The sequence below is a fragment of the Brienomyrus brachyistius genome, unplaced genomic scaffold (assembly GCF_023856365.1).
Source record: "Brienomyrus brachyistius isolate T26 unplaced genomic scaffold, BBRACH_0.4 scaffold69, whole genome shotgun sequence".
NCBI lineage: Eukaryota > Metazoa > Chordata > Actinopteri > Osteoglossiformes > Mormyridae > Brienomyrus > Brienomyrus brachyistius.
Genome location: NW_026042344.1, coordinates 863,565 through 932,953, shown reverse-complemented (window position 1 = coordinate 932,953; position 69,389 = coordinate 863,565). Strand labels below are relative to the sequence as shown.

The following is a 69,389-nucleotide window of genomic DNA, read 5'->3' as shown; positions in this document are numbered from 1 at the left end:
ATGTGGTGCATGAGATACGAAGCCAAACATAATTTCTTTAAGAAACAATTAAAAAGCTTTAAAAACATTACAAAGACATTGGCCAAAAAACACCAAAGTTGTATGGCAATGTATTGGGAGTCCTTTAGTCTGGAAAAATTAGCCTTAGGACCAGGAAAGATGGTGACACTTGGAGAGCTGAAAGAAGGTCCAGAAATTGCCTTAAAAATTGGAGCTGTATTGTCTACCAGTGTGTTTTCAGCTAAATGGATAAAACATCATGGTACAGAGTACCGCCCTGACTTTATCATCTGTACAGAGGTAGTGTCTGAGATGCCTGTGTTTTGTAAGATCAAGAGTATTGCTGTGAAAGATGACATTGTATTGCTCTGCGGAAAACTGATGGAAACCCTGTGTTTGGATGACCATTACCATGCATTTAGGGTCAGAATGCATCCCAATATGGTTCTGAAAGTGTTAAACATAAATGAGCTGTGTTACTTCAAACCACTTGATCTTCAACTGAAGTATGGCACGTCAGATTCCTCCCTGTATGTTGTTCCATATTGTCATTTTATGTAGAACTAAAGTCATTGTTTTAAAGTGTTTTATATACTACATGAGATGTTTTAATATTTTTAGCCTGACATTAAAATAAAGCAGTTAAACCTATTTTGAAGTCAGTTGTGGTTTTTGCTCATTTGTTTTACATGTAAAAGCATTATTAAAGACAACATTTTTCATGCTGCAAAACAGTGACAGAAGTGTAAAGGTAAAACCACAGGAAGAGTTGAAATAACACTACTTGATGTAAAATGATTTTAAAAATTTACTCAGAGATTAGTGTATGAATAACACAGTATAGAGTAACATCAGCTCTCATCAGAATTATTCGAACCTCCAGTGTTCATTTCTAATAACTCAATTCAGTGTTAAAAATCAATGGGATTTTACTCAAATAGAGGTAATTTATCACTGTGAAAGAGTAAATGATATGACACCACTAGTAGTGTTGCATTGAAGTAACACTATGCAGTGTTACTCAGTGTTAAATTTCTACTCAACTTAGAGTCAATTTTACTCTAAATATTTAACACTATGGAAAGAGTGACTTTAACACCACTTCCGAATGGGACCAAATAGACTCGTGAACAGTGTTAAATTTAACTCTATAAGTGTTATTTAAACACTTCGAATTTTGCTGTGTATAAAGTAGAAAGCAGGATCAGTCAGTCCCTGGAGCAGCTGGGGTTAAGGGCCTTGCTCAAGGGCCCAATGGTGGGATCACTCGGCCAGCCCTGGGATTTGAACCGGCAACCTTCTGAGTTCCAACAGAATTGTCCCCCCCAACAAATTATTTTTTTTAAATAACTTTTCTGAGTAGTGCATAATTCCATGTGTATTACTTTATAGTTATGATGTCTTTATAAATATTACAAAATGTAAAGAATAGTACAAAGAAACAATTCTATAGGTAGGTGTGCCCAAAACTCCTGACTGACGCCGTAACACTTTCTTAGACTCACCACACTGGTTGAGGTGGTGATGAGACAAGAGAGATTTAGCCAGTGGATAGGGAATGATTAATAGGACAGATCTGAAAGGGTCACGATGGGGAATTTAGCCATTGGGGTAACTGCCCCACACTTTGAGAGATGCTCAGGGATAATTTATGACCTTAGAGAATCAGGAACAAACAAGGAACATATTAACCATATGTTAAAATGCTGCAAGTGTATATTCAAACAATACTGAACTATAAAGAATATAAAACAATCTTTACTTTTTTTGTTTTAAAAAAAAACTATGCTTGCCACTTCTTTAAGAAAACCTACCTAACAGCGGCAATTTTTACAATCTGATTGTAACCCACCTGTTGCCATGCATTATTTGTCAGTGAAAAATGAGCCCAGACACAAAATAGCTGTTCTTAATAAAGTGGACAGAGTGTATATGGAAAACATTTACAATTTTTACAAATAACGCTGCTCTTGAAGTAGCAGGTAGTGTGTTACTTTTTTCTCTCCGCTGACCAACGCTGCTTTTCAGCCTCATAAAAAGGAGATTTTTGAAACTCCCTCCAGGTCATCTCTGGCTGCATAGTCTTGAACAATGGAACAAACAGAACACAGGCATCAAAACGGGCCTGAACGTGGCCAAAACAAGATGAATAATAAAGAACTTGGATGAAAAATTCTGATCATGACATCCAGAATTATCCTCCATAATTGAAGGGAAAGAACCTTTAGCATCATGGACTCCAACAACTTGCAAACCTGAAAGCAAAGTGAAAAAACCACAAATGAACCACAAATAATATTGATTCCTTAATTTATACTGAATCCTGAAGAGTGACTGTTTGTGTGTGTGCATGCATATGAGATTCTCACTCATCGGGCCTTCGGTTTTGGAAGGGGACCAACAAAGCATCATCCTCTCCAATTCCTCATCTTCCTCTATTTCTATAAAACAAAATAGATATGAATAAAAGACATAATCAATGCACAGAACCACATATATGAAACTGTCAGCCAACCTGGAGGATTAGTAGAAGTGTCTGGAAGTGCTGGTCTTGAGGGAGCAGAAGCCTCCAGTGTCATCTGAAGATTGCTGTGCTTCAGCCTCAGGTACTGCTGTAGTCGGTACATTTTGCTGCCTGGTACGCATTGTTGTTTGAGGATAACAGCCTCATACCCATCATCCCTACTGTCCCAAATATCCTTCCAGGTCTTGCCAGCACGGACTCCAAACCCAACCAAATTCTCATCCTCACTTTTGACAGGTGGTAGTTGACAGGCGTAAAGAAACACAGAAGGGCATGGAATTATAAACAAGAATTCTGTGATCTGACACCTTTGCCATTTGGTAGCAAAGTAAGTGTAATAGCTTCTAACTGACTTGCTTTAACCTAAAACAAGGTTTGTTTGAACAACTTTAGTAGGTTTAATACTTAACGATTATGTGAGGAATTCTTTAATATCCAAGTTAACGGCAATGCCAGCAAACAATATGCATAAAAAAGTTGTAGTTAAATATCAATGACTTACAGGAAAGTTACCGTCACAGTACCTTGCATATAGGAACGTGCAGAATTAGTATATGTATAATACACTATATATATAAGGTTAGTTTATAAACGGTAATCCAGTTTATTCTGTCTCATCTGCCTAGACTCATTCTACTTGACCAGTGTATGCTCGTTTTACTGCAAATTACTCGTTTTCCATAAATGGACACTGTCTAGCTTAATAAATGTACTGCTTTACCGGGCCACTAATAAAAGATACTTTTGGATTCCTCACGATGAGTGGAATTCTTATAAACGGTACCCGCCTTAATTTCCAAAGTCAAACATGTTTTTATTTAAATTGTGCATTAAAAATTGAATATTAATTATTAAATATTTCAAAAGCAATGCTACCTATGGAGCGAGTGAATAACTACTTCAGCATTACACAGAGAGCTTCGCGAGGGGCTCCGTAAAACGTACAGCATCCAGTTCGATTTTGGAATGTGAAATACATCGGAATATTTAAGAAAATATAAGATTGCTGTTCAGTTTACCTTGGAAAGTCGTCCTTTCCGTTCGACCGGGCGGTTTTTCTTTTAGGTGAATCACCAAATTTACTGAAATACTACTCACTCTCTGCTGCTCTTTTCCAAAATCCAGTTGTGTCGACTGTCGGTAGTGATAAGGGTAAAACGTCATTGGAGGCGTCGAAACAGCGACAAAACATCAACCAGCGGCCGAAAGAATATTACATCCGTACTGTTAAGCACTACCATTGAAAATGAATGGGAAAAGTTAAGGGAAGTTAAGCTAAACTATTCTCGCCGCCCGCGCGAGCCATCCCACCACCGCAACCAGGCTCCAGTATCCCTTACATTTTAAGAAATTAGGTGTACAAGGTGTACAAGAAATATAAAATAACCATTTGTCATTTACATTTTATTTTCATTGCACATTTTCTATTAATTTTTCATGTTTCGTGTTGTACCTCATCAATCTCTAGTTGTGATAGCAGTTGTTTCTGGCCACAACCGGGATTCGAACCCCGGTCTCCCGTGTGAAAGGCGGCGATCTTACCACTACACTATCCAGCAACTATATAATATAATATATATATATATATATATATATATATATATTATTATAAGGGAGATTTACGGGAAAATACTAACCGGAGTGAGACGTTCAATTCGCCACAAGTCTACACACCCAGATAACACACATATAAAACGTATGCAACAGTTGTGTTACCTTTTAAATAGTCTGTAGGTTTTGCAAACTACTCTAACGCCTTTGGTGTCGCTGATTTTACGTTTATACTAGTGTAAAATAGACTTGCCGTAAGATTTCTTTGCGCCAGCCTGAGAGTCTGAAAACACGTCACACCAGATGCATGAGAGATGGAAACCTGGAATATTCAGTCGAATCAGATCAAATATGATGCTAAGTTAGTACTAAGTTAAAATATGTTCCGCACTTGTAACATGCACCCATGATTTGGAACAGTCAGCAGCATACCTGTCAAGGTTTGGATTTGAAAATAAAGGAAATTTTCCGGCACCCGCGAGCCATCCCACCACCGCAACCAGGCTCCAGTATCCCTTACATTTTAAGAAATTAGGTAATAATAAATTTAAGAAATATAAAATAACCATAATTTTTCATGTTCATGTTTCATGTTCTCTGTCATTCACTAATGACTTGGATTTTTCATGCCGACTGACATCGTTCCTTCCCCGTGGGAGACACTAAAATCGCATTTACAAATCTTACAGAACGCGTGACTGTGACCTGCTCCTCTTCAGGAAAGTAAATTCGTCATCCCATTTTCCGATGTATTTACATGACTTCTTTGTTTCTTGGCAGGGACGCCTTCTCCTTCTACACATCCATCCATCTCCTTTCTCGTTCCCGCTGTTGGCACTAATCTCGCGATAACTGCCACCCAGGCTATGCTACTACCCAGGCTACTGACAGTTCAGTTTGGAGATATATATATATTATTATATATTATATATATATTATTATACGGGAGATTTACGGGAAAGTTCAGTTCAATAATTATATATTATATATATATATATATAATTATATATTATTATTATACGGGAGATTTATATATATATATTATATATATATTATACGGGAGATTTACGGGAAAGTTCAGTTCAAAGAGTCTTTGCTTGGCAGTTTCTAAGCTATGGACAGCTTGTTATACTCTTCCATGGGGGATACTGCTCCTTGCGGCTGTTGTTCATCTTATAGCCAAGCTGTTGCTGTGGTGTAGATCAGCTGGTTGGTGTCAGTGATGGTTGTAGTAGGGATTGTCCGTAGTGCTGCACATCACATCTTCTAGTAGACCTTCTGAGGGTACTTCACGCATTCTTGGTAATCGGTGTCGGAGGGTCCAGGTTTCCAGCTTAGCTTCCAGCTTGATCTTATTTCTCAGGTCAGCTGCTCTTGTATTCAGCCTACTAATATATATGGGGCTTGGTACCCAATCTCGGAATGTGGGGATGATGATATCTCCCCCCTGACCTGTCGTCCTGGCTCCCCCTTGTCGTAAGATTTCTTTGCGCCAGCCTGAGAGTCTGAAAACACGTCACACCAGATGCATGAGAGATGGAAACCTGGAATATTCAGTCGAATCAGATCAAATATGATGCTAAGTTAGTACTAAGTTAAAATATGTTCTGCACTTGTAACATGCACCCATGATTTGGAACAGTCAGCAGCATACCTGTCAAGGTTTGGATTTGAAAATAAAGGAAATTTTCCGGCACCCGCCGTGAGCCATCCCACCACCGCAACCAGGCTCCAGTATCCCTTACATTTTAAGAAATTAGGTAATAATAAATTTAAGAAATATAAAATAACCATAATTTTTCATGTTCATGTTTCATGTTCTCTGTCATTCACTAATGACTTGGATTTTTCATGCCGACTGACATCGTTCCTTCCCCGTGGGAGACACTAAAATCGCATTTACAAATCTTACAGAACGCGTGACTGTGACCTGCTCCTCTTCAGGAAAGTAAATTCGTCATCCCATTTTACATGACTTCTTTGTTTCTTGGCAGGGACGCCTTCTCCTTCTACACATCCATTCATCTCCTTTCTCGTTCCCGCTGTTGGCACTAATCTCGCGATAACTGCCACCCAGGCTATGCTACTACCCAGGCTACTGACAGTTCAGTTTGGAGATATATATATATATATATTATTATTGTATATTATCCATCTCCTTTCTCGTTCCCGCTGTTGGCACTAATCTCGCGATAACTGCCACCCAGGCTATGCTACTACCCAGGCTACTGACAGTTCAGTTTGGAGATATATATATATATATATTATTATTGTATATTATCCATCTCCTTTCTCGTTCCCGCTGTTGGCACTAATCTCGCGATAACTGCCACCCAGGCTATGCTACTACCCAGGCTACTGACAGTTCAGTTTGGAGATATATATATATAGTTCAGTTTGGAGATATATATATATATATATATTATTATTGTATATTATATATCTCCTTTCTCGTTCCCGCTGTTGGCACTAATCTCGCGATAACTGCCACCCAGGCTATGCTACTACCCAGGCTACTGACAGTTCAGTTTGGAGATATACAACTGCTTATTATTATACGGGAGATTTACCCCCTGAAAGTTCAGTTCAAAGAGTCTTTGCTTGGCAGTTTCTAAGCTATGGACAGCTTGTTATACTCTTCCATGGGGGATACTGCTCCTTGCGGCTGTTGTTCATCTTATAGCCAAGCAGCTCAAGGATCACTGTTGCTGTGGTGTAGATCAGCTGGTTGGTGTCAGTGATGGTTGTAGTAGGGATTGTCATCATTGTCCGTAGTGCTGCACATCACATCTTCTAGTAGACCTTCTGAGGGTACTTCACGCATTCTTGGTAATCGGTGTCGGAGGGTCCAGGTTTCCAGCTTAGCTTCCAGCTTGATCTTATTTCTCAGGTCAGCTGCTCTTGTATTCAGCCTACTAATATATATGGGGCTTGGTACCCAATCTCGGAATGTGGGGATGATGATATCTCCCCCCTGACCTGTCGTCCTGGCTCCCCCTTGTCGTAAGATTTCTTTGCGCCAGCCTGAGAGTCTGAAAACACATCACACCAGATGCATGAGAGATGGAAACCTGGAATATTCAGTCGAATCAGATCAAATATGATGCTAAGTTAGTACTAAGTTAAAATATGTTCCGCACTTGTAACATGCACCCATGATTTGGAACAGTCAGCAGCATACCTGTCAAGGTTTGGATTTGAAAATAAAGGAAATTTTCCGGCACCCGCGAGCCATCCCACCACCGCAACCAGGCTCCAGTATCCCTTACATTTTAAGAAATTAGGTAATAATAAATTTAAGAAATATAAAATAACCATAATTTTTCATGTTCATGTTTCATGTTCTCTGTCATTCACTAATGACTTGGATTTTTCATGCCGACTGACATCGTTCCTTCCCCGTGGGAGACACTAAAATCGCATTTACAAATCTTACAGAACGCGTGACTGTGACCTGCTCCTCTTCAGGAAAGTAAATTCGTCATCCCATTTACCGATGTATTTACATGACTTCTTTGTTTCTTGGCAGGGACGCCTTCTCCTTCTACACATCCATCCATCTCCTTTCTCGTTCCCGCTGTTGGCACTAATCTCGCGATAACTGCCACCCAGGCTATGCTACTACCCAGGCTACTGACAGTTCAGTTTGGAGATATATTGTGACACCCGCTCCGTCCGCTCCTCGTGTGTGCCACGCCCCCTAATTACCCACGTGTGATTTCCTGATCGTGCCCAGTCGTGTCTTGTTTCCTGCTGCCTTGTTCCATGTATTTAAGTTCCTGTTTTGTACTAACCCGTTGTCTGTCATTGATGTTAGTCGGCGTCTTCTGTTCCCTGTCCCGGATCCCCTGAATAAACCCCTGTTTGCCCTGATTACGCCCTGTCTGCCCGTTTCTGCCTGCTCGCCCGCACGATCGCCGCTCTGCCCGCGATCCAGTGTGACAGAATGACAGACCACAACAAGGCTGCTTACATCTCCGAGGAGGAGTACTTCCGCCTCGGAGAACAGGTAGCGTACTGGAGATCCCAACCCGGTATCACTGAGGATCGTCCAGCGTGGAGCCTTGTCCGCTGGTGTGAGAGGACCCTCGGGGAGCTAGCCCTCGACCTGGAAGCCCGCTTGGCCGAGGGGCTGCGCAAGGGTCTCCAGCGGATAGCTCAGCTCCGGACCCAGCGCTCAGTCGCTCCCTGCGAGCGGGGACCCGTCCTTCCGCCGTCCGCATTGGCGGACGTAGCTCCACCTCCCGCCGCTACCAAAAGCCGGAGGAGGAGACGGAAGGAACCGGCGATCGCCCCGACGATCGCCTTGAGGGCATGTGCCCTCATCCCGGCGGCCCTCCCGGAGGAGGATCGGGAGGTCTCCCCAATCGCCCGGAAGGTCCCTAGCTCTGCTAAGCTGTCTCCCCAGGCAGCTTTTCCTGTCCGGAGAGCACCGGTCCCGGCTACGCCGTCTGAACGGCCACCGTTGCCGGCGGACCCCGCTCCCGTGCAGCCGCCATTGCCGGCGGACCCCGCTCCCGTGCAGCCGCCATTGCCGGCGGACCCCGCTCCCGTGCAGCCGCCAGCGCAGCCGCCTTCGCTGCCTGCACAGCCCCCTTCGCCTGCTGCAGCTCCCGGGCAGGCGCCCCCTCTGCAGCCGCCTGCTGCAGCTCCCGGGCAGGCGCCCCCTCTGCAGCCGCCTGCTGCAGCTCCCGGGCAGGCGCCCCCTCTGCAGCCGCCTGCTGCAGCTCCCGGGCAGGCGCCCCCTCTGCAGCCGCCTGCTGCAGCTCCCGGGCAGGCGCCCCCACTGCAGCAAGCTCCTGTTCCTGACCGCGCTCCTGTTCCTGACCGCGCTCCTGTTCCTGTCCCGGCGCCCCCTTCGCCTGCTGCAGCTCCCGGGCAGGCGCCCCCACTGCAGCAAGCTCCTGTTCCTGACCGTGCTCCTGTTCCTGACCGTGCTCCTGTTCCTGCAGAGGCGCCCCCTCTGCAGCCGCCTGCTGCAGCTCCCGGGCAGGCGCCCCCACTGCAGCAACCTGCAGCTCCCGGGCAGGCGCCCCCACTGCAGCAAGCTCCTGTTCCTGACCGCGCTCCTGTTCCTGACCGCGCTCCTGTTCCTGTCCCGGCGCCCCCTTCGCCTGCTGCAGCTCCCGGGCAGGCGCCCCCACTGCAGCAACCTGCAGCTCCCGGGCAGGCGCCCCCACTGCAGCAACCTGCAGCTCCCGGGCAGGCGCCCCCACTGCAGCAAGCTCCTGTTCCTGACCGCGCTCCTGTTCCTCACCGCGCTCCTGTTCCTGCAGAGGCGCCCCCTCTGCAGCCGCCTGCTGCAGCTCCCGGGCAGGCGCCCCCTCTGCAGCCGCCTGCTGCAGCTCCCGGGCAGGCGCCCCCTCTGCAGCCGCCTGCTGCAGCTCCCGGGCAGGCGCCCCCACTGCAGCCAGCTCCAGTTCCTGACCGCGCTCCAGTTCCTGACCAGGCGCCCCCACTGCAGCCGCCTGCTGCAGCTCCCGGGCAGGCGCCCCCACTGCAGCCGCCTGCTGCAGCTCCCGGGCAGGCGCCCCCACTGCAGCCGCCTGCTGCAGCTCCGGTCCCTGGCCCAGCTCCGGTCCCTGGCCCAGCTCCGGTCCCTGGCCCCGCTCCTGTCCCTGGCCCCGCTCCTGTCCCTGGCCCCGCTCCTGTCCCTGGCCCCGCTCCTGTGACCCCTGGTCCCTCGCCCCGGCAGCGTCGACCCCGACCTAGGGTCGGCCTGTCTGTGTCCCGCAGGGGAAGGGGACACAGACGTAGGGCTGGGGTCCCGCCCGCCCTGCCCCCTGGCACGCCCTGCCTCGCCTGCGCTGGGGCTCGGTTGGCGCCTGCGGGTCCTGGCCCTCCGGGTCGGCTGTCGCCTGCAGGTCCCCCTCCGATGCCTCGTCGCCCTGCCTCGCTCCCCCCTCCGGTGCCTGGTCGGTCGCCTGGGGGTTCCCCGACGGCGGCTCCTCGGTCGCCTGCGGGGCCCCTACCTCCGGCCCTCCACCGGACGTCGCCGCCTGCTGCGGCTCCCCCCTCCTCCGGGCCTTCGCCCTGGCCCCTTCCAACTCCCTCGTCCCCTTCCCTGGTGCTCCCTCCTGCTCCCTCCCTGGCCCCTCCGCGGGTCCCTCGCCCTGTCTCCTCGGCCCCTCCGAGGTCCCCTCCGGCTCCGGCCTCCCGGCCGTCTGCGGCCCCTCCGGCTGCCGCCCGTCGCCCGCTGGGGCTCCCACGGGCTCCCTTTTGTTCCCCCGCCTTCTCTCCCTTCTCTCCTGCCCTGGTCCCTCCTTCGTTTGCTTCCCCTTTCTTTGTCCCGCCTGTCTCTGCTCCCCCTCGATTTGTTCCTCCCGTCTCTGCTCCTCGTCCTCCTCTGTTCCCTTCGTTCACTCCTGGTCCTTTTGTTCCTCCTGTTCCCGCTGTTTCTCCCTTCCTGGTCTGTCTGTCGGCCTTTCCTGTCTTGTGTAGTGTCCTGTCCTGGCTCCTGCCTCTGTGTCAGTTTTGCCTGTCTGTCTTGTTCCCGGTTCCCCATTGATTTTTGCTCTTGTCTTTCAGGTCCTGTTCTCCCTCGTCCCGTCCGTCGCCCCCTTCCTGGGCGCGCCCGGTGTAGCGCGCCTTTGGGGGGGGGTTCTGTGACACCCGCTCCGTCCGCTCCTCGTGTGTGCCACGCCCCCTAATTACCCACGTGTGATTTCCTGATCGTGCCCAGTCGTGTCTTGTTTCCTGCTGCCTTGTTCCATGTATTTAAGTTCCTGTTTTGTACTAACCCGTTGTCTGTCATTGATGTTAGTCGGCGTCTTCTGTTCCCTGTCCCGGATCCCCTGAATAAACCCCTGTTTGCCCTGATTACGCCCTGTCTGCCCGTTTCTGCCTGCTCGCCCGCACGATCGCCGCTCTGCCCGCGATCCAGTGTGACATATATATATATTATTATATATTATATATATATTATTATAAGGGAGATTTACGGGAAAATACTAATACGGGAGGACGGCGGGAAAGAGAAGTAAAATACGGTAGTTTCCCGGCCAAAACGGGAGACTTGACAGCTATGGTCAGCAGGCTGTCTCTGGCCACGCCCCCTACAGTCGGTCCGGCCCCTGGCTTTTCCAGCGTGTTCGCGAAAACGACTTCATTTATTTTCTTATTGATTTATCGACAGACCATCATACTTTTTAGACGTTATAATAATAACACTCTATTGATCCCCAAAGAGAGAAATTCTCTCCTTGCCTGCCCCCTCTTACTGTCCATGATACACAAGCACATATGTAGAAAAACGTCAGCTTGGAAGCCAAGGCTGGACTTAACCTACTCCTTACGGTTTAAAAGTAAACTGCCGCATGGCCGAGCGGTCTCAGACGCCACGCACGACTTAACTGGCCTTCCAACGCAAGGGATATTCTGTTCTCCGAAGTAAGCCGTGGGTTCGAATCCCACTTCCGACAAAAGTTCTTCAATCACCACAGCAGCATTTGAGCAATTGATTGGCTTTAATTGCTTCGTTTTATTTTTGCGTTTCAGGCAAAACTACATAACACTTAAAGACACTTCGGGCATGCAAATGGAGAACGAAATTATAGTTATACCGAATATTAAGTTAAAATATGTTCCGCACTTGTAACATGCACCCATGATTTGGAACAGTCAGCAGCATACCTGTCAAGGTTTGGATTTGAAAATAAAGGAAATTTTCCGGCACCCGCGAGCGGCCGGTCGCGTATAGCCATAACACAGTGGCAGCCAATGAAATTGAAGGATTTTTTTTGCGAAGCGAAGAGACCCTCCCCGGCGCTGCAAAATCTCCGTTAATGATTTTTTTTCTGATACATTTCAAGTTAGATTGAAATGCTAATCATTTTGAGGCATGTTTTCAAAAAAGCATGAACAAATTTCTCCATTTCTTGTAATCACATTCATCCATTATTCTTCGTTTTCTTGATATTGATGTATTTAATAAACAGCTTAAAACTATGGTTACAATTTTATTTATTTATTTATTTATGTCGCTGTGGTAATTAAACAGACATAGACAGTTATGAATAAAATGTATTGTTTATTGAGTCTATTTACACAGAAAGAGACAAGTACTCAGGTTCTCATACTCAGGGGTATGATAAGATATACATCCATCCATCCATCCATTTTCCAAACCGCTTATTCTACTGGGTCACGGGGGTCCGGAGCCTATCCCGGAAGCAATGGGCACGAGGCAGGGAACAACCCAGGATGGGGGGCCAGCCCATCGCAGGGCACACTCACACACCATTCACTCTCACATGCACACCTATGGGCAATTTAGCAACTCCAATTAGCCTCAGCATGTTTTTGGACTGTGGGGGGAAACCGGAGTACCCCCCACGACGACATGGGGAGAACATGCAAACTCCACACACATGTGACACAGGCGGCGACTCAAACCTGGGTCCCAGAGGTGTGAGGCAACAGTGCTAACCACTGCACCACCATGCCACCCCCAAGATATACATTACCGCTCAAAAGTTTGGGATCACATGCAAATTTCTTTGTTTTCCAAAGAAAAACACATTTTCATGCAATTCACAAAATTTTATCCACATCTACATATAGAGGCCTATTATCAGCAACTGGCAGTCCTCTGCATCAATCTCCTGGTATGTCTGACTGCTTATTCTTTAAATATTGCTAACACATTTTGGAGGTTTGGTTTGGGTCATTATCCTTTTGTAGGATAAAACTGACCCCAATCAAGTCTTGTCACAGGGTATATAATTGAACGGTAGTGTATGTCAAATATTAAATAGATGAAATGATTAATTTTCTTAAACAGCAGTGTTAATGCATGCATTTTGTAGCATGTTAACAAATGACTCATTGAATCCTGAATCAAAACAAAAAGCATAATTAAAAATAGCATTGTTATGACAATACTAACAGTGATGCTGCAGCATTTTAACAACTGTCAGATAGTTAGACATACAGTACCAGTCAGTAATTTGGACACACCACTCTGCCTACAAAGGGACTGGGTCATATTACCTGGATACTTGAGCTAAACCCAGTAGAAATGTTTTTCAAGGAGTCTGACCAGAGAGTTAAAGAAAATCGGCTGAGTGCTCAGCATATATGAGACGGCTCCTTCAGGAGAGCTGGAAAAGCATTCCAGGAGGCCACCTCATTAAACTAGTATAAAGTAGAAAGCAGGATCAGTCAGTCCCTGGAGCAGCTGGGGTTAAGGGCCTTGCTCAAGGGCCCAATGGTGGGATCACTCGGCCAGCCCTGGGATTTGAACCGGCAACCTTCTGAGTTCCAACAGAATTGTCCCCCCCAACAAATTATTTTTTTTAAATAACTTTTCTGAGTAGTGCATAATTCCATGTGTATTACTTTATAGTTATGATGTCTTTATAAATATTATAAAATGTAAAGAATAGTACAAAGAAACAATTCTATAGGTAGGTGTGCCCAAAACTCCTGACTGACGCCGTAACACTTTCTTAGACTCACCACACTGGTTGAGGTGGTGATGAGACAAGAGAGATTTAGCCAGTGGATAGGGAATGATTAATAGGACAGATCTGAAAGGGTCACGATGGGGAATTTAGCCATTGGGGTAACTGCCCCACACTTTGAGAGATGCTCAGGGATAATTTATGACCTTAGAGAATCAGGAACAAACAAGGAACATATTAACCATATGTTAAAATGCTGCAGGTGTATATTCAAACAATACTGAACTATAAAGAATATAAAACAATCTTTACTTTTTTTGTTTTAAAAAAAAACTATGCTTGCCACTTCTTTAAGAAAACCTACCTAACAGCGGCAATTTTTACAATCTGATTGTAACCCACCTGTTGCCATGCATTATTTGTCAGTGAAAAATGAGCCCAGACACAAAATAGCTGTTCTTAATAAAGTGGACAGAGTGTATATGGAAAACATTTACAATTTTTACAAATAACGCTGCTCTTGAAGTAGCAGGTAGTGTGTTACTTTTTTCTCTCCGCTGACCAACGCTGCTTTTCAGCCTCATAAAAAGGAGATTTTTGAAACTCCCTCCAGGTCATCTCTGGCTGCATAGTCTTGAACAATGGAACAAACAGAACACAGGCATCAAAACGGGCCTGAACGTGGCCAAAACAAGATGAATAATAAAGAACTTGGATGAAAAATTCTGATCATGACATCCAGAATTATCCTCCATAATTGAAGGGAAAGAACCTTTAGCATCATGGACTCCAACAACTTGCAAACCTGAAAGCAAAGTGAAAAAACCACAAATGAACCACAAATAATATTGATTCCTTAATTTATACTGAATCCTGAAGAGTGACTGTTTGTGTGTGTGCATGCATATGAGATTCTCACTCATCGGGCCTTCGGTTTTGGAAGGGGACCAACAAAGCATCATCCTCTCCAATTCCTCATCTTCCTCTATTTCTATAAAACAAAATAGATATGAATAAAAGACATAATCAATGCACAGAACCACATATATGAAACTGTCAGCCAACCTGGAGGATTAGTAGAAGTGTCTGGAAGTGCTGGTCTTGAGGGAGCAGAAGCCTCCAGTGTCATCTGAAGATTGCTGTGCTTCAGCCTCAGGTACTGCTGTAGTCGGTACATTTTGCTGCCTGGTACGCATTGTTGTTTGAGGATAACAGCCTCATACCCATCATCCCTACTGTCCCAAATATCCTTCCAGGTCTTGCCAGCACGGACTCCAAACCCAACCAAATTCTCATCCTCACTTTTGACAGGTGGTAGTTGACAGGCGTAAAGAAACACAGAAGGGCATGGAATTATAAACAAGAATTCTGTGATCTGACACCTTTGCCATTTGGTAGCAAAGTAAGTGTAATAGCTTCTAACTGACTTGCTTTAACCTAAAACAAGGTTTGTTTGAACAACTTTAGTAGGTTTAATACTTAACGATTATGTGAGGAATTCTTTAATATCTAAGTTAACGGCAATGCCAGCAAACAATATGCATAAAAAAGTTGTAGTTAAATATCAATGACTTACAGGAAAGTTACCGTCACAGTACCTTGCATATAGGAACGTGCAGAATTAGTATATGTATAATACACTATATATATAAGGTTAGTTTATAAACGGTAATCCAGTTTATTCTGTCTCATCTGCCTAGACTCATTCTACTTGACCAGTGTATGCTCGTTTTACTGCAAATTACTCGTTTTCCATAAATGGACACTGTCTAGCTTAATAAATGTACTGCTTTACCGGGCCACTAATAAAAGATACTTTTGGATTCCTCACGATGAGTGGAATTCTTATAAACGGTACCCGCCTTAATTTCCAAAGTCAAACATGTTTTTATTTAAATTGTGCATTAAAAATTGAATATTAATTATTAAATATTTCAAAAGCAATGCTACCTATGGAGCGAGTGAATAACTACTTCAGCATTACACAGAGAGCTTCGCGAGGGGCTCCGTAAAACGTACAGCATCCAGTTCGATTTTGGAATGTGAAATACATCGGAATATTTAAGAAAATATAAGATTGCTGTTCAGTTTACCTTGGAAAGTCGTCCTTTCCGTTCGACCGGGCGGTTTTTCTTTTAGGTGAATCACCAAATTTACTGAAATACTACTCACTCTCTGCTGCTCTTTTCCAAAATCCAGTTGTGTCGACTGTCGGTAGTGATAAGGGTAAAATGTCATTGGAGGCGTCGAAACAGCGACAAAACATCAACCAGCGGCCGAAAGAATATTACATCCGTACTGTTAAGCACTACCATTGAAAATGAATGGGAAAAGTTAAGGGAAGTTAAGCTAAACTATTCTCGCCGCCCGCGCGGGGTCTCAGACACCACGCACGACGTAACTGGCCTTCCGACGCAAGGGATATTCTGTTCTCCGAAGTAAGCCGTGGGTTCGAATCCCACTTCCGACAAAAGTTCTTCAATCACCACAGCAGCATTTGAGCAACTGATTGGCTTTAATTGCTTTGTTTTATTGTTGCGTTTCAGGCAAAACTACATAACACTTAAAGACACTTCGGGCATGCAAATGGAGAACGAAATTATAGTTATACCGAATCTCCTACACACAATACCAAGGTTACCAACTTTGCTCAGCTGACCGGAGTGAGACGTTCAATTCGCCACAAGTCTGCACACCCAGATAACACGCATATAAAACGTATGCAACAGTTGTGTTACCTTTTAAATAGTCTGTAGGTTTTGCAAACTACTCTAACGCCTTTGGTGTCGCTGATTTTACGTTTATACTAGTGTAAAATAGACTTGCCGTAAGATTTCTTTGCGCCAGCCTGAGAGTCTGAAAACACCTCACACCAGATGCATGAGAGATGGAAACCTGGAATATTCAGTCGAATCAGATCAAATATGATGCTAAGTTAGTACTAAGTTAAAATATGTTCCGCACTTGTAACATGCACCCATGATTTGGAACAGTCAGCAGCATACCTGTCAAGGTTTGGATTTGAAAATAAAGGAAATTTTCCGGCACCCGCCGAGAGCCATCCCACCACCGCAACCAGGCTCCAGTATCCCTTACATTTTAAGACAGGTGTACAAGAAATATAAAATAACCATTTGTCATTTACATTTTATTTTCATTGCGCATTTTCTACTAATTTTTCATGTTCACTCATGCGGCTCTCTGTCATTCACTAATGACTTGGATTTTTCATGCCGACTGACATCGTTCCTTCCCCGTGGGAGACACTAAAATCGCATTTACAAATCTTACAGAACGCGTGACTGTGCCCCATCCTGCTCCTCTTTAGGAAAGTAAATTCGTCGTCCCATTTTCCGATGTATTTACATGACTTCTTTGTTTCTTGGCAGGGACGCCTTCTCCTTCTACACATCCATCCATCCATCCATCTCTCTCCTTTCTCGTTCCCGCTGTTGGCACTAATCTCGCGATAACTGCCACCCAGGCTATGCAGGTGGCAGTTCTCGCGAGGCTACTGACAGTTCAGTTTGGAGAGGCAGAAGAATTTTTAAATATATATATATATTATTATACGGGAGATTTACGGGAAAATACTAATACGGGAGGACGGCGGGAAAGAGAAGTAAAATACGGTAGTTTCCCGGCCAAAACGGGAGACTTGACAGCTATGGTCAGCAGGCAGTCTCTGGCCACGCCCCCTACAGTCGGTCCGGCCCCTGGCTTTACCAGCGTGTTCGCGAAAACGACTTCATTTATTTTCTTATTGATTCATCGACAGACCATCATACTTTTTAGACGTACGTTATAATAATAACACTCTATTGATCCCCAAAGAGAGAAATTCTCTCCTTGCCTGCCCCCTCTTACTGTCCATGATACACAAGCACATATGTAGAAAAACGTCAGCTTGGAGGCCAAGGCTGGACTTAACCTACTCCTTACGGTTTAACGGGAAACTGCCGCATGGCCGAGCGGTCTCAGACACCACGCACGACGTAACTGGCCTTCCGACGCAAGGGATATTCTGTTCTCCGAAGTAAGCCGTGGGTTCGAATCCCACTTCCGACAAAAGTTCTTCAATCACCACAGCAGCATTTGAGCAACTGATTGGCTTTAATTGCTTTGTTTTATTGTTGCGTTTCAGGCAAAACTACATAACACTTAAAGACACTTCGGGCATGCAAATGGAGAACGAAATTATAGTTATACCGAATCTCCTACACACAATACCAAGGTTACCAACTTTGCTCAGCTGACCGGAGTGAGACGTTCAATTCGCCACAAGTCTGCACACCCAGATAACACGCATATAAAACGTATGCAACAGTTGTGTTACCTTTTAAATAGTCTGTAGGTTTTGCAAACTACTCTAACGCCTTTGGTGTCGCTGATTTCACGTTTATACTAGTGTAAAATAGACTTGCCGTAAGATTTCTTTGCGCCAGCCTGAGAGTCTGAAAACACCTCACACCAGATGCATGAGAGATGGAAACCTGGAATATTCAGTCGAATCAGATCAAATATGATGCTAAGTTAGTACTAAGTTAAAATATGTTCCGCACTTGTAACATGCACCCATGATTTGGAACAGTCAGCAGCATACCTGTCAAGGTTTGGATTTGAAAATAAAGGAAATTTTCCGGCACCCGCCGAGAGCCATCCCACCACCGCAACCAGGCTCCAGTATCCCTTACATTTTAAGACAGGTGTACAAGAAATATAAAATAACCATTTGTCATTTACATTTTATTTTCATTGCGCATTTTCTACTAATTTTTCATGTTCACTCATGCGGCTCTCTGTCATTCACTAATGACTTGGATTTTTCATGCCGACTGACATCGTTCCTTCCCCGTGGGAGACACTAAAATCGCATTTACAAATCTTACAGAACGCGTGACTGTGCCCCATCCTGCTCCTCTTTAGGAAAGTAAATTCGTCGTCCCATTTTCCGATGTATTTACATGACTTCTTTGTTTCTTGGCAGGGACGCCTTCTCCTTCTACACATCCATCCATCCATCCATCTCTCTCCTTTCTCGTTCCCGCTGTTGGCACTAATCTCGCGATAACTGCCACCCAGGCTATGCAGGTGGCAGTTCTCGCGAGGCTACTGACAGTTCAGTTTGGAGAGGCAGAAGAATTTTTAAATATATATATATATTATTATACGGGAGATTTACGGGAAAATACTAATACGGGAGGACGGCGGGAAAGAGAAGTAAAATACGGTAGTTTCCCGGCCAAAACGGGAGACTTGACAGCTATGGTCAGCAGGCAGTCTCTGGCCACGCCCCCTACAGTCGGTCCGGCCCCTGGCTTTACCAGCGTGTTCGCGAAAACGACTTCATTTATTTTCTTATTGATTCATCGACAGACCATCATACTTTTTAGACGTACGTTATAATAATAACACTCTATTGATCCCCAAAGAGAGAAATTCTCTCCTTGCCTGCCCCCTCTTACTGTCCATGATACACAAGCACATATGTAGAAAAACGTCAGCTTGGAGGCCAAGGCTGGACTTAACCTACTCCTTACGGTTTAACGGGAAACTGCCGCATGGCCGAGCGGTCTCAGACACCACGCACGACGTAACTGGCCTTCCGACGCAAGGGATATTCTGTTCTCCGAAGTAAGCCGTGGGTTCGAATCCCACTTCCGACAAAAGTTCTTCAATCACCACAGCAGCATTTGAGCAACTGATTGGCTTTAATTGCTTTGTTTTATTGTTGCGTTTCAGGCAAAACTACATAACACTTAAAGACACTTCGGGCATGCAAATGGAGAACGAAATTATAGTTATACCGAATCTCCTACACACAATACCAAGGTTACCAACTTTGCTCAGCTGACCGGAGTGAGACGTTCAATTCGCCACAAGTCTGCACACCCAGATAACACGCATATAAAACGTATGCAACAGTTGTGTTACCTTTTAAATAGTCTGTAGGTTTTGCAAACTACTCTAACGCCTTTGGTGTCGCTGATTTTACGTTTATACTAGTGTAAAATAGACTTGCCGTAAGATTTCTTTGCGCCAGCCTGAGAGTCTGAAAACACCTCACACCAGATGCATGAGAGATGGAAACCTGGAATATTCAGTCGAATCAGATCAAATATGATGCTAAGTTAGTACTAAGTTAAAATATGTTCCGCACTTGTAACATGCACCCATGATTTGGAACAGTCAGCAGGGGGGGGGGGGGAGGGATTATCTGCTCCCTGCATTTAAAAGTGCATAACAGAATTACATGACAGTGAGCGCAGGGGCAGGTAGACATTATTTCAACAAGCAGAAAACTATCAGAGGAAGCAGTTCATAATGAACATCATACAGAATACAGGAAGTCCCCAGAATAGAAGATCCATCCTAAGTCAGTCTTAAAGTCAAATTTATTGGTGTGAGAACAGTAATACTACAGAACATTATAGTACAGTAATATTAAAAATAACTGCATACAGTACTGTACCTCAAGCCCACGAAAGAATAAAGCAGGGTGATGTTTTCATGAGCATCATAAAGTAATGCATATGTTTGATATTAAAAATAGTTTTAAACTAAATTAGTATGATAGGATCTATGGCCATCTGCTTTTAAATGTAAAATATCTTAGCTACATCAAGTCAGTCGAATATTCTTAACCAGCAGACTGTCTGTACATATGCAGATGGCTCCCTGCTGCCACCTGTAGGGCATCCACGGGCATATTTTCTTAAAAACCAGCCAGCCAGTTTATAAAAGGAACTCAGTGGCAGACTGAACTGAAGATCACAGCAGTTCACTAAGCAATTACATGAACTTTCTTTAAGAATCTAAAAAAAGACATACTTTTGCAATGGTGTACAATGCAGATATTACCTAAATTGTTAATTTTGACCAACAATACACAAGGTTAAAGAAACAGCAGTAACAACCCCACGTATGAGTGTATAATATGGGCAAATAACGTCACAGGTTTTAAAGATTCTGCAGCAAATTGTGATTCAATTTAAAAGTACAATAAACAAAGTTTCATGATGGAAAAAAAACAAAGAAATAGCCATGGGTTTCTAAATACAATAACATTTTAATATTTAAAATTTGCACAAAAAAAAAACCCTAAAAAACTGTCCATTTCCTATGACATGTTTTTCCCCCAGTTACAACACTCCCAATGTTGTGTAAATTACTGTACATCATACTCTTCAAAGCAATATATGCACAAGTACCACACAACTAAATATACTGCAGAAATCAGGCATAAGAGAGACAACTTGTGGCAGTCAACGGCAGACATCAGGTGGGTCACATGACACTCAGTCATCAACAATGTCCAGAAGGCAGCTTAGCTTCAGCTCACATGCGAGCTCCTCCTCCCGGCTTGCAGAGATCAGCTGCTCCAGCTCCTGTAGACGCCTCGCCATAGAACTGGCAGCTCCCCTGGCCTGGTCACTGAGGACACTGCGCTCCTTCTGCTACAAAAATGGGCACAGAAACAGTCTCAACTGATGAGCACAGGGTACTTGGGGTCTTAAAATGTGAGCAACTGTGTAGCACAGGGTCAATACCAGGGCAAGTGCAGGTGGGGCAGCCATCTTTGGGGAGGGCACTACGATCTCCGGTACAGACAGTAACGAAGAAGGCAAGAAAAGTGGTGAGGAGGAAGAGGAAGGGCCCAGGGACTCGACGTCAAGCCAGGTACGCAGCTGGTCCTCGAACCTGCAGATCCAAGTCAAACAGGAAATGGCTCAATGTTTATGCCACAACTCACATGAGAGAGTACACGTGTGTAGCATGTCTGTTCTCTGTCAGACCTGCGGCTCTGTTCTTTCTCCTCCTCAATGCGAGCCAGGAGGTCCTGGGGGCTGGAGGCAGCATCCAAAACAGGGGCAACACCGGATCCGGACTCAGGGTCCTCAACCATGCTGTGAAACAGCTTCTGTTGAAGACGTGGCCTGGCCAGTCGAGGATGAGGCCACATGCTCTGGTGACACCTGCAATGGCAGAGACTTTGGATAAGAAGCCAGTATTGTACACCACTCTTGGGGATATGAGCAAGACTGGAAGCTGATGGCTTTCCCTCTTCTTCCATTTAATAGTAAATAATATTCATTAAATCTGCAGGTCACTGTTAACAGTCTATCTGGAATGTGTTAGATTTACATGGCTGGCTGGCTCTTACCCTGCCTTCCCCTGCTGCTTGTCCCTGTGCGTCTGCTTTACGGCATCCACCCAGCAGGACGGCGGTATGAAGCCCTGCAGCCCATCGCTCAGGAAATACACCGAGATTTCTCCGTCGTCACTGATGACATCTGAAGATGGTGGGATAGGTTCACACCTGCATGGCATCCCCAGTAGGCCCCCCCAAACGTCAGACCCACCCCACCCCCCTCACCTTCACTCACGGGGCACCCAGGAGGGTTCCAGTCCCGGAGTTGGTGCTCTACACAGAGCATGACAATTTCGTCCCAGGGCACCTCCCAGAAAGTGGGCTCCTTGTCCGGCCCCCCACCTCGGCCCACACAGTCCTGACGCAGCCTCTCCAAAAGGTTCTCCAACTGGGACATAAGGAGTGGCTGGCTGTGGCGGGACCATGGGATTTGAGATACGTACTGGAAGATGGAGGCAACCAGCTGGCTCCAAGGAGCTGGGTGGGGGGAGCGGTGGCAGCAGCAGAAATTTAAGGAAACAGACTAAGAAGCAGCCACTTAGCAAGAAGTCCGAATTCCGAATCTGAGGCATGGACATACCCCCCACGGCTGGCAGCGGCCAGTCGGGCAGCCGCAGGCTCAGGACTGCCCCCTGGAGCCACTCCAGGTGCTCAGCCGAGTTCCAGAGCAGATGTGGTAGGCAGTCACCACCCCCTGGCACCGAGAACTCTGCCACGGGCCAGGAGAGGCCAGCCAGACTCGGGGACGACACAAGGCCAGCCAAGAAAGCCAGGACAGTGTTGTAGAGGCCGATGACGGGTGCAGGGCCCTGGGAGGGCAGTCCCGCCATGTCACGGTCCCTCCGATCACGGTGAAGCCTACCAGCAAACTCGCGGCAGAGCCCGGCCTCCACAACCTGCACCAACGTCTGCGAGACGAGCCGGGCTGGTGCCGTGGAGCGGGCAGCGAGCCACCTGACGGCATGGCGGATCTGCGGGGAGACGGGGGTGATGGTCAATGGGATGGTTCAATCTTACCGAGGCCAGCGACAACATGCACACTCACCTGCTCGGATCCTTGGGGTTCGTTCGTGGTCTCGGGGATATGGACGAACATGTACTCTGAAATCAAACCTTCCTCAATGAGTGTCTGAAGCATCAGGTCTTACAGGGAAAGGAAACCGATGGTCAGACAGGAGGAACAAACCAACTGTATTAGCTCTGCATACGTAAACATAGCCTCAAGAGAAATGCTATAAGTAAAGTAAGCGAATCCCACGCGACACCTGTTGTCATAGACACGGTTAGTGTCACACCTTCCTCTAGCCGTTCATCGCTGGCCCTGTGCCCAGCCTGCCCTGGGACCACCACCACCAGAGGAAGGGCCTGTGGCCAGGCATTAGCCTGCTGGATCTGCCGGAGTTGCAGCAGGGCGGATAACAGGAAGATGTCCCCGTCTTCCTCATCAGCCCCGGGACTGACTGCCGAGGGCAGCAGCATCAGCAGGGCGCCCATGCCCATCAGCCCCTTCCGCTTCTCCAATGCCAACTGGCCTTCCTCGCTGAGGGGCCCGCGGGCCACCTGACCCACAGTGAGAAACATGGCCTCACTTCCTGCACTTGCACCCTTCGCAAACATCTGTGTTACCACAGGACCTGCTAATATCACATAGTGCCAGACTATGCTAGGCTATGTTAAGCTATGCTAGACTAACATTAATGACAGAACATGCAACACAGGGGCATGAAGCCTGTCGATATTCATCGGCAAGTTCCCCCCTATCTGCCACACCTTCACACACACGTGCACTGTGTGCATGCGCTCCCCCACGCTCCGCAGGCCGCTGCTGATGCTCAAGGTTTGCATGTGTCCGTTGGGGACCATCTCCCTGTGTTCTTGCTTCTCCGAGTTACCGAATTTGGACTCCAGCCATTCTGTCAAAATCCTGCATCAGAGATGGGAGGGGGGCACAAATGTAAGCTCCAGGACCTCTAAACCCAACTAACACCCAATCCCTCCCCGAACGACACCCAGTTCCCCCACTTACTGGTTAGCAACACTGGCATCTCTTTCATGATCACTTGGCAACAAGAGGGCTGCCTTCCAGAAGATTGTGTCAGATGGGTTCGAGACGCTTGCTGCCACCAGACTGAGCAGGTCCAGTGGCCCCCACACAGATTCGCTGAAGTGGATGGAGATGTAGATGAGCACATGGAGAGTGATGGATGGCTAACAGCTACTCTACAGTAGCACCATACCTCAGGAGCTGCTGGTAGAACAAGTGAACCTTCATCTGATGCTCGGTTTCCCTTCGCATCTTCGCCAACCTGCAGAAGGCAGCAGAGTGTCAGCATCGGTACACTTAACACTACAGCAAATCAATGGCCAGCAAAATAAACGGACAGGACGGAAGTCATTTTGGGAAGTACTGTCTAATTCAGCAGAGGTGCCCCGATCCAATATTCAAGATACCTAATCAGACGGATCGGACATCGGCCACATGTGACCGATCCATGTTCAATAATTATTTAGTTATTGCCAGTCTATTTCTTCTTATACTGAGTGGTACAATCAAATCGCACAACAGCTTTCCCCCCTTTTTTATTTTTTGTGGCATTCAAGCTGAACGTTAACGCTTCCTCGGTTTTTTGACACTCAGTGTGTGTGAGTGCAGTGACTTCCCCTGCTATGACGTCATGTGCATGTCCTTTGTAGTGGAAGGATCAGGTGATGGTAGCAAATGCAACTTGCATGCTTGCGAAGCAAACTAACATGTCTAAAACCTGGAAGAATTTTATGCTTGAAACAACCAGTAGCACAGCGATTTGCGATCTTTGTAAAAACAAAGTAACATTCAGTGGAAAATCCCACTAATAGTGCACTCAATTAAGGCAATGCAAGTAATATGAAAAAAAGCGATGGATTTGGAAGCCAGCTTGGGCTGTTTTGCGCACTCGCTATAGCTTGATACACGAGGTGCTGCTATCACAGTGAAAAGTGACGCATGCCACTTGGGTGTACTTGTGAAGATATTCAAACAACTGCAAAATGTCTCAAAAATGCTCAATACAAGATGCACAAAAGAGGTGGAACAGTATCTTATGTATGTTTCTTGTGGGCTAATTAAAACTTCTTTTCCATTTGTATTTACTAGCTTGGAAAAAAAAAAAAAAGAGCTTTGGTACTGGATCATACTCATAATCAGCCAATACCTTATGTTCAGGTATCAGGATTATATTGGCACTGAAAAAGTGGGATCGGTGCACCTCTATTATGAATATTAGGTCAGCATTATTATGCTGTGAGAGAGATGTACCTGGTGCAGGAAACAGAGAGGTCCCCAGCGTGCCCCAGGTTGACCACGCCCCGGGCCAGCCTGTCCAGGCAGGGTGAGGGGGGGGCACTGGGGGCCAAGGCCTGCAGCCTGAAGCGGGGGTCCACACAGCCAGGGGCAGCAGGAAAATCACGCATCTGTCGCTTCAGCTGCCTGCGCACGGCCACCACATCACGCCACCTGCAACACATGCACAGGGTGAAGCCCGGTTGTCGGCGAGCATGTGGGCAAAATATCTGGTCCCCTTACCACTGCCCCTTACCTTTTGATGAACCTGCGTATACTCAGAAGCTCTGCTTCCAGGACGTCTTGGGCCAGCAGGGTGAGCTCACCACACAGCGTCTCCTCCAGCAGTACCTCACACACGTCTTGTGAGCTGCGAGCCACACATTCTGCCTGCTCTTCTTGGGCACGCCTGGCACGAAGGGGCATGCGTTCAGCCTATATACAGTTATCTGAACACTCTCTATGACCTCTGATCCCCCTTGGCTCACCAGTACCTGATCTCTGTTGAGGCAGTCTCCACGATGCAGTCGCGCAGCACCTCCTGTGTGATCTCGGCACACAGTGTCTTGCTGAGCCGGGCCAGGAGCTCCTCGTGTTCCTGCTTTCTCCTGACAGAGACAGGCCCATCAGATGGCACATCCCCTCAAAATGCACCCACCCCTCCTCCCCAGCCCAGACAGGTGAGGCCTACCTGGCTTCCTCCATCCTGCGCTTCTCCTCAGCGATATGCTCCCTCTCTGCCTGGATCTCGGCAGCAGAAACCTCCCGCAGCATCTGCTCCACCACCTCACTCAGCACTGCCTCCACCTGGCCGTTGCACATGCTGCAACAACCCATCCACATCACCAAACTGGTGTTGGTTGAGTGTGACAACCCTCTAGAGGCCACTGCTCCCTATCTGGCTCACGCTCCTACCTGAGTGCAGCAGAGATGTACTCGGCTTCGGTGGCAGCCACGTCAGCCACCTCGGCCTGCACTACCTCCTCCAGCATGGCCTCTACCTCCGTGGCGATGTCCTGCAAGGGGGGGGGGGGTTATTTGTCATTACTATGGCAATACCAACACACTGCTACTGGGTTGACACGCAGCAATGAGCAATCTATCACCTGCTCTGTGTAAACGGGCTCCGGTGGGGGAGGCGTAGGTGGGGCGACTGGTGGTGCCTCCGACGGAGATGCCCCAAGTGCTCCACTCTCCTCTCTACCAGGGAGGCCAGCTGACTCCGCTGGGTCGCTCGGCATCTTGGATCGGTGCTGGAGGGCCCGCGCATCCAGCTCAATGGGGGGCCTCTGAGGGGAGGCTGCTACAGCGTGGGCAGGAAAAATGACAAAATTACAATCAGAGGCCAGAAGGTGGACGAAGCGTAACAGTTAGCGGAAGGTGGAGTGCAGACGCACCAGCCCTGGGCACACTGCCTGCCTCCGCTGGCTGCCCATCCCCACGGTACTTGTTGCGGCTGTCAAAGCTGTTGACGGGTGTGTGTTGGGGTGGGTTGGGCAGTGGCGCGCCGTTGACCACTTGGCCCACCAGCACCTCCCGCTTCCTTGCGATGGCCACAGAGCGCTTTGGACGTGGCTGGATCTCAGGCTCCTGGTACGCTGTCCGGCTTAGCTCCACCATGCTAGGGGGAGGGCAGAGCTTCAATAAAATATACCACCCATCATAGATTAGCACCCCCATCAGAGATAAGCCACCCTGCCCCCAACACAAAAGGGACAACGAAGCACAGCCCAGCCTTACCCTGCATCGACCGCGAGCCCATACTGCAGCGCGAGGTCCGAAGCCTCGCCGGCATTCTGGAACATGAGCATCCGGACCAGGTCTTCGACCGGGAATGTGGTGGAACCACGGGAGCTGTAGGCCACATTCAGGGCCCGCAGAGCCTCACGGCGCACCTGTAGGGGGCACCAGAGCGGTCCAGGTAAGTGAGGTATTGGGGCTGATGAGGATGTAGGGAGCGGAGCAACGGCTCCCCCACCTGGTCGAAGTAGCGGTGCAAGATGCAACCAGCCAGATACGAGGCCACCTTGACCAGCTTGAAGAACCTCACGAAGTTGTTGCTGTTGACAGCGGCAAAGGCCTGGACGGCAAACTTCACCTCCGGAGAGTTTCGGAGCTCCGCCCGGAATTGCTGCACCTCCCTGCAGGTAGGGAGGGAATGAAATGTCAGCTGGAGAGGTGCCACGGTGACACGGGACACCGACTGCCGGCCAGCCACCCACCGGAGGATGTCTCCATCATTGAGCTTCAGGAGCACGCTGTACTGCCGAAACTCTGCCTCATGAGGGCAGTAGATGTTCTTGCTGGCCAGGTCCTGGTACATCTCCTTGAGGCTCTGCAGGCATTTGGTCAGGTTTTCATTGTTGATCTTAGCATCAAAGGACATCATGGGCTCCTGGCACAGGTGGTGTGCGCAGTGGATGTGGAAGCGGGCGCACTTTTCAATAAGGGACACCGTAAGCGGGTCGCACAGGTGCTGCTGAGTGATATCCTGCAGATGGTCCAGAAAAAGGATCAGGGCGAGGCCCGCAGGGCACAGGAATAATGAGACACGGACTAATGTTGCTCACCTTCCGGATACCTCGTGTGCGGTTCCACACAAAGTCATACCAGTCACGGTAGTTGTCCTCACCCTGGTCCATGACCTGGGTAACCAGGTAGTTCATGGTCATGTTCAGCACAGTAAGGGGCCGCAGTTCATGGGGGAGGGGCTCCTCCTGGTCAGCAGAGGACCTGCTGTACTCCTTAATGGCAGCAGTGTGGTCCACCTGCGTGGGGTGCAGAGGGTGATTTGCAGCCTGTGGTCTGTCAATTCATGGCGGGGAGGGGGAAGCATTAGGAAAGAGGGGCAGGGGTGGTGATACCTTCTCCGTGTTGGGGATGACCTCAAAAGAGCTCAGTTGGTTCCGGGTCTCCCTCATGTAACGCTCCTTCTCCGGACACATGTCAGGACACGTACCCACAAACACCTTGGACAGATCCAGGTCGGTCCTCTTGGGCCGAGCTGTGCCAGAGGAGACCGTGTCAGCTGGCGATTCACTTTGGGGTGGGAGGGGGGGGTGGCTCAGCAACGTGACCCTAGGGGGACCTACCCTGTCGCAGGATCTTGTCCCGCTGCTCTAGCAGACGATACTTCTCCTCTGCGGTTTCAGCTACCTGGCCAATCAGGTGGAAGAGGGGAGAGGGGAGGCTGCTGGCTAGATGTTCGGATTCGAGGCCGTCTGGGCTGGGCTCCATCTGCGGCTCACTCTCAAACTGCAGGGCCTTTGTCGCCAGGGGTTTCTTGGCTGGTGACCTGAGAGGGACAGACCAAAGGCTGAAGAGCTTCTAAAAGCTGGCAAAACCTGGGCTCCTTTGAACACCTGGCCAGTAGGGGGCATAGCAGCCAAAGAACTCAGTTTGACTTTAATGTCACGAATCCGAGCCTGAGGTAAAGAGTTTCATTACCAGATGACCTAACATAACTCAAGCTGCTTGGAAAAAAAACTAACAAAATGTATACATAATAAAAAACCAGAGTGATCCAGATTTTTTTTTTTTTTTTTTAAAGAACTTGCATTGGGTTTCAAAAAGGTGATTTTCTTCCCTAACTTAATTTAATAAAGACCCGGCCATCTTATTGTAAAATTGAGTTATTTACTCTTACGGTAAGAGAATGATTTAAAGACAAGATTACCCTCTGGATAGGGATGAGCTGGAGGACCAGCCGGAGGTGGATTTGGAGAGGGCTTTGCAGACAGGGGCTGACTCAAAGCCTCCTGCCTGGCTCTGAGGATCAGGGTCATCTGGAGGCCTTTGGCCCTTCTCTCCTGGACCTAAGAGACACACAGAACCAGTTCATCGAAACAGCTGACATGGGAATGAAAGGCTGCAACGAGTCACAAAGACCCCGCCCTGGCCTTGGCTCGATGCACAGATAGAGAGCACCGTAATAGTCACTCACTCTGCTTCTTCCTCTGCCAGAAGATGGTGAGCTCATGCCTGCGCAGCAGTTTGCCCTTCTTCTTGGCTTTGGCAGCAGAAGCCTGAAAGATACCAAAAGTCAGTGAGGAAAGCCCGGGAGATCATGGACGAGAGCACAGCCTAATGAGTACAGCGACCAAGCCCCCCCCCCAAAGGTGTGCAAAGCCATTGCTCACATGGTCGTGGAAGTGCACTATGGCCAGGTTCTTCTGGGGCCTGCAGAAGATCCGCTGCACACGTCCGAACTGGCGGAAATGTTCCCCCAGGATGTCCTTGCTGTTAAGACTGGCTGGAATGTTCTTGCATTGGAGCACCATGGCTTCGGAGGGTGACATCCCCCCCAGGCTGTCTGTGCTGTCCAGGCGGCGGGCACGTCTCACTGTTGATGCTGCCTCAGTTTCGGGATCTGTGGCAAGTGTCACAGAGTTCAGTTTTTCAGACTATACTTGGCTTCGAACCCAATGTGCTTCTTCCTGGGAGTACTCACCCAACTCCTCCGCCCTCTCAAGGACCTCCCGGGTTGGGGCCTGTGACCTTGGCGGCGTTGAGGGTGAGTGGCTGGTGGTCGGTGCCATCGAACCCTGGTGCTCCGCCTCCCCCCAGTCTGGCTGTGGCTCCTCACTCCTCTTCGGCTCTCGCCGGGTCTGTAGGGCCGGTGTCTTCAGGATGCTGGTCAAGGCACTGCGAAAGATGCTGCTGACAGGCCCCCGGCCCCGGACCAGGGGCCTCTTGGGAGGGTGCCTGGGGGCGGAGTCAGCACCAACTTGGGGCTCCTCTGATAAATGCTCCACCATCTCCTCCTTCCGCTTGGTACCCTTAGCCGCTGCCTCCCCTGCATTCTCCCCCTCACCGCCCCCCCCCACGGACCTCACCAGACACAACCCCAGCGTCAGTCTTGGGTTTTAGCGGACCAAAGCTGACAGCACCAAACAGTGGCCGGGGCTCATGGAGGCTAGAGGCAGAGTACCTGGAGACAGAGGCGGCCTGGGAGGTCCCCCCACCCAGGCCACTGCCAGCACCAACGGAGGGTGCTGCTGGTTTCGAGAAGCTGAACTCCTGGGTGGTGCTGGGATGTGCATCTTTGGTGGGGAGGATGCTGCTGGACACTGCGATGGGCTGTGAGAAGCTAAAACCTAATGCTCCAGAAAGGAACTCAGAGGCAGCAGGAGCAGGCCCACTGCTGTCCATACTGGTAGCGGTGGTGCTGGATGGGCTGGAACCAAAAGACTCGGACACAGCCTGGGACACAGCCGGTTCAGGACTGGCGCTATAAATAGGTTTGAACACAGCTGCGTCTGACGGCTTGAAGCTGAACTCTGAGGTGCTAAATCCGCGGCCCTGAACGCTTCCAGGGGAGAATACCGAAGAAGACCCTGTGGACAACTGTCCGAATCTCAGTGGTTGACTAGACCCCGAGGAGGGGGGAACAGAGGAGGCGGAGATTGCGTTAGAGCCGCCGAAGCCGGGTGTGTGCTGAGCAAATCCGCCGGTCTGTCCGAAGGCAGAGGTCTGGGGAAAAGCCGAGTTCTGGTTAAAGACAGAGCTCTGACCGACCCCGGCCGGCTGCCCGAAGGAGGGCGGCGGGCCGAACCTGGTGTCGCTCTGTACAAACGACGGGGTCTGACTCCCAGAACCGGGCATGCCGAAGGTCGGGGCCTGTCCAGACGCCGTCCCGCCAGGCTGCCCGAAAAGGGATCCGGTCTGGCCGAAGGCAGACGATGTACTGAAGAGCGAGGTCTGGCCGGTGCCCTGGCCGAGGGCAGGCGGCTGCACGAAAGGGGCGTTCTGCTGGCCGAAGGAAAAGAGCCCCGAGGTCGGGGCGCGCGGAGACTGAAACGCTCCGCCTTGTGTTCTGCCGAAAAGCCCAGACGGATTCATTGTGTAAAAAGCCCAAAAATACGGCCTTCAAAAGTCGAAACAGAGTTCTTACAGCGCGGTAGATTTCGGCGTCCTTCGGCCTGGGAGATTATATCCGCGCCTGTGTCACATCTGCGGAAATATACAAACTGGCAGCTCCCCTGGCCTGGTCACTGCGGACACTGCGCTCCTTCTGCTACAAAAATGGGCACAGAAACAGTCTCAACTGATGAGCACAGGGTACTTGGGGTCTTAAAATGTGAGCAACTGTGTAGGCACAGGGTCAATACCAGGGCAAGTGCAGGTGGGGCAGCCATCTTTGGGGAGGGCACTACGATCTCCGGTACAGACAGTAACGAAGAAGGCAAGAAAAGTGGTGAGGAGGAAGAGGAAGGGCCCAGGGACTCGACGTCAAGCCAGGTACGCAGCTGGTCCTCGAACCTGCAGATCCAAGTCAAACAGGAAATGGCTCAATGTTTATGCCACAACTCACATGAGAGAGTACACGTGTGTAGCATGTCTGTTCTCTGTCAGACCTGCGGCTCTGTTCTTTCTCCTCCTCAATGCGAGCCAGGAGGTCCTGGGGGCTGGAGGCAGCATCCAAAACAGGGGCAACACCGGATCCGGACTCAGGGTCCTCAACCATGCTGTGAAACAGCTTCTGTTGAAGACGTGGCCTGGCCAGTCGAGGATGAGGCCACATGCTCTGGTGACACCTGCAATGGCAGAGACTTTGGATAAGAAGCCAGTATTGTACACCACTCTTGGGGATATGAGCAAGACTGGAAGCTGATGGCTTTCCCTCTTCTTCCATTTAATAGTAAATAATATTCATTAAATCTGCAGGTCACTGTTAACAGTCTATCTGGAATGTGTTAGATTTACATGGCTGGCTGGCTCTTACCCTGCCTTCCCCTGCTGCTTGTCCCTGTGCGTCTGCTTTACGGCATCCACCCAGCAGGACGGCGGTATGAAGCCCTGCAGCCCATCGCTCAGGAAATACACCGAGATTTCTCCGTCGTCACTGATGACATCTGAAGATGGTGGGATAGGTTCACACCTGCATGGCATCCCCAGTAGGCCCCCCCAAACGTCAGACCCACCCCACCCCCCTCACCTTCACTCACGGGGCACCCAGGAGGGTTCCAGTCCCGGAGTTGGTGCTCTACACAGAGCATGACAATTTCGTCCCAGGGCACCTCCCAGAAAGTGGGCTCCTTGTCCGGCCCCCCACCTCGGCCCACACAGTCCTGACGCAGCCTCTCCAAAAGGTTCTCCAACTGGGACATAAGGAGTGGCTGGCTGTGGCGGGACCATGGGATTTGAGATACGTACTGGAAGATGGAGGCAACCAGCTGGCTCCAAGGAGCTGGGTGGGGGGAGCGGTGGCAGCAGCAGAAATTTAAGGAAACAGACTAAGAAGCAGCCACTTAGCAAGAAGTCCGAATTCCGAATCTGAGGCATGGACATACCCCCCACGGCTGGCAGCGGCCAGTCGGGCAGCCGCAGGCTCAGGACTGCCCCCTGGAGCCACTCCAGGTGCTCAGCCGAGTTCCAGAGCAGATGTGGTAGGCAGTCACCACCCCCTGGCACCAAGAACTCTGCCACGGGCCAGGAGAGGCCAGCCAGACTCGGGGACGACACAAGGCCAGCCAAGAAAGCCAGGACAGTGTTGTAGAGGCCGATGACGGGTGCAGGGCCCTGGGAGGGCAGTCCCGCCATGTCACGGTCCCTCCGATCACGGTGAAGCCTACCAGCAAACTCGCGGCAGAGCCCGGCCTCCACAACCTGCACCAACGTCTGCGAGACGAGCCGGGCTGGTGCCGTGGAGCGGGCAGCGAGCCACCTGACGGCATGGCGGATCTGCGGGGAGACGGGGGTGATGGTCAATGGGATGGTTCAATCTTACTGAGGCCAGCGACAACATGCACACTCACCTGCTCGGATCCTTGGGGTTCGTTCGTGGTCTCGGGGATATGGACGAACATGTACTCTGAAATCAAACCTTCCTCAATGAGTGTCTGAAGCATCAGGTCTTACAGGGAAAGGAAACCGATGGTCAGACAGGAGGAACAAACCAACTGTATTAGCTCTGCATACGTAAACATAGCCTCAAGAGAAATGCTATAAGTAAAGTAAGCGAATCCCACGCGACACCTGTTGTCATAGACACGGTTAGTGTCACACCTTCCTCTAGCCGTTCATCGCTGGCCCTGTGCCCAGCCTGCCCTGGGACCACCACCACCAGAGGAAGGGCCTGTGGCCAGGCATTAGCCTGCTGGATCTGCCGGAGTTGCAGCAGGGCAGATAACAGGAAGATGTCCCCGTCTTCCTCATCAGCCCCGGGACTGACTGCCGAGGGCAGCAGCATCAGCAGGGCGCCCATGCCCATCAGCCCCTTCCGCTTCTCCAATGCCAACTGGCCTTCCTCGCTGAGGGGCCCGCGGGCCACCTGACCCACAGTGAGAAACATGGCCTCACTTCCTGCACTTGCACCCTTCGCAAACATCTGTGGTACCACAGGACCTGCTAATATCACATAGTGCCAGACTATGCTAGGCTATGTTAAGCTATGCTAGACTAACATTAATGACAGAACATGCAACACAGGGGCATGAAGCCTGTCGATATTCATCGGCAAGTTCCCCCCTATCTGCCACACCTTCACACACACGTGCACTGTGTGCATGCGCTCCCCCACGCTCCGCAGGCCGCTGCTGATGCTCAAGGTTTGCATGTGTCCGTTGGGGACCATCTCCCTGTGTTCTTGCTTCTCCGAGTTACCGAATTTGGACTCCAGCCATTCTGTCAAAATCCTGCATCAGAGATGGGAGGGGGGCACAAATGTAAGCTCCAGGACCTCTAAACCCAACTAACACCCAATCCCTCCCCGAACGACACCCAGTTCCCCCACTTACTGGTTAGCAACACTGGCATCTCTTTCATGATCACTTGGCAACAAGAGGGCTGCCTTCCAGAAGATTGTGTCAGATGGGTTCGAGACGCTTGCTGCCACCAGACTGAGCAGGTCCAGTGGCCCCCACACAGATTCGCTGAAGTGGATGGAGATGTAGATGAGCACATGGAGAGTGATGGATGGCTAACAGCTACTCTACAGTAGCACCATACCTCAGGAGCTGCTGGTAGAACAAGTGAACCTTCATCTGATGCTCGGTTTCCCTTCGCATCTTCGCCAACCTGCAGAAGGCAGCAGAGTGTCAGCATCGGTACACTTAACACTACAGCAAATCAATGGCCAGCAAAATAAACGGACAGGACGGAAGTCATTTTGGGAAGTACTGTCTAATTCAGCAGAGGTGCCCCGATCCAATATTCAAGATACCTAATCAGACGGATCGGACATCGGCCACATGTGACCGATCCATGTTCAATAATTATTTAGTTATTGCCAGTCTATTTCTTCTTATACTGAGTGGTACAATCAAATCGCACAACAGCTTTCCCCCCTTTTTTATTTTTTGTGGCATTCAAGCTGAACGTTAACGCTTCCTCGGTTTTTTGACACTCAGTGTGTGTGAGTGCAGTGACTTCCCCTGCTATGACGTCATGTGCATGTCCTTTGTAGTGGAAGGATCAGGTGATGGTAGCAAATGCAACTTGCATGCTTGCGAAGCAAACTAACATGTCTAAAACCTGGAAGAATTTTATGCTTGAAACAACCAGTAGCACAGCGATTTGCGATCTTTGTAAAAACAAAGTAACATTCAGTGGAAAATCCCACTAATAGTGCACTCAATTAAGGCAATGCAAGTAATATGAAAAAAAGCGATGGATTTGGAAGCCAGCTTGGGCTGTTTTGCGCACTCGCTATAGCTTGATACACGAGGTGCTGCTATCACAGTGAAAAGTGACGCATGCCACTTGGGTGTACTTGTGAAGATATTCAAACAACTGCAAAATGTCTCAAAAATGCTCAATACAAGATGCACAAAAGAGGTGGAACAGAATCTTATGTATGTTTCTTGTGGGCTAATTAAAACTTCTTTTCTATTTGTATTTACTAGCTTGGAAAAAAAAAAAAAGAGCTTTGGTACTGGATCATACTCATAATCAGCCAATACCTTATGTTCAGGTATCAGGATTATATTGGCACTGAAAAAGTGGGATCGGTGCACCTCTATTATGAATATTAGGTCAGCATTATTATGCTGTGAGAGAGATGTACCTGGTGCAGGAAACAGAGAGGTCCCCAGCGTGCCCCAGGTTGACCACGCCCCGGGCCAGCCTGTCCAGGCAGGGTGAGGGGGGGGCACTGGGGGCCAAGGCCTGCAGCCTGAAGCGGGGGTCCACACAGCCAGGGGCAGCAGGAAAATCACGCATCTGTCGCTTCAGCTGCCTGCGCACGGCCACCACATCACGCCACCTGCAACACATGCACAGGGTGAAGCCCGGTTGTCGGCGAGCATGTGGGCAAAATATCTGGTCCCCTTACCACTGCCCCTTACCTTTTGATGAACCTGCGTATACTCAGAAGCTCTGCTTCCAGGACGTCTTGGGCCAGCAGGGTGAGCTCACCACACAGCGTCTCCTCCAGCAGTACCTCACACACGTCTTGTGAGCTGCGAGCCACACATTCTGCCTGCTCTTCTTGGGCACGCCTGGCACGAAGGGGCATGCGTTCAGCCTATATACAGTTATCTGAACACTCTCTATGACCTCTGATCCCCCTTGGCTCACCAGTACCTGATCTCTGTTGAGGCAGTCTCCACGATGCAGTCGCGCAGCACCTCCTGTGTGATCTCGGCACACAGTGTCTTGCTGAGCCGGGCCAGGAGCTCCTCGTGTTCCTGCTTTCTCCTGACAGAGACAGGCCCATCAGATGGCACATCCCCTCAAAATGCACCCACCCCTCCTCCCCAGCCCAGACAGGTGAGGCCTACCTGGCTTCCTCCATCCTGCGCTTCTCCTCAGCGATATGCTCCCTCTCTGCCTGGATCTCGGCAGCAGAAACCTCCCGCAGCATCTGCTCCACCACCTCACTCAGCACTGCCTCCACCTGGCCGTTGCACATGCTGCAACAACCCATCCACATCACCAAACTGGTGTTGGTTGAGTGTGACAACCCTCTAGAGGCCACTGCTCCCTATCTGGCTCACGCTCCTACCTGAGTGCAGCAGAGATGTACTCGGCTTCGGTGGCAGCCACGTCAGCCACCTCGGCCTGCACTACCTCCTCCAGCATGGCCTCTACCTCCGTGGCGATGTCCTGCAAGGGGGGGGGGGTTATTTGTCATTACTATGGCAATACCAACACACTGCTACTGGGTTGACACGCAGCAATGAGCAATCTATCACCTGCTCTGTGTAAACGGGCTCCGGTGGGGGAGGCGTAGGTGGGGCGACTGGTGGTGCCTCCGACGGAGATGCCCCAAGTGCTCCACTCTCCTCTCTACCAGGGAGGCCAGCTGACTCCGCTGGGTCGCTCGGCATCTTGGATCGGTGCTGGAGGGCCCGCGCATCCAGCTCAATGGGGGGCCTCTGAGGGGAGGCTGCTACAGCGTGGGCAGGAAAAATGACAAAATTACAATCAGAGGCCAGAAGGTGGACGAAGCGTAACAGTTAGCGGAAGGTGGAGTGCAGACGCACCAGCCCTGGGCACACTGCCTGCCTCCGCTGGCTGCCCATCCCCACGGTACTTGTTGCGGCTGTCAAAGCTGTTGACGGGTGTGTGTTGGGGTGGGTTGGGCAGTGGCGCGCCGTTGACCACTTGGCCCACCAGCACCTCCCGCTTCCTTGCGATGGCCACAGAGCGCTTTGGACGTGGCTGGATCTCAGGCTCCTGGTACGCTGTCCGGCTTAGCTCCACCATGCTAGGGGGAGGGCAGAGCTTCAATAAAATATACCACCCATCATAGATTAGCACCCCCATCAGAGATAAGCCACCCTGCCCCCAACACAAAAGGGACAACGAAGCACAGCCCAGCCTTACCCTGCATCGACCGCGAGCCCATACTGCAGCGCGAGGTCCGAAGCCTCGCCGGCATTCTGGAACATGAGCATCCGGACCAGGTCTTCGACCGGGAATGTGGTGGAACCACGGGAGCTGTAGGCCACATTCAGGGCCCGCAGAGCCTCACGGCGCACCTGTAGGGGGCACCAGAGCGGTCCAGGTAAGTGAGGTATTGGGGCTGATGAGGATGTAGGGAGCGGAGCAACGGCTCCCCCACCTGGTCGAAGTAGCGGTGCAAGATGCAACCAGCCAGATACGAGGCCACCTTGACCAGCTTGAAGAACCTCACGAAGTTGTTGCTGTTGACAGCGGCAAAGGCCTGGACGGCAAACTTCACCTCCGGAGAGTTTCGGAGCTCCGCCCGGAATTGCTGCACCTCCCTGCAGGTAGGGAGGGAATGAAATGTCAGCTGGAGAGGTGCCACGGTGACACGGGACACCGACTGCCGGCCAGCCACCCACCGGAGGATGTCTCCATCATTGAGCTTCAGGAGCACGCTGTACTGCCGAAACTCTGCCTCATGAGGGCAGTAGATGTTCTTGCTGGCCAGGTCCTGGTACATCTCCTTGAGGCTCTGCAGGCATTTGGTCAGGTTTTCATTGTTGATCTTAGCATCAAAGGACATCATGGGCTCCTGGCACAGGTGGTGTGCGCAGTGGATGTGGAAGCGGGCGCACTTTTCAATAAGGGACACCGTAAGCGGGTCGCACAGGTGCTGCTGAGTGATATCCTGCAGATGGCCCAGAAAAAGGATCAGGGCGAGGCCCGCAGGGCACAGGAATAATGAGACACGGACTAATGTTGCTCACCTTCCGGATACCTCGTGTGCGGTTCCACACAAAGTCATACCAGTCACGGTAGTTGTCCTCACCCTGGTCCATGACCTGGGTAACCAGGTAGTTCATGGTCATGTTCAGCACAGTAAGGGGCCGCAGTTCATGGGGGAGGGGCTCCTCCTGGTCAGCAGAGGACCTGCTGTACTCCTTAATGGCAGCAGTGTGGTCCACCTGCGTGGGGTGCAGAGGGTGATTTGCAGCCTGTGGTCTGTCAATTCATGGCGGGGAGGGGGAAGCATTAGGAAAGAGGGGCAGGGGTGGTGATACCTTCTCCGTGTTGGGGATGACCTCAAAAGAGCTCAGTTGGTTCCGGGTCTCCCTCATGTAACGCTCCTTCTCCGGACACATGTCAGGACACGTACCCACAAACACCTTGGACAGATCCAGGTCGGTCCTCTTGGGCCGAGCTGTGCCAGAGGAGACCGTGTCAGCTGGCGATTCACTTTGGGGTGGGAGGGGGGGGTGGCTCAGCAACGTGACCCTAGGGGGACCTACCCTGTCGCAGGATCTTGTCCCGCTGCTCTAGCAGACGATACTTCTCCTCTGCGGTTTCAGCTACCTGGCCAATCAGGTGGAAGAGGGGAGAGGGGAGGCTGCTGGCTAGATGTTCGGATTCGAGGCCGTCTGGGCTGGGCTCCATCTGCGGCTCACTCTCAAACTGCAGGGCCTTTGTCGCCAGGGGTTTCTTGGCTGGTGACCTGAGAGGGACAGACCAAAGGCTGAAGAGCTTCTAAAAGCTGGCAAAACCTGGGCTCCTTTGAACACCTGGCCAGTAGGGGGCATAGCAGCCAAAGAACTCAGTTTGACTTTAATGTCACGAATCCGAGCCTGAGGTAAAGAGTTTCATTACCAGATGACCTAACATAACTCAAGCTGCTTGGAAAAAAAACTAACAAAATGTATACATAATAAAAAACCAGAGTGATCCAGATTTTTTTTTTTTTTTTTTAAAGAACTTGCATTGGGTTTCAAAAAGGTGATTTTCTTCCCTAACTTAATTTAATAAAGACCCGGCCATCTTATTGTAAAATTGAGTTATTTACTCTTACGGTAAGAGAATGATTTAAAGACAAGATTACCCTCTGGATAGGGATGAGCTGGAGGACCAGCCGGAGGTGGATTTGGAGAGGGCTTTGCAGACAGGGGCTGACTCAAAGCCTCCTGCCTGGCTCTGAGGATCAGGGTCATCTGGAGGCCTTTGGCCCTTCTCTCCTGGACCTAAGAGACACACAGAACCAGTTCATCGAAACAGCTGACATGGGAATGAAAGGCTGCAACGAGTCACAAAGACCCCGCCCTGGCCTTGGCTCGATGCACAGATAGAGAGCACCGTAATAGTCACTCACTCTGCTTCTTCCTCTGCCAGAAGATGGTGAGCTAATGCCTGCGCAGCAGTTTGCCCTTCTTCTTGGCTTTGGCAGCAGAAGCCTGAAAGATACCAAAAGTCAGTGAGGAAAGCCCGGGAGATCATGGACGAGAGCACAGCCTAATGAGTACAGCGACCAAGCCCCCCCCCCAAAGGTGTGCAAAGCCATTGCTCACATGGTCGTGGAAGTGCACTATGGCCAGGTTCTTCTGGGGCCTGCAGAAGATCCGCTGCACACGTCCGAACTGGCGGAAATGTTCCCCCAGGATGTCCTTGCTGTTAAGACTGGCTGGAATGTTCTTGCATTGGAGCACCATGGCTTCGGAGGGTGACATCCCCCCCAGGCTGTCTGTGCTGTCCAGGCGGCGGGCACGTCTCACTGTTGATGCTGCCTCAGTTTCGGGATCTGTGGCAAGTGTCACAGAGTTCAGTTTTTCAGACTATACTTGGCTTCGAACCCAATGTGCTTCTTCCTGGGAGTACTCACCCAACTCCTCCGCCCTCTCAAGGACCTCCCGGGTTGGGGCCTGTGACCTTGGCGGCGTTGAGGGTGAGTGGCTGGTGGTCGGTGCCATCGAACCCTGGTGCTCCGCCTCCCCCCAGTCTGGCTGTGGCTCCTCACTCCTCTTCGGCTCTCGCCGGGTCTGTAGGGCCGGTGTCTTCAGGATGCTGGTCAAGGCACTGCGAAAGATGCTGCTGACAGGCCCCCGGCCCCGGACCAGGGGCCTCTTGGGAGGGTGCCTGGAGGCGGAGTCAGCACCAACTTGGGGCTCCTCTGATAAATGCTCCACCATCTCCTCCTTCCGCTTGGTACCCTTAGCCGCTGCCTCCCCTGCATTCTCCCCCTCACCGCCCCCCCCCCACGGACCTCACCAGACACAACCCCAGCGTCAGTCTTGGGTTTTAGCGGACCAAAGCTGACAGCACCAAACAGTGGCCGGGGCTCATGGAGGCTAGAGGCAGAGTACCTGGAGACAGAGGCGGCCTAGGAGGTCCCCCCACCCAGGCCACTGCCAGCACCAACGGAGGGTGCTGCTGGTTTCGAGAAGCTGAACTCCTGGGTGGTGCTGGGATGTGCATCTTTGGTGGGGAGGATGCTGCTGGACACTGCGATGGGCTGTGAGAAGCTAAAACCTAATGCTCCAGAAAGGAACTCAGAGGCAGCAGGAGCAGGCCCACTGCTGTCCATACTGGTAGCGGTGGTGCTGGATGGGCTGGAACCAAAAGACTCGGACACAGCCTGGGACACAGCCGGTTCAGGACTGGCGCTATGAATAGGTTTGAACACAGCTGCGTCTGACGGCTTGAAGCTGAACTCTGAGGTGCTAAATCCGCGGCCCTGAACGCTTCCAGGGGAGAATACCGAAGAAGACCCTGTGGACAACTGTCCGAATCTCAGTGGTTGACTAGACCCCGAGGAGGGGGGAACAGAGGAGGCGGAGATAGCGTTAGAGCCGCCGAAGCCGGGTGTGCGCTGAGCAAATCCGCCGGTCTGTCCGAAGGCAGAGGTCTGGGGAAAAGCCGAGTTCTGGTTAAAGACAGAGCTCTGACCGACCCCGGCCGGCTGCCCGAAGGAGGGCGGCGGGCCGAACCTGGTGTCGCTCTGTACAAACGACGGGGTCTGACTCCCAGAACCGGGCATGCCGAAGGTCGGGGCCTGTCCAGACGCCGTCCCGCCAGGCTGCCCGAAAAGGGATCCGGTCTGGCCGAAGGCAGACGATGTACTGAAGAGCGAGGTCTGGCCGGTGCCCTGGCCGAGGGCAGGCGGCTGCACGAAAGGGGCGTTCTGCTGGCCGAAGGAAAAGAGCCCCGAGGTCGGGGCGCGCGGAGACTGAAACGCTCCGCCTTGTGTTCTGCCGAAAAGCCCAGACGGATTCATTGTGTAAAAAGCCCAAAAATACGGCCTTCAAAAGTCGAAACAGAGTTCTTACAGCGCGGTAGATTTCGGCGTCCTCCGGCCTGGGAGATTATATCCGCGCCTGTGTCACATCTGCGGAAATATACAAACTGGCAGCTCCCCTGGCCTGGTCACTGCGGACACTGCGCTCCTTCTGCTACAAAAATGGGCACAGAAACAGTCTCAACTGATGAGCACAGGGTACTTGGGGTCTTAAAATGTGAGCAACTGTGTAGGCACAGGGTCAATACCAGGGCAAGTGCAGGTGGGGCAGCCATCTTTGGGGAGGGCACTACGATCTCCGGTACAGACAGTAACGAAGAAGGCAAGAAAAGTGGTGAGGAGGAAGAGGAAGGGCCCAGGGACTCGACGTCAAGCCAGGTACGCAGCTGGTCCTCGAACCTGCAGATCCAAGTCAAACAGGAAATGGCTCAATGTTTATGCCACAACTCACATGAGAGAGTACACGTGTGTAGCATGTCTGTTCTCTGTCAGACCTGCGGCTCTGTTCTTTCTCCTCCTCAATGCGAGCCAGGAGGTCCTGGGGGCTGGAGGCAGCATCCAAAACAGGGGCAACACCGGATCCGGACTCAGGGTCCTCAACCATGCTGTGAAACAGCTTCTGTTGAAGACGTGGCCTGGCCAGTCGAGGATGAGGCCACATGCTCTGGTGACACCTGCAATGGCAGAGACTTTGGATAAGAAGCCAGTATTGTACACCACTCTTGGGGATATGAGCAAGACTGGAAGCTGATGGCTTTCCCTCTTCTTCCATTTAATAGTAAATAATATTCATTAAATCTGCAGGTCACTGTTAACAGTCTATCTGGAATGTGTTAGATTTACATGGCTGGCTGGCTCTTACCCTGCCTTCCCCTGCTGCTTGTCCCTGTGCGTCTGCTTTACGGCATCCACCCAGCAGGACGGCGGTATGAAGCCCTGCAGCCCATCGCTCAGGAAATACACCGAGATTTCTCCGTCGTCACTGATGACATCTGAAGATGGTGGGATAGGTTCACACCTGCATGGCATCCCCAGTAGGCCCCCCCAAACGTCAGACCCACCCCACCCCCCTCACCTTCACTCACGGGGCACCCAGGAGGGTTCCAGTCCCGGAGTTGGTGCTCTACACAGAGCATGACAATTTCGTCCCAGGGCACCTCCCAGAAAGTGGGCTCCTTGTCCGGCCCCCCACCTCGGCCCACACAGTCCTGACGCAGCCTCTCCAAAAGGTTCTCCAACTGGGACATAAGGAGTGGCTGGCTGTGGCGGGACCATGGGATTTGAGATACGTACTGGAAGATGGAGGCAACCAGCTGGCTCCAAGGAGCTGGGTGGGGGGAGCGGTGGCAGCAGCAGAAATTTAAGGAAACAGACTAAGAAGCAGCCACTTAGCAAGAAGTCCGAATTCCGAATCTGAGGCATGGACATACCCCCCACGGCTGGCAGCGGCCAGTCGGGCAGCCGCAGGCTCAGGACTGCCCCCTGGAGCCACTCCAGGTGCTCAGCCGAGTTCCAGAGCAGATGTGGTAGGCAGTCACCACCCCCTGGCACCGAGAACTCTGCCACGGGCCAGGAGAGGCCAGCCAGACTCGGGGACGACACAAGGCCAGCCAAGAAAGCCAGGACAGTGTTGTAGAGGCCGATGACGGGTGCAGGGCCCTGGGAGGGCAGTCCCGCCATGTCACGGTCCCTCCGATCACGGTGAAGCCTACCAGCAAACTCGCGGCAGAGCCCGGCCTCCACAACCTGCACCAACGTCTGCGAGACGAGCCGGGCTGGTGCCGTGGAGCGGGCAGCGAGCCACCTGACGGCATGGCGGATCTGCGGGGAGACGGGGGTGATGGTCAATGGGATGGTTCAATCTTACCGAGGCCAGCGACAACATGCACACTCACCTGCTCGGATCCTTGGGGTTCGTTCGTGGTCTCGGGGATATGGACGAACATGTACTCTGAAATCAAACCTTCCTCAATGAGTGTCTGAAGCATCAGGTCTTACAGGGAAAGGAAACCGATGGTCAGACAGGAGGAACAAACCAACTGTATTAGCTCTGCATACGTAAACATAGCCTCAAGAGAAATGCTATAAGTAAAGTAAGCGAATCCCACGCGACACCTGTTGTCATAGACACGGTTAGTGTCACACCTTCCTCTAGCTGTTCATCGCTGGCCCTGTGCCCAGCCTGCCCTGGGACCACCACCACCAGAGGAAGGGCCTGTGGCCAGGCATTAGCCTGCTGGATCTGCCGGAGCTGCAGCAGGGCGGATAACAGGAAGATGTCCCCGTCTTCCTCATCAGCCCCGGGACTGACTGCCGAGGGCAGCAGCATCAGCAGGGCGCCCATGCCCATCAGCCCCTTCCGCTTCTCCAATGCCAACTGGCCTTCCTCGCTGAGGGGCCCGCGGGCCACCTGACCCACAGTGAGAAACATGGCCTCACTTCCTGCACTTGCACCCTTCGCAAACATCTGTGTTACCACAGGACCTGCTAATATCACATAGTGCCAGACTATGCTAGGCTATGTTAAGCTATGCTAGACTAACATTAATGACAGAACATGCAACACAGGGGCATGAAGCCTGTCGATATTCATCGGCAAGTTCCCCCCTATCTGCCACACCTTCACACACACGTGCACTGTGTGCATGCGCTCCCCCACGCTCCGCAGGCCGCTGCTGATGCTCAAGGTTTGCATGTGTCCGTTGGGGACCATCTCCCTGTGTTCTTGCTTCTCCGAGTTACCGAATTTGGACTCCAGCCATTCTGTCAAAATCCTGCATCAGAGATGGGAGGGGGGCACAAATGTAAGCTCCAGGACCTCTAAACCCAACTAACACCCAATCCCTCCCCGAACGACACCCAGTTCCCCCACTTACTGGTTAGCAACACTGGCATCTCTTTCATGATCACTTGGCAACAAGAGGGCTGCCTTCCAGAAGATTGTGTCAGATGGGTTCGAGACGCTTGCTGCCACCAGACTGAGCAGGTCCAGTGGCCCCCACACAGATTCGCTGAAGTGGATGGAGATGTAGATGAGCACATGGAGAGTGATGGATGGCTAACAGCTACTCTACAGTAGCACCATACCTCAGGAGCTGCTGGTAGAACAAGTGAACCTTCATCTGATGCTCGGTTTCCCTTCGCATCTTCGCCAACCTGCAGAAGGCAGCAGAGTGTCAGCATCGGTACACTTAACACTACAGCAAATCAATGGCCAGCAAAATAAACGGACAGGACGGAAGTCATTTTGGGAAGTACTGTCTAATTCAGCAGAGGTGCCCCGATCCAATATTCAAGATACCTAATCAGACGGATCGGACATCGGCCACATGTGACCGATCCATGTTCAATAATTATTTAGTTATTGCCAGTCTATTTCTTCTTATACTGAGTGGTACAATCAAATCGCACAACAGCTTTCCCCCCTTTTTTATTTTTTGTGGCATTCAAGCTGAACGTTAACGCTTCCTCGGTTTTTTGACACTCAGTGTGTGTGAGTGCAGTGACTTCCCCTGCTATGACGTCATGTGCATGTCCTTTGTAGTGGAAGGATCAGGTGATGGTAGCAAATGCAACTTGCATGCTTGCGAAGCAAACTAACATGTCTAAAACCTGGAAGAATTTTATGCTTGAAACAACCAGTAGCACAGCGATTTGCGATCTTTGTAAAAACAAAGTAACATTCAGTGGAAAATCCCACTAATAGTGCACTCAATTAAGGCAATGCAAGTAATATGAAAAAAAGCGATGGATTTGGAAGCCAGCTTGGGCTGTTTTGCGCACTCGCTATAGCTTGATACACGAGGTGCTGCTATCACAGTGAAAAGTGACGCATGCCACTTGGGTGTACTTGTGAAGATATTCAAACAACTGCAAAATGTCTCAAAAATGCTCAATACAAGATGCACAAAAGAGGTGGAACAGTATCTTATGTATGTTTCTTGTGGGCTAATTAAAACTTCTTTTCCATTTGTATTTACTAGCTTGGAAAAAAAAAAAAAAGAGCTTTGGTACTGGATCATACTCATAATCAGCCAATACCTTATGTTCAGGTATCAGGATTATATTGGCACTGAAAAAGTGGGATCGGTGCACCTCTATTATGAATATTAGGTCAGCATTATTATGCTGTGAGAGAGATGTACCTGGTGCAGGAAACAGAGAGGTCCCCAGCGTGCCCCAGGTTGACCACGCCCCGGGCCAGCCTGTCCAGGCAGGGTGAGGGGGGGGCACTGGGGGCCAAGGCCTGCAGCCTGAAGCGGGGGTCCACACAGCCAGGGGCAGCAGGAAAATCACGCATCTGTCGCTTCAGCTGCCTGCGCACGGCCACCACATCACGCCACCTGCAACACATGCACAGGGTGAAGCCCGGTTGTCGGCGAGCATGTGGGCAAAATATCTGGTCCCCTTACCACTGCCCCTTACCTTTTGATGAACCTGCGTATACTCAGAAGCTCTGCTTCCAGGACGTCTTGGGCCAGCAGGGTGAGCTCACCACACAGCGTCTCCTCCAGCAGTACCTCACACACGTCTTGTGAGCTGCGAGCCACACATTCTGCCTGCTCTTCTTGGGCACGCCTGGCACGAAGGGGCATGCGTTCAGCCTATATACAGTTATCTGAACACTCTCTATGACCTCTGATCCCCCTTGGCTCACCAGTACCTGATCTCTGTTGAGGCAGTCTCCACGATGCAGTCGCGCAGCACCTCCTGTGTGATCTCGGCACACAGTGTCTTGCTGAGCCGGGCCAGGAGCTCCTCGTGTTCCTGCTTTCTCCTGACAGAGACAGGCCCATCAGATGGCACATCCCCTCAAAATGCACCCACCCCTCCTCCCCAGCCCAGACAGGTGAGGCCTACCTGGCTTCCTCCATCCTGCGCTTCTCCTCAGCGATATGCTCCCTCTCTGCCTGGATCTCGGCAGCAGAAACCTCCCGCAGCATCTGCTCCACCACCTCACTCAGCACTGCCTCCACCTGGCCGTTGCACATGCTGCAACAACCCATCCACATCACCAAACTGGTGTTGGTTGAGTGTGACAACCCTCTAGAGGCCACTGCTCCCTATCTGGCTCACGCTCCTACCTGAGTGCAGCAGAGATGTACTCGGCTTCGGTGGCAGCCACGTCAGCCACCTCGGCCTGCACTACCTCCTCCAGCATGGCCTCTACCTCCGTGGCGATGTCCTGCAAGGGGGGGGGGGGTTATTTGTCATTACTATGGCAATACCAACACACTGCTACTGGGTTGACACGCAGCAATGAGCAATCTATCACCTGCTCTGTGTAAACGGGCTCCGGTGGGGGAGGCGTAGGTGGGGCGACTGGTGGTGCCTCCGACGGAGATGCCCCAAGTGCTCCACTCTCCTCTCTACCAGGGAGGCCAGCTGACTCCGCTGGGTCGCTCGGCATCTTGGATCGGTGCTGGAGGGCCCGCGCATCCAGCTCAATGGGGGGCCTCTGAGGGGAGGCTGCTACAGCGTGGGCAGGAAAAATGACAAAATTACAATCAGAGGCCAGAAGGTGGACGAAGCGTAACAGTTAGCGGAAGGTGGAGTGCAGACGCACCAGCCCTGGGCACACTGCCTGCCTCCGCTGGCTGCCCATCCCCACGGTACTTGTTGCGGCTGTCAAAGCTGTTGACGGGTGTGTGTTGGGGTGGGTTGGGCAGTGGCGCGCCGTTGACCACTTGGCCCACCAGCACCTCCCGCTTCCTTGCGATGGCCACAGAGCGCTTTGGACGTGGCTGGATCTCAGGCTCCTGGTACGCTGTCCGGCTTAGCTCCACCATGCTAGGGGGAGGGCAGAGCTTCAATAAAATATACCACCCATCATAGATTAGCACCCCCATCAGAGATAAGCCACCCTGCCCCCAACACAAAAGGGACAACGAAGCACAGCCCAGCCTTACCCTGCATCGACCGCGAGCCCATACTGCAGCGCGAGGTCCGAAGCCTCGCCGGCATTCTGGAACATGAGCATCCGGACCAGGTCTTCGACCGGGAATGTGGTGGAACCACGGGAGCTGTAGGCCACATTCAGGGCCCGCAGAGCCTCACGGCGCACCTGTAGGGGGCACCAGAGCGGTCCAGGTAAGTGAGGTATTGGGGCTGATGAGGATGTAGGGAGCGGAGCAACGGCTCCCCCACCTGGTCGAAGTAGCGGTGCAAGATGCAACCAGCCAGATACGAGGCCACCTTGACCAGCTTGAAGAACCTCACGAAGTTGTTGCTGTTGACAGCGGCAAAGGCCTGGACGGCAAACTTCACCTCCGGAGAGTTTCGGAGCTCCGCCCGGAATTGCTGCACCTCCCTGCAGGTAGGGAGGGAATGAAATGTCAGCTGGAGAGGTGCCACGGTGACACGGGACACCGACTGCCGGCCAGCCACCCACCGGAGGATGTCTCCATCATTGAGCTTCAGGAGCACGCTGTACTGCCGAAACTCTGCCTCATGAGGGCAGTAGATGTTCTTGCTGGCCAGGTCCTGGTACATCTCCTTGAGGCTCTGCAGGCATTTGGTCAGGTTTTCATTGTTGATCTTAGCATCAAAGGACATCATGGGCTCCTGGCACAGGTGGTGTGCGCAGTGGATGTGGAAGCGGGCGCACTTTTCAATAAGGGACACCGTAAGCGGGTCGCACAGGTGCTGCTGAGTGATATCCTGCAGATGGCCCAGAAAAAGGATCAGGGCGAGGCCCGCAGGGCACAGGAATAATGAGACACGGACTAATGTTGCTCACCTTCCGGATACCTCGTGTGCGGTTCCACACAAAGTCATACCAGTCACGGTAGTTGTCCTCACCCTGGTCCATGACCTGGGTAACCAGGTAGTTCATGGTCATGTTCAGCACAGTAAGGGGCCGCAGTTCATGGGGGAGGGGCTCCTCCTGGTCAGCAGAGGACCTGCTGTACTCCTTAATGGCAGCAGTGTGGTCCACCTGCGTGGGGTGCAGAGGGTGATTTGCAGCCTGTGGTCTGTCAATTCATGGCGGGGAGGGGGAAGCATTAGGAAAGAGGGGCAGGGGTGGTGATACCTTCTCCGTGTTGGGGATGACCTCAAAAGAGCTCAGTTGGTTCCGGGTCTCCCTCATGTAACGCTCCTTCTCCGGACACATGTCAGGACACGTACCCACAAACACCTTGGACAGATCCAGGTCGGTCCTCTTGGGCCGAGCTGTGCCAGAGGAGACCGTGTCAGCTGGCGATTCACTTTGGGGTGGGAGGGGGGGGTGGCTCAGCAACGTGACCCTAGGGGGACCTACCCTGTCGCAGGATCTTGTCCCGCTGCTCTAGCAGACGATACTTCTCCTCTGCGGTTTCAGCTACCTGGCCAATCAGGTGGAAGAGGGGAGAGGGGAGGCTGCTGGCTAGATGTTCGGATTCGAGGCCGTCTGGGCTGGGCTCCATCTGCGGCTCACTCTCAAACTGCAGGGCCTTTGTCGCCAGGGGTTTCTTGGCTGGTGACCTGAGAGGGACAGACCAAAGGCTGAAGAGCTTCTAAAAGCTGGCAAAACCTGGGCTCCTTTGAACACCTGGCCAGTAGGGGGCATAGCAGCCAAAGAACTCAGTTTGACTTTAATGTCACGAATCCGAGCCTGAGGTAAAGAGTTTCATTACCAGATGACCTAACATAACTCAAGCTGCTTGGAAAAAAAACTAACAAAATGTATACATAATAAAAAACCAGAGTGATCCAGATTTTTTTTTTTTTTTTTAAAGAACTTGCATTGGGTTTCAAAAAGGTGATTTTCTTCCCTAACTTAATTTAATAAAGACCCGGCCATCTTATTGTAAAATTGAGTTATTTACTCTTACGGTAAGAGAATGATTTAAAGACAAGATTACCCTCTGGATAGGGATGAGCTGGAGGACCAGCCGGAGGTGGATTTGGAGAGGGCTTTGCAGACAGGGGCTGACTCAAAGCCTCCTGCCTGGCTCTGAGGATCAGGGTCATCTGGAGGCCTTTGGCCCTTCTCTCCTGGACCTAAGAGACACACAGAACCAGTTCATCGAAACAGCTGACATGGGAATGAAAGGCTGCAACGAGTCACAAAGACCCCGCCCTGGCCTTGGCTCGATGCACAGATAGAGAGCACCGTAATAGTCACTCACTCTGCTTCTTCCTCTGCCAGAAGATGGTGAGCTAATGCCTGCGCAGCAGTTTGCCCTTCTTCTTGGCTTTGGCAGCAGAAGCCTGAAAGATACCAAAAGTCAGTGAGGAAAGCCCGGGAGATCATGGACGAGAGCACAGCCTAATGAGTACAGCGACCAAGCCCCCCCCCCAAAGGTGTGCAAAGCCATTGCTCACATGGTCGTGGAAGTGCACTATGGCCAGGTTCTTCTGGGGCCTGCAGAAGATCCGCTGCACACGTCCGAACTGGCGGAAATGTTCCCCCAGGATGTCCTTGCTGTTAAGACTGGCTGGAATGTTCTTGCATTGGAGCACCATGGCTTCGGAGGGTGACATCCCCCCCAGGCTGTCTGTGCTGTCCAGGCGGCGGGCACGTCTCACTGTTGATGCTGCCTCAGTTTCGGGATCTGTGGCAAGTGTCACAGAGTTCAGTTTTTCAGACTATACTTGGCTTCGAACCCAATGTGCTTCTTCCTGGGAGTACTCACCCAACTCCTCCGCCCTCTCAAGGACCTCCCGGGTTGGGGCCTGTGACCTTGGCGGCGTTGAGGGTGAGTGGCTGGTGGTCGGTGCCATCGAACCCTGGTGCTCCGCCTCCCCCCAGTCTGGCTGTGGCTCCTCACTCCTCTTCGGCTCTCGCCGGGTCTGTAGGGCCGGTGTCTTCAGGATGCTGGTCAAGGCACTGCGAAAGATGCTGCTGACAGGCCCCCGGCCCCGGACCAGGGGCCTCTTGGGAGGGTGCCTGGAGGCGGAGTCAGCACCAACTTGGGGCTCCTCTGATAAATGCTCCACCATCTCCTCCTTCCGCTTGGTACCCTTAGCCGCTGCCTCCCCTGCATTCTCCCCCTCACCGCCCCCCCCCACGGACCTCACCAGACACAACCCCAGCGTCAGTCTTGGGTTTTAGCGGACCAAAGCTGACAGCACCAAACAGTGGCCGGGGCTCATGGAGGCTAGAGGCAGAGTACCTGGAGACAGAGGCGGCCTGGGAGGTCCCCCCACCCAGGCCACTGCCAGCACCAACGGAGGGTGCTGCTGGTTTCGAGAAGCTGAACTCCTGGGTGGTGCTGGGATGTGCATCTTTGGTGGGGAGGATGCTGCTGGACACTGCGATGGGCTGTGAGAAGCTAAAACCTAATGCTCCAGAAAGGAACTCAGAGGCAGCAGGAGCAGGCCCACTGCTGTCCATACTGGTAGCGGTGGTGCTGGATGGGCTGGAACCAAAAGACTCGGACACAGCCTGGGACACAGCCGGTTCAGGACTGGCGCTATAAATAGGTTTGAACACAGCTGCGTCTGACGGCTTGAAGCTGAACTCTGAGGTGCTAAATCCGCGGCCCTGAACGCTTCCAGGGGAGAATACCGAAGAAGACCCTGTGGACAACTGTCCGAATCTCAGTGGTTGACTAGACCCCGAGGAGGGGGGAACAGAGGAGGCGGAGATAGCGTTAGAGCCGCCGAAGCCGGGTGTGTGCTGAGCAAATCCGCCGGTCTGTCCGAAGGCAGAGGTCTGGGGAAAAGCCGAGTTCTGGTTAAAGACAGAGCTCTGACCGACCCCGGCCGGCTGCCCGAAGGAGGGCGGCGGGCCGAACCTGGTGTCGCTCTGTACAAACGACGGGGTCTGACTCCCAGAACCGGGCATGCCGAAGGTCGGGGCCTGTCCAGACGCCGTCCCGCCAGGCTGCCCGAAAAGGGATCCGGTCTGGCCGAAGGCAGACGATGTACTGAAGAGCGAGGTCTGGCCGGTGCCCTGGCCGAGGGCAGGCGGCTGCACGAAAGGGGCGTTCTGCTGGCCGAAGGAAAAGAGCCCCGAGGTCGGGGCGCGCGGAGACTGAAACGCTCCGCCTTGTGTTCTGCCGAAAAGCCCAGACGGATTCATTGTGTAAAAAGCCCAAAAATACGGCCTTCAAAAGTCGAAACAGAGTTCTTACAGCGCGGTAGATTTCGGCGTCCTTCGGCCTGGGAGATTATATCCGCGCCTGTGTCACATCTGCGGAAATATACAAACTGGCAGCTCCCCTGGCCTGGTCACTGCGGACACTGCGCTCCTTCTGCTACAAAAATGGGCACAGAAACAGTCTCAACTGATGAGCACAGGGTACTTGGGGTCTTAAAATGTGAGCACCTGTGTAGGCACAGGGTCAATACCAGGGCAAGTGCAGGTGGGGCAGCCATCTTTGGGGAGGGCACTACGATCTCCGGTACAGACAGTAACGAAGAAGGCAAGAAAAGTGGTGAGGAGGAAGAGGAAGGGCCCAGGGACTCGACGTCAAGCCAGGTACGCAGCTGGTCCTCGAACCTGCAGATCCAAGTCAAACAGGAAATGGCTCAATGTTTATGCCACAACTCACATGAGAGAGTACACGTGTGTAGCATGTCTGTTCTCTGTCAGACCTGCGGCTCTGTTCTTTCTCCTCCTCAATGCGAGCCAGGAGGTCCTGGGGGCTGGAGGCAGCATCCAAAACAGGGGCAACACCGGATCCGGACTCAGGGTCCTCAACCATGCTGTGAAACAGCTTCTGTTGAAGACGTGGCCTGGCCAGTCGAGGATGAGGCCACATGCTCTGGTGACACCTGCAATGGCAGAGACTTTGGATAAGAAGCCAGTATTGTACACCACTCTTGGGGATATGAGCAAGACTGGAAGCTGATGGCTTTCCCTCTTCTTCCATTTAATAGTAAATAATATTCATTAAATCTGCAGGTCACTGTTAACAGTCTATCTGGAATGTGTTAGATTTACATGGCTGGCTGGCTCTTACCCTGCCTTCCCCTGCTGCTTGTCCCTGTGCGTCTGCTTTACGGCATCCACCCAGCAGGACGGCGGTATGAAGCCCTGCAGCCCATCGCTCAGGAAATACACCGAGATTTCTCCGTCGTCACTGATGACATCTGAAGATGGTGGGATAGGTTCACACCTGCATGGCATCCCCAGTAGGCCCCCCCAAACGTCAGACCCACCCCACCCTCCTCACCTTCACTCACGGGGCACCCAGGAGGGTTCCAGTCCCGGAGTTGGTGCTCTACACAGAGCATGACAATTTCGTCCCAGGGCACCTCCCAGAAAGTGGGCTCCTTGTCCGGCCCCCCACCTCGGCCCACACAGTCCTGACGCAGCCTCTCCAAAAGGTTCTCCAACTGGGACATAAGGAGTGGCTGGCTGTGGCGGGACCATGGGATTTGAGATACGTACTGGAAGATGGAGGCAACCAGCTGGCTCCAAGGAGCTGGGTGGGGGGAGCGGTGGCAGCAGCAGAAATATAAGGAAACAGACTAAGAAGCAGCCACTTAGCAAGAAGTCCGAATTCCGAATCTGAGGCATGGACATACCCCCCACGGCTGGCAGCGGCCAGTCGGGCAGCCGCAGGCTCAGGACTGCCCCCTGGAGCCACTCCAGGTGCTCAGCCGAGTTCCAGAGCAGATGTGGTAGGCAGTCACCACCCCCTGGCACCGAGAACTCTGCCACGGGCCAGGAGAGGCCAGCCAGACTCGGGGACGACACAAGGCCAGCCAAGAAAGCCAGGACAGTGTTGTAGAGGCCGATGACGGGTGCAGGGCCCTGGGAGGGCAGTCCCGCCATGTCACGGTCCCTCCGATCACGGTGAAGCCTACCAGCAAACTCGCGGCAGAGCCCGGCCTCCACAACCTGCACCAACGTCTGCGAGACGAGCCGGGCTGGTGCCGTGGAGCGGGCAGCGAGCCACCTGACGGCATGGCGGATCTGCGGGGAGACGGGGGTGATGGTCAATGGGATGGTTCAATCTTACCGAGGCCAGCGACAACATGCACACTCACCTGCTCGGATCCTTGGGGTTCGTTCGTGGTCTCGGGGATATGGACGAACATGTACTCTGAAATCAAACCTTCCTCAATGAGTGTCTGAAGCATCAGGTCTTACAGGGAAAGGAAACCGATGGTCAGACAGGAGGAACAAACCAACTGTATTAGCTCTGCATACGTAAACATAGCCTCAAGAGAAATGCTATAAGTAAAGTAAGCGAATCCCACGCGACACCTGTTGTCATAGACACGGTTAGTGTCACACCTTCCTCTAGCCGTTCATCGCTGGCCCTGTGCCCAGCCTGCCCTGGGACCACCACCACCAGAGGAAGGGCCTGTGGCCAGGCATTAGCCTGCTGGATCTGCCGGAGTTGCAGCAGGGCGGATAACAGGAAGATGTCCCCGTCTTCCTCATCAGCCCCGGGACTGACTGCCGAGGGCAGCAGCATCAGCAGGGCGCCCATGCCCATCAGCCCCTTCCGCTTCTCCAATGCCAACTGGCCTTCCTCGCTGAGGGGCCCGCGGGCCACCTGACCCACAGTGAGAAACATGGCCTCACTTCCTGCACTTGCACCCTTCGCAAACATCTGTGTTACCACAGGACCTGCTAATATCACATAGTGCCAGACTATGCTAGGCTATGTTAAGCTATGCTAGACTAACATTAATGACAGAACATGCAACACAGGGGCATGAAGCCTGTCGATATTCATCGGCAAGTTCCCCCCTATCTGCCACACCTTCACACACACGTGCACTGTGTGCATGCGCTCCCCCACGCTCCGCAGGCCGCTGCTGATGCTCAAGGTTTGCATGTGTCCGTTGGGGACCATCTCCCTGTGTTCTTGCTTCTCCGAGTTACCGAATTTGGACTCCAGCCATTCTGTCAAAATCCTGCATCAGAGATGGGAGGGGGGCACAAATGTAAGCTCCAGGACCTCTAAACCCAACTAACACCCAATCCCTCCCCGAACGACACCCAGTTCCCCCACTTACTGGTTAGCAACACTGGCATCTCTTTCATGATCACTTGGCAACAAGAGGGCTGCCTTCCAGAAGATTGTGTCAGATGGGTTCGAGACGCTTGCTGCCACCAGACTGAGCAGGTCCAGTGGCCCCCACACAGATTCGCTGAAGTGGATGGAGATGTAGATGAGCACATGGAGAGTGATGGATGGCTAACAGCTACTCTACAGTAGCACCATACCTCAGGAGCTGCTGGTAGAACAAGTGGACCTTCATCTGATGCTCGGTTTCCCTTCGCATCTTCGCCAACCTGCAGAAGGCAGCAGCACTGGTTGTCGCGTTGAATACAGCCGTCTATGGGAGCGAATGCGTCAACAGAGCCGCCATCTTGGGACGGGGTAGAGCTCCTTTTAAATGAATGAACGTCTATCAGGGACAAGCTGGCATTCAGAAATAAAGAACCATAAATGGGCAAATTTGAGAAGCGATTTTTATTGTCTTGGTTCATTATAAATGTCAGACATGTATTTACGACCGAGCCACGAGTAAATCGACAGAGAAGCGGGTTTTCTTAACACAGCCTACTTTTATGTTCAAAATGTAATGCACATATAGGTATTTTTTCATTCTTCCATTCGAAATAAACATACACTACTCTCCTACTACATGCAGAACAATGCAAATACAAAACACAACAAAAAAGGCCAGCAATGTTAGCTGAAAGACCCTGGTAATCTCCATGATAAGCCCCATTGCGTTACCACTCATGCATTTATGCAGGCCGGCCCGTGGCATTGGCAATATAGGCAAATGCTAAGGGCGCCATTCATCCAGGGGGTGCCACAAACGGAGGAAGAAAAAAGTGTAACATTCCACTATTCTTAAAGCTAGTTGGTATTAATGCGTCTTAATATGAAAACAAGCCCACATGAATTTACCTGCTTAGCAAAGCCTATTAAGTAATAATAATAATAATGATGATGATGATGATACGTAACTTTCCTATGAGCCGCCCCCCTTGTAACCTCCCTCAATAACGAACACAAGTTGATCTCTGATCACGGGCATTTATTCACATATCTATCCGGTCGAGCATGCCGTGAGAACTAGATAAAATAAAGCACATACATCAAAAAATGAATCAGTAAAAACACAGGCATTTTCCTAAAAATAACCAAACACAAACCTAAATAGGCTACAGCTTGCTCACGCCATTAACTTATGACTGCAGCTCATACAATAACTCCAATATCCATGAATATTGACGTTATAACTTAAAACACTTTCTCAGCCGCATAACAAATGCTGCACTTATAACTGAGCAAAACGAAAATGTTACCAGCAAAACTGACCAGACCTAAACCCAAACGCAACATTAGTTCCGCTATAGTTTCCCTACACCTGGGGGGGGGGGGGTGCCGGCGCTGATGCTCGCCTAGGGCGCCTCATCAGCTAGGACCGTTACTGCATTTAAGCATTTAGCAGACGCCTTTATCCAAAGCAACGGGCATTTGTATAGACTTGTAGAGAACTATAGACAATGAACTGTACACAATACATTTTCCAGACAAGGAAAATACTTTATTTTTTTTACATTTACGGTAATATGAAAGATGAACATCCAGTTACCTCCTTTTTGGAAAAATAACTATAGACAGGGCAGGTCTATACACACAGGCATCTTGTATATATTTGTCAAGAACTATAGCCAATGAACTGCAATATATACTGGTGTCAGTACAGAAGCTGTGTCTTTCCTGTGACGTGGGGGTGGGAAGACAGAGGCTCTGTGTCTAGTATTTAGTATCCTTATAACAGTACTATTTTACACAGTTTCTTCCTCAAACTGCTGGTCTGTAGTTGGAGAGTATGTACTTTTGCCACATGGTCTTCTCTCAACTTGTGAAAGCAAGACAAGTGAAATTAAATTGAAGCGATGGTTGCCAATGCCATCTTGAGTTTCAGCAATGTGATCACAAAGATTAAATATATCCTGAAAACCTACATCTGCTTTCACAACCCTGTTCAACAGAGACTGGATGTTGGAGGCTTGTCTGATGCACTGCTCAGCTGAGCCAATCGCCTTTAATTAATTTAATTAATTAAATTAAACTTAAGTTGCTTCAAAATATTGTTTTAGTTTTGTAATTGATGCAATTTAAGTTTTAACAATAGCAGTCAGTGGTCAGAGACTTTTGCACAGTGTCAGTAAAGTAGAACAAGTTTATCCACAATTTCTACAGATTCAAATGAAATAATAAATTGATCATAACTTACAACTTGGAAGCCATTCTTGAGAAGTTGTTCAACAAAAGATGAAATCTTCAACAGAATCTGGAGCTCTTGTCTCGCTGGAAGCAGAGGTAGAGTGACTTTACATGTGCAGGTCTCCTCTCCTTTGGCACCTTACAGGGTCCTCGTCACCCAGTTTAATTTGCGGTTTAGAAGCATTTTTTTTAAACATGTTGGGATTCAGTTGCAGCGCGCTGACTTTGTGTGTTTCGGGGCATATCTCAGGACGGCAGGATACCAAAATGGCGAAAAAAAAAAAAAGTTTACGTCATCAAAATGGCGCCCGTGATTCTCTTTGGGTCCTAATGACCCAGTATTCAAATTTAATGGGATTAGGAGCGGAGCCTGCATTCAACTACCATGAAAAAAAACAACTAAATACTAATCAGATATGAAACCAAAGCGCTATGGCAATGCAGAAGGGATGGGGCTAAAGGTATGAAAGAATGATAGCTAGTAATAAACAGCTAAACTTGTAATAAAAAGCAGGCTCCGAAAAGACAGCCCACTGTGAATACGCTCAGAGTCCTAAGGACCTAGGATTCAACTTACCTAGTATTTCGCCGAGCTGGGCCTCTCCAAACGCTAGCACCGTGCAAAACCCTTGCAGCACCGTGGAAGACTCTCTCACTCCAGCGGGGGCGGGTCCGTAAAGAGATCGGCTGCCGCTTTCGCCGAGCTGGGCCTTTCCAAACGCTCTCACCGTGCAAAAGCAATGTAGCACCGGAAAAGACGCATTCACTCCCGCGGGGGGGTCCTCTGGGCTCGACTGCTGCTTTCCCTGAGCTTCCCCAAACGCTGTGCCAAAAGCCTTGCAGCTTCTGAGCAGAAGCGTCCACTCCTGAACTGGGGGGAACAACGGGGGAGGGGGTTTCGGCGCTCATGCAGGAATATTTTGCGACTTTGCTTTTCATCTGGGATTTAGCTCTTTACATAGAAGGTAAACATTGTGCTCTGAAATATCCAGAATGTTGCAAAATAGCAGCGAAATGTTTTTGTTTTGAAATGGGCTGGGGTGTTTGTATCCATTTAGTTTCGTTCTTTGCATTCCCCGTACACGTGATAGCTTTATGGCAGTAATTACTCTGGGCGCCTGCCTGTCTGGGTGGTCGGCTTCTTTTATCTTTTGTCAGTGACCAAATGGTGAGCTAGCAAGAGGTACTAAAAATAGCTTTACAGCAGGGAAGGACCAGGCACAGTTACTGAGCAGAAAACGGTCAAACGGTGGCAAAAAGCAACCAAATATATAATGGCATGCCCTTTTTATTTTCTTTTAATAAATTGTTTTTTAGAAGTCAGCATATTTTATACAACAAATTATGCATTTTGCATGACAAATTGCAGTTCAGAGTGTTTTCGAGGCTTTGGAATAAACAATTACCCAAATGTCGGGAAAGCCCATTGAAATGAATGGGAAGCGAGAGGCATAAAGCACTTTGAGGGGCTTGCGCAGTTACTTGGAGCGTTATAAAAGCAAACCATTTGAATATGTTTGCTCTAAAGAGATCCAAATTCATAAAAAAGTACAAGTCATTACATTTAATTTTTTTTTACATTGATTTAACAATAAATATTGTAATTGCCGCTAAGTGTCGCACTTACTTTGACCGGCTTTCCACGGTCTATGTCGACATCTAGTGGTAAAAAAAAAGCATTACATTACACATAAGGGATGACTTTTTGCAGTAAAGACGACATTTTTTGTATTCGCAAATTTAAAAAAAATATATTAATAAAACTATTAAAATTGGGTCACGAGGACGCGCAGCAGAATCATAGGATGGTGAAATTTGAGGAGCCAAAGTGTTTCATACCATTCTGACCGCGTCCCCCACCTCCGCCCCCCGTAGCCCCGCCCTTCAGTGTCACTGTGAGGGACACCTTGAAATTCAAATGTGAAAGAAAGTAACTTTTAAAAATGATAAGAACTGAATTTATATTTCTAAATAAAGTGATAAATCGATAGTGCAGTTGTAAAACTTCTGCACGACTTCGCCACCACATCACATTTCCATCCATCCATCCATTTTCCAAACCGCTTATCCTATTGGGTCGCGGGGGGTCCGGATGCTAAGTTATGTTGCTGCTCATATACATTTGATTTATGTCTGTCTTTGCCATTTAAAGACCATGTTGTGACTCGGGCAACTTTAATATAAACTACTGGAGCTGAAATATTCTCAGTTTTACAATCCCTTGATTAATATGGAAGATCGTAATTTAATATAAACAGAATGGTAATAATGAAAGTTTGCTTTCTTGTCACAGTAATCTACCGCAACGCACCGCATACCATCGGAAGGCTACTGCGATTCTGAGCAACATTGGCAATATGATCCATTTTTTTCGCCGCTATTACCCTGAAATTTCTGACTGAAATCGCTACCCCCGCTCTAACGCACACTAGGACTCACCCACTCTTCGCAGCGAGCCAGCCTTAACTGGAAACTGCCCCATGGCCGAGTGGTCTCATTCGCCCGACTCAACGTAAACAGCCTTCCGAAGTAAGGTGTATTCTGTTCTCCGAAGTAAGGCGTGGGTTCGAATCCAACTTCCGACAAAAGTTCTTCAATCACTACAGCAGCAACTGGTTAGCTCTAATTGCTTTCTTTTATTTTTGCGTTTCAGGCAAAACTACATAACACTTAAAGACACTTCCGGCATGTAAATGGAGAACGAAATTATAGTTATACCGAATCTCCTACACACAATACCAAGGTTACCAACTTTGCTCAGCTGACCGGAGTCAGACGTTCAATTCGCCATAACCCGGAACTTCATCAGAAGTAGTTAGAAAATGGATGGATGGATGGATGGATGGACGGACGGACAGATCAATAAAAGTACAGGACATCCATTTTACAAAGAACCGTCAACACTAAATGTGTGCACTGGTCATGCTCCTGGAAATTAAACTTCTTTTCTGAAAAGCAGCATGTTCATAAATTAGCTGCTGTTATACCTTGGGGAAACAAATGCAGATGAAACTGTAAAACAAACTGCAGTGGCAAAACAGTTCTGGCTGCCCGCCAGCCCTTCTGCCTGTGCTGCCCTGCCTGCCTACCCTCCTGCCCATGACATCCTGTCGGCGACATGCCACAAAGCAACCCTTCTTTGCCACAGGAAATGTCTGGTGCAATTTCTTTTTTAATTGTACATGTCAATTGCATAATACCTTAAACTAATTCTTTATTATTTCTATCATCATCATCATCATCATCATCATCATCATCCTGATAAGTATTTCATTAGTATTCCACGGTATTTTGATTTTTCAGGAATCATTGTGTGTACTGTATACTTTTAAATTAGTTTGCACTATATGTAGTGTCTCTGCACCTGTGCCTTACGTACTTGCTGCAGCTTGCACAACAACTTCTCTCAGGCATCAGTATAGTTTATCTAATGCAATATTTGTTGTTTGTTTATTAAGTGGTTTTAGGTATTTTGTGTGTTCCACTTAATTTAGTGTAATTAGTCCTAGTTGACTCAGGTTTAGTTTGATATTTCCTTCTGTTTGTTCCTCTGCATCATGCTACTGTCATAACATGTCAATGTCTTACCTAACTTTTGTGCATTATGTTTTGGAGAGAAAAAAATCATGACTTTTTTTTTTAGATTCATCCACTGATTCTATCACCTCTGACACATCCCCCCTCAATATTTGTTTGTTTGTTTGTTTATGTATTTGCTTGGGGGGTGGAATTAACAAACAGAAATAACTGAATGAATCAGGGTAGTGAAAAACATTTATAAACTTATAATTTTGGTATTGGTATGATCCTGTTCTGGTTAGTTAGCCGAGGGAGTAAATCATCAGGAGTTTCATCTCTCAAACTCCTACTACACTCACTCAGCATCACAGTATGGACTCCCCAATGCAACTGATCTGCACGTACTCTGGGAGGAAACCTGGTTCGGGAACAGCACCATGCAGGACAGACGAGCTCTACAGAGGGTTGTGCGATCAGCTGAGCGCACCATCTGCACCGAGCTCCCTGACCTGCACTCAATCTACAGCAGGCGGTGCTGGACCAAGGCCAAGAAGATCGTGAAGGACCTCAGCCATCCCAATAATGGACTGTTCATTTCATTAGAATCTGTAGAAATTGTGGATAAACTTGTTCTACTTTACTGACACTGTGCAAAAGTCTCTGACCACTGACTGCTATTGTTAAAACTTAAATTGCATCCATTACAAAACTAAAACAATATTTTGAAGCAACTTAAGTTTAATTTAATTAATTAAATTTTATTTTAATATAAATGTAAGTAATTAGTCAACATGTTTCAATAGCTATGATTATGTACATTACAAACCTAAAATAATATTTTGAAGCAGCTTAAGTTTAATTTAATTAATTAAATTTTATTTTAATATAAATGTAAGTAATTAGTTAACATGTTTCAATAGCTGTGATTATGTACTTTACTCAGTCTAGGAGCCATCAGGATATGCAAATGTTATTTATCCAAACCACTGTGAAACGAACAGTGTTGATGATGACTGGACTGTTTCTTTATTCAACTAAAAGTAATGAATCAAATCTAATCTTTATTTATGACTTTTTTTAATTTTATTTTATCCCCAGTGCTTCGAGCAGGCATTTCCTGCTCTGCCCCGTGTGCAAGAAGACACAGCCAAGCCTCTCAGTGCATCTGGCTAGGGTGTGCATGAAGAGGTCTTCGAAAGAGGCCATCCAGGAAGTGATGGAGAAGGAAAAGCAGAATTCCCTTGAACTTCTGCAGTGGGGCAGGGTCTTCAGCTACAGGCTGAACTTCAGCTACATTATGCCTGTCAAAGTGTGTCAGCTTAGCCATTTCAGAACCTCTGCTAAAATCATCCTAGTATTTGTAACGACCATCCAGTGCAGCCATGTATTTTTTGACTTGGCCACTAGCACACCTCATACAGTACAGCTAGTCAATCTGTCACTGACTTTTTAAACCAGTATAATTAATTATTTAATTGAGCTGTTGGTGAAATTTAACAAAATCATGGAACGGCTGAGGTGCCGCTGGGGAGAAGTTTGGGAACTGAAGCGGTGTTCATCTAGCCATCCAACTAGATATCAGTAATGCTTTAGAAAACAGAAGAAGTTATTACTAGTTTTTATTGTGTTACTCTTAATTTGCACATGTTCTAATGTTAAATTGTGTCATTTATTCTAAGTCAAAGTACACTTGCTACCCAGATAAACAGCTTTAAACATTTCTTTGGACTGCCTAAGACTTTCACACAGTACTGTATGTCTTAGAACATAAGAAATTTACAAATTAGAGGAGGCCTTTCGGCCCATCAAACTCATTTGGGAAGAACTTAACTAATAGCTCAGAGTTGTTAAAATCTTATCTAGCTCTGATTTAATCATCTCTCCCAATATAATATTGGGATAATTTATTCTCTTCAGAGGCCTCCATAGAATAGTGCATCCATCCCCTCACTTATGTTCAGACAGTCAGAATAACAACAGCATCATCAATTTCACAGCTAGATTTAAAAATTGCTTTAACATAGAGTGATTACAGAAAAAAAGGTAAACAAATATTAACAAGATTATTAAAACGTAATAGACATATTCGTCATTCAGACATATTGCGCTTTTTTAAGAGCAGAAGGGATACATTAAATCACGATTATATTTTGTCCATAATATATATATATATATATATATATATATATATATATATATATATTTACATATATATATATATATGGTGGTGCAGTGGTTAACACTGTTGCCTCACACCTCTGGGACCCAGGTTCGAGTCTCTGCCTGGATTACATGTGTGTGGAGTTTGCATGTTCTCCCCGTGTCCTCGTGGGGTTTCCTCCGGGTACTCCGGTGTACCCCCACAATCAAAAACATGCTGAGGCTAATTGGAGTTACTAAATTGCCCATAGGTGTGCATGTGAGAGTGAATGGTATGTGAGTGTGACCTGCGATGGGCTGGCCCCCCATCCTAGGTTGTTCCCTGCCTCGTGCCCATTGGGAACTGGGATAGGCTCAGGAACCCCCGCGACCCAGTAGGATAAGCAGTTTGGAAAATGGATGGATGGATGGATGGATATATATATATATTTATAATTTTACATCATTATAAATGAGAACTATAAGTGATTGCTAATTACTGTTAACTAATGTCCTGTAATCAGTGGAGGCACAGGGACACTTTGGCCAGTTATCCTATTTCTTCAGCGCCAGCCCAACACCCAGCACCACAGACAGTGACCTGTGTTACTGTGACATCTGGTTCCTTCATTGGCTCTATTTATTTTTCTAGAAATAACTAATTGGCTCTTCCAGACTATATGAAGAGAATATTTTATTTTTATTTAGACTAAGAAACTACAGAAAATCAGCTCTGCATGTGATCTCCCCTTTACTGCTCAAGGAGGGCACACACACATCAACAAATATCAATGCAACAATTACAGATGAACAATTTCTCACAGCTTCAGAAGAAGTCAGAGTTCTGTGTAATTCAGAAATTGTCTAAGACCTCTGCTAGAACATTTTCTGCACTTCAAAATAAATGACACCTGGGTCCATTAAAAGAAGGTGATGCTGCCTGAACCACCAGCCAAGGCTGGGAGGAAAGGGAGGAACACTAGTAAAATGAAGGAAGAAAAGCAGCCCACCCTATCTCATGGTCACGGATACAAAAGTCAGGGAGTGTTAAGAAGAAGACACCACACTTAATACCATGGTTTTATGCAGTGAATTACACCAGAGAGAACTTTTGCATTTTAACTGTGTTACGTAACATTCCTCAGCCTTCATTTTTTTCCACAGAATGCAGGACATAATTTACGGTGCCAAACAAAACAGCGGAACTGCATTGTAGCCAATTATTTGTTTCAGTAGTTTTAAGATAAATAGAACATAAAATGGTTGTTTTACTTAGGTAAAAATCCAGTTGAAACAGACTTTATTTTAAAAAAGTTACATTGGCTTTAAGTGATGGCACATGTCGCTTGTGTTAATACTGCTTTGATTTTGAGGATGAAGTCTGAAGTGTAGGTGACATGCAGAAGCATGCAATTTGACGTTTGGGGATTGTAGTTTTTAATGGGACAATTTGAATAAGGAATACTGGTAATATGCTTTTTAAGGGGACAGCACACGAAAATTATAATACAGAGTATTAAAAGAACCGCTCTTTAAAGGAACTGAATTATCTTAGTGTATTTTACATCACAAGCACTCTCGGTCCGTTGGGGAGTCCGTCCCACTGTACTTGGAGAATGCTGCCATGCATTAATCATAAATTTCATTCAGTTGTGCGACAGAAGTTCCCTTCTAATGTTTTCTTCAACATAACAAAGTCCCACGGTAACAAAAGCGCTGAGGCCAGGATCGTTAATTGCAATGTGGGGAATGCAGACCAGCTGGGGTGGGGGATCGTGCTCAGTCACGGTAAAAGGCAAACGGGTAAATTGTGAATACGCTCTTAATCTAACTACAGCTTCTTGAATTGTGGGAGGCGTGTGTAACATAACGTTGTTCCACATACCAATATCACTACGTATCGGTATCGCAAAACAAAGTTTTAAATGTTAAGATTCTGTCATTCTGAAAATCAGAGTATTTAAGACATTATGTTACATAGCGATTTGTGGAGATAAATGCCCTCGGACAGTAGCGTTCATTTCATATTAAGTCTCTTTAAGTCATTGTTTTATGTTATGCAGGATGAATGTGCGAATTTTAATTAATCATCCTTTAAGGGTTATATGCTTACGGTGTTGTATACTATTCTCGGTGAACAAGTTAACTTATAAAAGTCTGTTCCTCTAATTATAGAATAATATATAGAATAATTATACAAGAGCTATAATTATTATGATGTTATTATTTAATTGTGTGGGCCGTGTTGCTTGATTACATTTGACTCTTCGGCACGTGGGACGCTGCCGGTTTGAAAGACGCAGCTTCACTTGTTTTCTGCACCAAGATGACGAGGTACGTTGCTTTTCTGCTCCCATTTTATCGGATAATTTTTCTTATTTAGTATCTGTCAAATTTGCATGTATATTAAAATATGTTTGGTGAGTAAAGTCAGTATATTGCTTTTAAATAAAGTGATTTTGTTCCGGGGTACAATGTTAATTATATTTAAATTTTATGCGCAAAGTGTAGTTGATATTTCGCTTTTCCGCGTGCGCTTTACTGCGCTTAAGTAAATAATTGCGCTTGCTTGTGAGTAAATTAGTTCATTGCTTTTAAATAAAGTGAATATTGTTGCGGGCTACTGTGTTGGTTATATTTAAATTTTATGTGCAAGTCGGCTAGTTTCCTGTGCCGCAAAGTCTAGATGATATTTCACTTTTGCACGTGCGCTTTCCCGCGCTTTCATGTTGCATTCGGAAGAGGATGCGGGTGGTTGCGCTCGGTGCTGCCTACAGCAATGATATTCCAGCAGACCAGGAGAGGGCAGATGTATTGCAACAAACACAGATAAAAGTAGTGAAGCAAGACCTGAAAAGTTTGTTTGGTGACTAAAATCAGTATATTGCCATTTAGTAAAATTTAAAATTGTTCCAGGCTTCTTTCTTGATTATATGTAAATTGTATGTGAAAGTTAACTAGTTTCCTATGCTATAATGCAGTTGTTCATTGCGAAGGTGTCAGTGCAGAACTGAATTCCATGTGCCAGGAGTGACTGACAGCTCTATTGTATTGCTTGTGTGTTTTTCCTCATTCAGAAACAAACGAATTGCAAAAGCTGTCAGCTGGAGCAACGATCGATACTGGGCAACTTGGGACAAGTGGATGGAAGTGATTGACTGGGAAGATGAGGAAGAGCTGTGCTCCCCAGCAGAATCACCCTCTGACCAGGCTGACCGTTCCATCGTGTCACACACCCGAAAGCCAATTGCCAAGGCAGTTAGCTGGACGGATGATGTGTATTGGGCAGCCTGGGACAAGTGGGATGAGATCATCTGCTGGGGTGAAGAAGGAGAGTGCTCCCCAGCAACTCCACCCATCAACCAGCCTGGGAGGGATAAGGGGTTAGACATGCATGGGTTAGAGGTTTTTCTGTTAAATGAAAGGACAGTCTCCATAAAGCCTGCAGATGACCACCAAGACAGGCTGAAAATAGGAGCCGTAGTGGTCGACCTCTGCCAGTTTGAGCTAGATGGTGTAAATGATAAATTTGAAATTGTCGAAATACAAATTGGAGAGGTCAAATTGGAGGAGACTGCAGAGAGGGGTTTTAATTCAGAATTTGAATTGGAAATTATGGATGTGGAGATAGAGGTTGTAGACAGTGAATTCCAGCTGAATGCTCTTAATTGGGAAATTGCTGGAACTAAAGTGGACAAATTATTAGTGGAACACCTGAACATAAATAATCTAGAAGCAGGCAGTGTGAAGGTGTCCACATCAAATGGGAATGTGGTATATGTCAATGGTATGTGAGTGTGTTTGGTAATGATGGGTGTGAATGGTGTGTGTAAGTGGTGTGTGTGTGTGTATGAGAATGGTGATTGAATGGTGTGTGTGAGTGACAGGTGTGTGAATGGTGTGTGTGAGGTAATGGCATGTGTGAGTGAGTGTGAGTGGTAATGGCGTGTGTGAGTGAATGGTGTGTGTGAGTATATGGTGTATGTGAATGGTCTATGTGTGTGTGAATGGGGAGTGAATGGTGTGTGAGTGACTGGTGTGTGTCTGGTGTTTATGAATGGTGTGTGTGAGTGAATGCTGTGTGAATGGTGTTTATGAATGGTGTGTGTGTGAGTGAATGCTGTGTGAGTGACTGGTGTGTGAATGGTGTTTATGAATGGTGTGTGAATGAATGGTGAGTGTTTGTGTGTGTGTGTGTGTGTGTGAATGATCTGTGTGTGTGAGCCTGCCCTGTGATGGGTTGGTGTCCCATCCTGGGTTGTTCCCTGCCTCGTGCCTGTAGCCTCTGGGATCCATCTGACCGCCTGTTCCAAAAGGCAAATTGATCCCCACATCCCTGAACAGGAGAAGCGGTTTTAGAAAATGGATAAATGTTCCCAGAGGTGTGAGGCAACAGTGCTAACCACTGTACCATGCATATGTATAGGATATGTAGAAGAATACCTGTTGCAGTTATCTGATGTGTGTGTTTTTCACTCTCCCTGCCGGCCCCTGGAGGTTTGGGCTTCCCCTTTGAGTCTGGTGCCTCCCAAGGTTTCTTCCTTCTAGGGAGTTTTTCCTTGCCACTGTCGCCTATGGCTTACTCACTGGGGGCTTTGGGTGGGGGTGCTCTAAAGCGCTTTGAGACAATGTAATGTTGTGATATCGTGCTATACTTTGTTGTGTAATTTTCTATTTACTCATGCAAATAAATAATTGTTTGATAACAAAAAGCACTTGTTTCATTCTTTTTACTGCGAGCATATCAGTCACTTCCCTTGTGCTCCTGCATTCAAAAATGAAAGTTTGTCCTGCCCTGCACTTAATTGCCATGGATTCTACGGGAATGCAGACCTCTACTTTGGTGGAATCCTGCTGTTGTTGTAGATGGTCTGCTCAAACGCTTTCACATTGTGTACAAGCAGATTTGTTTCTGTATCTCTGTAGAGAAGCATTCTTTTCTTCTACCTGGCAAATCCACAAATATAATAGCAATCCACCAAGGTGCAAGTGCACCTAGCTCTTAAAGAAAATGTTAGAAAAAATTAGTTTATAGCATGTTTAAACCATAAACACAGCAGTGACTGAGTACATCCCTTGTGGACCAGGCGCCTGGCTTTGACTATTTTTCTGCCATTAAACTAGCAAAGGTGGCTTGGCCATGACGTAAAATAACTTGTGCCTTTAAATTGTTTAAAAAAAGTCCTGTGTGTTGTAAAGTGAGGTATGAAACAGATACCAGGTCGTTTCAGTAACGGTCAGCGTACGTTTTCTTCATGTGATTTTGTGGTTTCAAATGTTTCATTGGAATCAATAGTATTTGCCAATTCCAGTTGCCAGGTAACTTCAATAATTTGAATAGAATACATGATAACATTTTAAACTAGATTACAGTTAATTGTTATTTTTCTGTTTAAAAAAGACAATTGCTGTAATTTACATACGACAAAACCTGTAAAAGACATTTTGGAATTCTTTTCTAAATGAAATGAAGGTACTTTGTTACTCCCCTTGGGGAAATTCTATTTTCACCTACCCCATTTTGCCCTACTTGACACATGGGCACAGACGAAGGTGACAGCAAGCCTGGCAGCAAAGGGCAGCCACCTGTAGGGACACCCATGGAGCTGGGGGTTTTACAGTGATTAACAGCAATTTTGCAATACTTTTCTGGCAGTTTTTTTTGCTAGGAATTTACAGTCAATTCTACACTGAAACAGACGTCATTCCTAAGCGCAGCATGGACTGCTTCTGGACACAGTATCAAATGCGACTTCCAGAGTCACTTGAGTAAGCTGGAGATGCTACATCCCCGGGTAAGATTACCTGCAGTAGGCAGCCTACCAAAAGAGGGCCTTTCCTGTTCCCTTGGTGAATTAGAAAACCAGTGGAGAGAGCTCTCCTGTTGCAGTTTCACAGAGATGAACAACATGGAGAACTTTGGATTGAGGTTTTGCAGTATGAGGGTGCTGAAGGAAAAAGGAGTTTTAAAGACATTGGTCTGCCTGTACTGCAGATTTTGTCTCTGCCCATTTCAGATGTTCATGTAAAGCGTGAATTTACTAATGTGACATTCCTTAAATATAACCACCGAAACAGAACGGTTGTAAATTTGCTGTCCAGATTGGTAGATGTACAACTTGGACTGCAAAGAGATGGACTGACACAGAGGCGGAGCTATGGATAGGCCTGGGTGGGATTGACAGCTGGGCCCACCCATTCAGATTAATGAAATTACATTTTTTATATATAAATTACCGGCTTCTAACTGTTCCTATACATCACTGTTGTTACTGTGGCAAGTACAATAGAATGTGTGAGCTCCCTCTAGTGGTGCTCTAGGTAGAACACCACAGTCGTAGGTGTATTATTGTTGCAGTCACCATGTTGTAAATATATAAGCCAATTTAAGAAAATTTGGGGTAATGAGTTTCACTCAGAAGTCCATCCATCAGCCACTTTTCCATATTTAAAGGCTGCAGGAGGATGCTCACATGGAAAAAAAAGACTAATTCATTTCTTTATCCAAAACTATTTCTTTCCTCATTCATTAAAACGAAAAGAGCTTTAACTTGTGCGTGCATTGCTTCATTTTAAGCAGCATTATGGAGTATCATTGAAGATAGAAAAGTTTATGAAGGGTCTGATTTTCGACATCTTTTACTCCTGGTTTGGGCTATAAAATTGGAAGGAGTTGCCAAACATGACCGTGCAGGGTCTGCGCTGTTCTCATCTGTGAACAGTGTGTGGGTTTGTGGGTCAGGCATAAATTTGGGGGGAGGGGCTCCCTCCAGCAGTAAAATAGGGAGATATCCCCCAAAATAATATAATTCTTCATATTCAAAAAAGTACAGATAAAATTAATCTATCTCACCAGTTAATGTAAAGTTTTTTCACCCCAAGCACACCTACCCTTCCCGAAAATGGTTTAGTCTGAAGTCCTGCTCTGGGGTACGTTTCCTATACCACGATGCACTTTGCAAAAGACAAATATATATCAGGAAAATATATAGCAGGAGATGAAAGAAAAAAGATACATTCTGCGGGCCATGGCTGCTGCCGCCTGGCAGAGGGTATGAGGAGGAAGTGCAGGGACGATGTCAGCATCACCAAAAGGATGGTTGCAGCACTCTGGAGGGAGCAGGTGAGGTGGGCTGGGGGGAGCACCAGTCTGCATTCTCTCACTCCTGGGGAGGACCGAGTATTGGCCATCCTAGATCTCAGAAGCACTTGAGGGAGTCCCGGGGTGCATAAATCTCTGTAGTCTACCCACCTCCCAGACATCTGTGCTTTCTACTCCCCAGCCACTTCCTCTTGGCCCACCAACATTTGTCCCCCTGTAGTGTGATCACCAGGGTTCCTCAATGTGTGGCACCTCCACACCTGGCTCCTCTACATCAGCCATCCCTCCTATAGGCCCCTCTACATCAGGGCGACACTGTCCCCTGAGTCCCCAGAATACCTTTCAGTCTGGTAGATCACCAAACCCCAACCATCCTGCTTCCTTGTCACCACACGCCCCTCCTTCCCCCCACGCACTCAAGCCCACTGGTGCAGAAACATTCGCTGCCAATGTAGTGAAGAGCTCCTCAGGTCTGAAGGTGGAAAAAATATCTGTTCTGAGGGGCATCCGGGAGGAACCGGCAGCCCTGATGGAGCAGTATGAAAGACACCATAAAGAGGTGATCGCCTACCGGAGAGAGACACTGGCCTTACTGGCCCAAAGGGTCAGGAGGCCCAGTGTGACAATATACTGTATCTCCCCAC

General features: G+C 49.2%; 6 protein-coding genes across 9 annotated transcripts in view; 2 read left to right on the top strand and 4 right to left on the bottom strand.

Annotated features, from left to right (window-relative positions):
* LOC125725666 (splicing factor U2AF 65 kDa subunit-like) overlaps positions 1–651 on the top strand; it is a 22,581-nt gene extending 21,930 nt beyond the window's left edge. For all 4 annotated transcript variants that reach the window (XM_049002539.1, XM_049002535.1, XM_049002534.1 and 1 more), the window contains one exon: positions 1–651. This exon is cut by the window's left edge and continues 2,252 nt beyond it. Coding sequence is in view for 2 of the 4 variants with exons in the window: in XM_049002535.1 (XP_048858492.1) it covers positions 1–561 (561 nt within the window). In the remaining 2 variants the exon portion in view is untranslated.
* Positions 652–19,856: 19,205 nt separating this feature from the next.
* Positions 19,857–39,757, bottom strand: LOC125725661 (germinal-center associated nuclear protein-like). The gene is made up of 28 exons (XM_049002528.1): positions 39,430–39,757; positions 29,090–29,319; positions 28,894–28,975; positions 28,627–28,765; positions 28,043–28,245; positions 27,815–27,954; positions 27,521–27,718; positions 27,173–27,441; positions 26,929–27,091; positions 26,691–26,845; positions 26,348–26,571; positions 26,057–26,253; positions 25,866–25,966; positions 25,642–25,773; positions 25,445–25,558; positions 25,207–25,359; positions 24,995–25,124; positions 23,869–23,918; positions 23,658–23,792; positions 23,402–23,555; positions 22,927–23,191; positions 22,677–22,774; positions 22,212–22,602; positions 21,857–22,108; positions 21,644–21,773; positions 21,276–21,455; positions 21,030–21,180; positions 19,857–20,936 (listed from the first exon to the last, which is right to left on the bottom strand). The coding sequence occupies exons 1-28, from the start codon at positions 39,734–39,736 to the stop codon at positions 20,778–20,780; spliced, it is 4,902 nt and encodes a 1,633-aa protein (XP_048858485.1). The 5' UTR covers positions 39,737–39,757; the 3' UTR covers positions 19,857–20,777.
* Positions 39,758–40,871: 1,114 nt separating this feature from the next.
* Positions 40,872–47,454, bottom strand: LOC125725665 (germinal-center associated nuclear protein-like). The gene is made up of 21 exons (XM_049002533.1): positions 47,234–47,454; positions 46,990–47,152; positions 46,752–46,906; positions 46,409–46,632; positions 46,118–46,314; positions 45,927–46,027; positions 45,703–45,834; positions 45,506–45,619; positions 45,268–45,420; positions 44,988–45,185; positions 43,930–43,998; positions 43,719–43,853; positions 43,463–43,616; positions 42,988–43,252; positions 42,738–42,835; positions 42,273–42,663; positions 41,918–42,169; positions 41,705–41,834; positions 41,337–41,516; positions 41,091–41,241; positions 40,872–40,996 (listed from the first exon to the last, which is right to left on the bottom strand). The coding sequence occupies exons 1-21, from the start codon at positions 47,398–47,400 to the stop codon at positions 40,910–40,912; spliced, it is 3,516 nt and encodes a 1,171-aa protein (XP_048858490.1). The 5' UTR covers positions 47,401–47,454; the 3' UTR covers positions 40,872–40,909.
* Positions 47,455–48,168: 714 nt separating this feature from the next.
* Positions 48,169–49,788, bottom strand: LOC125725679 (germinal-center associated nuclear protein-like). The gene is made up of 5 exons (XM_049002552.1): positions 49,461–49,788; positions 49,150–49,379; positions 48,954–49,035; positions 48,687–48,825; positions 48,169–48,306 (listed from the first exon to the last, which is right to left on the bottom strand). Exons 1-3 carry the CDS (start codon positions 49,765–49,767, stop codon positions 48,985–48,987), a joined length of 588 nt encoding a protein of 195 aa, XP_048858509.1. The 5' UTR covers positions 49,768–49,788; the 3' UTR covers positions 48,169–48,306; positions 48,687–48,825; positions 48,954–48,984.
* A 1,134-nt stretch (positions 49,789–50,922) lies between these two features.
* On the bottom strand, positions 50,923–54,032 carry LOC125725668 (germinal-center associated nuclear protein-like). The gene is made up of 11 exons (XM_049002541.1): positions 53,960–54,032; positions 53,749–53,883; positions 53,493–53,646; positions 53,018–53,282; positions 52,768–52,865; positions 52,303–52,693; positions 51,948–52,199; positions 51,735–51,864; positions 51,367–51,546; positions 51,121–51,271; positions 50,923–51,026 (listed from the first exon to the last, which is right to left on the bottom strand). Exons 1-11 carry the CDS (start codon positions 54,016–54,018, stop codon positions 50,940–50,942), a joined length of 1,902 nt encoding a protein of 633 aa, XP_048858498.1. The 5' UTR covers positions 54,019–54,032; the 3' UTR covers positions 50,923–50,939.
* An 8,279-nt stretch (positions 54,033–62,311) lies between these two features.
* LOC125725676 (uncharacterized) lies at positions 62,312–65,479 on the top strand. Its single transcript, XM_049002550.1, has 2 exons — positions 62,312–63,977; positions 64,721–65,479. Exons 1-2 carry the CDS (start codon positions 63,970–63,972, stop codon positions 65,436–65,438), a joined length of 726 nt encoding a protein of 241 aa, XP_048858507.1. The 5' UTR covers positions 62,312–63,969; the 3' UTR covers positions 65,439–65,479.
* The last annotated feature ends 3,910 nt before the right edge of the window (positions 65,480–69,389 follow it).

Bases quoted from the DNA above. Each gene is read 5' to 3' on its own strand.
- LOC125725661 (XM_049002528.1), bottom strand. From the start codon at position 39,736: ATGGTGGAGCATTTATCAGAGGAGCCCCAAGTTGGTGCTGACTCCGCC. The intron at 28,976-29,089 runs GTGAGCAATGGC...GGTATCTTTCAG, and splicing joins TAGTGCACTTCCACGACCAT to GCTTCTGCTGCCAAAGCCAA. The intron at 21,774-21,856 runs GTGAGGGGGGTG...CACCATCTTCAG, and splicing joins TGGGTGCCCCGTGAGTGAAG to ATGTCATCAGTGACGACGGA.
- LOC125725665 (XM_049002533.1), bottom strand. From the start codon at position 47,400: ATGATGTCCTTTGATGCTAAGATCAACAATGAAAACCTGACCAAATGC. The intron at 45,421-45,505 runs GTACTGGTGAGC...CCTTCGTGCCAG, and splicing joins ACTGCCTCAACAGAGATCAG to GCGTGCCCAAGAAGAGCAGG. The intron at 43,253-43,462 runs GTGTGGCAGATA...ACTGTGGGTCAG, and splicing joins CAGTGCACGTGTGTGTGAAG to GTGGCCCGCGGGCCCCTCAG.
- LOC125725679 (XM_049002552.1), bottom strand. From the start codon at position 49,767: ATGGTGGAGCATTTATCAGAGGAGCCCCAAGTTGGTGCTGACTCCGCC. The intron at 49,380-49,460 runs GTGAGTACTCCC...CACTTGCCACAG, and splicing joins TGAGAGGGCGGAGGAGTTGG to ATCCCGAAACTGAGGCAGCA. The intron at 49,036-49,149 runs GTGAGCAATGGC...GGTATCTTTCAG, and splicing joins TAGTGCACTTCCACGACCAT to GCTTCTGCTGCCAAAGCCAA.
- LOC125725668 (XM_049002541.1), bottom strand. From the start codon at position 54,018: ATGCGAAGGGAAACCGAGCATCAGATGAAGGTCCACTTGTTCTACCAG. The intron at 51,547-51,734 runs GTAAGAGCCAGC...CTGCCATTGCAG, and splicing joins AAGCAGCAGGGGAAGGCAGG to GTGTCACCAGAGCATGTGGC. The intron at 51,272-51,366 runs GTCTGACAGAGA...TTGGATCTGCAG, and splicing joins GAGAAAGAACAGAGCCGCAG to GTTCGAGGACCAGCTGCGTA.